Below are 72,089 nucleotides of genomic sequence, written 5' to 3'. Positions count from 1 at the left end.
ATACTAGCGTCACCAGCAGTTTAGGGTTCCCAAAAACGCAGTGTTAGCGGGATCAGCCCAGATACCTGCTAGCACCTGCGTTTTGCCCCTCCGTCCGGCCCGGCCCAGCCCACCCAAGTGCAGTATCGATCGATCACTGACACTTACAAAACACTAAACGCATAACTGCAGCGTTCGCAGAGTCAGGCCTGATCCCTGCGATCGCTAACGTTTTTTGGTAGCGTTTTGGTGAACTGGCAAGCGCCAGCGGCCTAGTACACCCCGGTCGTAGTCAAACCAGCACTGCAGTAACACTTGGTGACGTGGCGAGTCCCATAAGTGCAGTTCAAGCTGGTGAGGTGGCAAGCACAAGTAGTGTCCCGCTGCCACCAAGAAGACAAACACAGGCCCGTCGTGCCCATAGTGCCCTTCCTGCTGCATTCGCCAATCCTAATTGGGAACCCACCGCTTCTGCAGCGCCCGTACTTCCCCCATTCACATCCCCAACCAAATGCAGTCGGCTGCATGAGAGGCATTTTTATGTCCTCCCGAGTACCCCTACCCAACGAACCCCCCCAAAAAAGATGTTGTGTCTGCAGCAAGCGCGGATATAGGCGTGACACCCGCTATTATTGTCCCTCCTGTCCTGACAATCCTGGTCTTTGCATTGGTGAATGTTTTGAACGCTACCATTCACTAGTTGAGTATTAGCGTAGGGTACAGCATTGCACAGACTAGGCACACTTTCACAGGGTCTCCCAAGATGCCATCGCATTTTGAGAGACCCGAACCTGGAACCGGTTACCGTTATAAAAGTTAGTTACAAAAAAAGTGTAAAAAAAAAAAAAAATATGAAATAAAAAAAAATAGTTGTTGTTTTATTGTTCTCTCTCTCTCTATTCTCTCTCTCTATTCTGCTCTTTTTTACTGTATTCTATTCTGCAATGTTTTATTGTTATTGTTATTGTTATTATGTTTTATCATGTTTGTTTTTCAGGTGTGTAATTATTTACACTTTACTGTGCTTTATTGTTAACCATTGTTAACCATTTTTTTGTCTTCAGGTACGCCATTCACGACTTTGAGTGGTTATTCCAGAATGATGCCTGCAGGTTTAGGTATCATCTTGGTATCATTCTTTTCAGCCAGCGGTCGGCTTTCATGTAAAAGCAATCTTAGCGGCTAATTAGCCTCTAGACTGCTTTTACAAGCCGTGGGAGGGAATGCCCCCCCCCCCCACCGTCTTCCGTGTTTTTCTCTGGCTCTCCTGTCTCAACAGGGAACCTGAGAATGCAGCCGGTGATTCAGCCAGCTGACCATAGAGCTGATCAGAGACCAGAGTGGCTCCAAACATCTCTATGGCCTAAGAAACCGGAAGCTACGAGTATTTCATGACTTAGATTTCGCCGGATGTAAATAGCGCCATTGGGAAATTGGGGAAGCATTTTATCACACCGATCTTGGTGTGGTCAGATGCTTTGAGGGCAGAGGAGAGATCTAGGGTCTAATAGACCCCAATTTTTTCAAAAAAGAGTACCTGTCACTACCTATTGCTATCATAGGGGATATTTACATTCCCCGAGATAACAATAAAAATGATTAAAAAAAAAATATGAAAGGAACAGTTTAAAAGTAAGATTAAAAAAGCAAAAAAATAATAAAGAAAAAAAAACAAAAAAAAAAAAACACCCCTGTCGCCCCCTGCTCTCGCGCTAAGGCGAACGCAAGCGGCGGTCTGTCGTCAAACATAAACAGCAATTGCACCATGCATGTGAGGTATCACCGCGAAGGCCAGATCGAGTGCAGTAATTTTTCCAGTAGACCTCCTCTGTAAATCTAAAGTGGTAACCTGTAAAGGCTTTTGAAGGCTTTTAAACATGTATTTATTTTGTTGCCACTGCACGTTTGTGCGCAATTTTAAAGCATGTCATGTTTGGTATCCATGTACTCGGCCTAAGATCATCTTTTTTATTTCATCAAACATTTGGGCAATATAGCGTGTTTTAGTGCATTAAAATTTAAAAAAGTGTGTTTTTTCCCCAAAAAATGCGTTTGAAAAATCGCTGCGCAATTACTGTGTGAAAAAAAAAAATGAAACACCCACCATTTTAATCTGTAGGGCATTTGCTTTAAAAAAATATATAATGTTTGGGGGTTCAAAGTAATTTTTTTGCAAAAAAAAAAAACTTTTTCATGTAAACAATAAGTGTCAGAAAGGGCTTTGTCTTCAAGTGGTTAGAAGAGTGGGTGATGTGTGACATAAGCTTCTAAATGTTGTGCATAAAATGCCAGGACAGTTCAAAACCCCCCAAAATGACCCCATTTTGGAAAGTAGACACCCCAAGCTATTTGCTGAGAGGCATGTCGAGTCCATGGAATATTTTATATTGCGACACAAGTTGCGGGAAAGAGACAAATTTTTTTTTTTTTTTTTTTTTTTTTGCACAAAGTTGTCACTAAATGATATATTGCTCAAACATGCCATGGAAATATGTGAAATTACACCCCAAAATACATTCTGCTGCTTCTCCTGAGTACGGGGATACCACATGTGTGAGACTTTTTGGGAGCCTAGCCGCGTACGGGGCCCCGAAAACCAACCACCGCCTTCAGGCTTTCTAAGGGCGTGAATTTTTGATTTCACTCTTCACTGCCTATCACAGTTTCGGAGGCCATGGAATGCCCAGGTGGCACAAAACCCCCCCAAATGACCCCATTTTGGAAAGTAGACACCCCAAGCTATTTGCTGAGAGGTATAGTGAGTATTTTGCAGACCTCACTTTTTGTCACAAAGTTTTGAAAATTGAAAAAAGAAAAAAAAAAAATGTTTTTTCTTGTCTTTCTTCATTTTCAAAAACAAATGAGAGCTGCAAAATACTCACCATGCCTTTCAGCAAATAGCTTGGGGTGTCTACTTTCCAAAATGGGGTCATTTGGGGGGGTTTTGTGCCACCTGGGCATTCCATGGCCTCCGAAACTGTGATAGGCAGTAAAGAGTGAAATCAAAAATTTTCACCCTTAGAAATCCTGAAGGCAGTGATTGGTTTTCGGGGTCCAGTACGCGGCTAGGCTCCCAAAAAGTCCCACACATGTGGTATCCCCATACTCAGGAGAAGCAGCTAAATGTATTTTGGGGTGCAATTCCACATATGCCCATGGCCTGTGTGAGCAATATATCATTTAGTGACAACTTTATGAAAAAAAAAAAAAAAAAAAAAAAAAGTGTCACTTTCCCGCAACTTGTGTCAAAATATAAAATATTCCATGGACTCAATATGCCTCTCAGCAAATAGCTTGGGGTGTCTACTTTCCAAAATGGGGTCATTTTGGGGGGTTTTGTGCCACCTGGGCATTCCATGGCCTCCGAAACTGTGATAGGCAGTGAAGAGTGAAAGCAAAAATTTACACCCTTAGAAATCCTGAAGGCGGTGATTGGTTTTCGGGGCCCCGTACGCGGCTAGGCTCCCAAAAAGTCCCACACATGTGGTATCCCCATACTCAGGAGAAGCAGCTAAATGTATTTTGGGGTGCAATTCCACATAGGCCCATGGCCTGTGTGAGCAATATATCATTTAGTGACGACTTTTTGTAAATATTTTTTTTTTTTTTTTTTTTGTCATTTTTCAATCACTTGGGACAAAAAAAATAAATATTCAATGGGTTCAACATGCCTCTCAGCAATTTCCTTGGGGTGTCTACTTTCCAAAATGGGGTCATTTGGGGGGGTTTTGTACTGCCCTGCCATTTTAGCACCTCAAGAAATGACATAGGCAGTCATAAACTAAAAGCTGTGTAAATTCCAGAAAATGTACCCTAGTTTGTAGACGCTATAACTTTTGCGCAAACCAATAAATATACGCTTATTGACATTTTTTTTACCAAAGACATGTGGCCGAATACATTTTGGCCTAAATGTATGACTAAAATTTAGTTTATTGGATTTTTTTTATAACAAAAAGTAGAAAATATCATTTTTTTTCAAAATTTTCGGTCTTTTTCCGTTTATAGCGCAAAAAATAAAAACCGCAGAGGTGATCAAATACCATCAAAAGAAAGCTCTATTTGTGGGAAGAAAAGGACGCAAATTTCGTTTGGGTACAGCATTGCATGACCGCGCAATTAGCAGTTAAAGCGACGCAGTGCCAAATTGGAAAAAGACCTCTGGTCCTTAGGCAGCATAATGGTCCGGGGCTCAAGTGGTTAATCAACTCAAATGATATGGCAACCTTTTGATGGCCATGCTGAAAGCCAGACAAGAACACATTATTGGGCTAACCTTTACCGCATCTCGTTGTTAAACTGAATTGAAATCCAACTAAACTCCTGGCTGAATGACTAAACTCCCTCATCAACTGTCTTAATAATAGAGACCAGGAGGGTTTAATTCCTCATTGCCAGGCAGCTAATAACATTAGATGCTCAATTCTCCTAAAAGATGTCACAGCAGATGATGCTACTCATTTTGTCATGGTTATATTTGTGCCCAACATTATGTTACTAGAGCCTTGGTGATGCTTTCCTTAAATGTATCAATGTGTTCTATGACAGCCCATCTGTCGGAATCAAATACTAAAGGTTTGAGTCCCCTCCTTTCTTGGTTTGTTGGGGCACATTCCAGTATTGTTTATTGTCATGTTAGAGCCACCAACCTCACATATCCATATCTGATCAAACAAAAATATCAAGGGCTTGAAGATCTTGAGTGTCCACCACAAGGCTTATTATACACAACTTCTCTTTATCTTTCTATCTCTAACTTATGTCTTCTCACTTGATTTGCATCTATTTCAGGTCTCCACATAACTTAAAATCGAATGCTCTGGGGGCGTGTCCAAGATGGTGATGGGAGTGGACGTGTTTTAGCTCTGTTCCGCCGTCTGAATCCTTCATCCTCCATTCCCGCAGTGCTGGGAGACCATCTGCCGCCAGATCGACTCCACTTCGGCCCCTGGACTCGCCTGCCCATGCCCGGCTACAAACATGGGGGAGCAGCACGCTGACAGAGCCACAAACGAACTGGGACCGCACACCATGCCAAGGGGAAGGCCGAGGCCGTCCCTCTCACCATGGCATCCCAGGGAGAGGAGGTGAGTCACTAAGCTGCTGCTCCTCAGGCCCACCCCCCCAGAGCATACTGCACTCCTGAAAGCTATTAATGGCTGTAAAACAGCCCTAACTGAAAAGATGGACAATGTATATGTAGAGTTGGACCTGATTAGGAGAGACATTGATGCTTTCAGGGGCAGGGTGACAGAGGTAGAACAGCGTGTGTCTGCAGCTGAGGATGTACAGAGGGAACACACGGCTGACCTTCACTTACTAAAAATCAGAGTCAAACACGTCCAGTTGCGAGCCGAAGATGCTGAGAATCGCAACAGACACAATAACCTGCTCATCATAGGGCTACCTGAGGGAGCAGAGGGCAATGACACCACCCTGTTTACGGAGCAGCTGCTGCGCTCTCTTCTGCCCCATGCCTCCTTCTCCCCTCACTTTGTGGTGGAGCGTGCCCACAGGATTCCTGCAGTCAGAACACAGCTTCAAAGGAAATCATTCGATCACGTGCGTTCCTGCCTCCGCGCCAAAAATTTGAAGTACAGCATGCTATTTTCCGCCAGACTCCGAATCCAAGATGGAGAACAAATGAGATTCTTCACGTCACCTGAGGAGGCGTCTTCCCGGCTCGATACAATCTGTGCAGGATAAAGCAAGTATACACTCTACAGTCCTTGTTTCAATTTATTCTTCCATCCTGATCACTTACCTGTTGCTTTCTGGCTTTCTTTGATGACGGACTCTATTTCCCCCTCTGGCACTGTGGCTACAAAGAGAAAGGCGACCCCTTCTACCCTAACTGTTGTACTTCTCTTGGGGACGCAGAGTCACACAACCCGGTGCCTCCCTGTTGATAGGGGCCCTGATATCATCTTCCCCTGAACCCTCCTTCCCTCTTACCCCACCTGCCTTAAACTGGGAAACTCAGCTTAGGCCAGAAGCTTGCATATCTTTCAGGAACATTTGACTGCCTACACCAAGTTTTGTACCTCCAGCTTGCTCCACACTTATCATCCGGACGACCCTAGCTGTTATGGGTCAGCAGACATATGTACAGTAAGCCTCTTGCACACGTTACCTCCAAAGCATGGCGACTTGCCGAGTGGTTCTTGGGAAGGAATGCCACCCACTGTTTTGGGGGGCTGGCAGAGGGGGGGGTTGTTTTGTTACTGTTTTTGTTTGTTACTGTTTTACTGCTTATTATGCGTATTTATACCTGACACAGTCATTTGGGCCTAAATGTTACCGCCCTTTAAGGGCTACTCTCTCTGTGTTAAAAGATTGCTTGTTTCCGCTCCATCCGGGTTGAGCTTGTCCCCTGAACAATCTCCTAAATTGATGTATAGGACGGCTGAATGGCATCGCTAACAATTGTCTCATGGAACACCAGGGGCCTTAATTCCCCTGTGAAGCGGTCACTGGTGTTCCAGTTCCTGTGGACATACAGCCCCCATATATGTGTCCTCCAGGAAACCCACCTAGTTGGGAGGAAGACCCTTAGTCTGAAAAACCTTGGGTTGGCCATCAATACCACTCAACATACTCCAATTTTGCCAGGAGGGTTAGTATTCTAATGCGCAAGTCCCTGCCGTTTAGACTCTTGGGGCTAGTGCTTGACCCAGATGGACGGTATATAATAATACATGCAATGGTGGAAAGCTTGGAGATATTGCTGGTGGGTGTTTATATACCTCCCCCTGCCTCGACTAAACTACTCCACAAACTGGGCCCTCTCATTGCCAACTATGGTGCAGACAACCTGATGCTTATAGGGGAATTCAACATGACACCAAACCCTGGGCTAGATCGCTTTAACTCACTGGGGGAGTCCACCTCGGATCTGTCCATTTGGGCGGAGACGTATGGGCTGACAGACTTGTGGAGGTGGCGACACCCCACTGTCAGGTCCTTTACCTGCCACTCAGCCACTCATAGGACTCTCTCACGCATAGACCTGATGTATGCAGGGAGACCTCTATTACCCAGGGTCCTGCAAGTCTTCATCCTTCCGAGGGGAATATCCGACCACGCACTACTCCATCTCCAGTTATCTTTGGAGGGTTCCCCCACGGATAAATTATAGAGATTGTCGAGATTTTGGATCTCCGATCCTGGGGTGGATTCCAGGTTTCGCCAGCAGATGAATACTTATCGGGCACTAAACCCAGGGTCGGCCCCAGAGGCGGTGATGTGGGATGCCTTTAAGACCTCCTCCAGAGGCCAATACCAAACGCTTGTTGGCGGAGTTCGGCAGATCTAAGTAAGGCTGAGGATAGGGCCGCCTTCCTGGAGCACCAATACCAGACACGGGACCCGGAGCTTTATACTAAGCTCCAGGAGAGCACTAGAGAGGTTATGTTGCTTCGCACCTCACTAACCAAAAAAAAAACAACTTCAGCAATCCCAGACAATCTTTGAGGAGGGCAAAGGAGGGGGTAAGCTGCTGGCATGGTTGGTCCGGGAACAGTGTACCATGAGTATCCCCTCGCTGATTGACAGAGATGGGGTCAGACAGACCTCCTCCAGAGCAATTAATGAGGGGTTCACATCCTACTATTCAGAACTCTACTCCACCCGGGTGGACTATCCTATGGAAGATCTCCACATATACCTCTCGGACGTTGACTTCCCCGTCCTGACTGATACCTATAGAGACCAGCTTGACTCCCTTATCACCCTTTAGGAGGTCTGGCAGGCCATCTCCTCACTCCAGGCTGGGAAAACACCAGGCCCAGACGGGTTCCCCACTGAGTTTTACAGGATGTACGCTGAGGAACTGGCACCCCAATTTCACTCTATGCTCCTGTCCTCGCTGAGGGAGGGGGCCTTGACAGCCTTCATGTCAGAGGCGGTGATAGTAGTTATCCCTAAGCCGGGTAAGGACCCAGAACTCTGCAAATCTTATCGCCCGATCTCCCTGATCGACGTGGATGCTACACTGCTGGCCAAAATATTGGTGACCCGACTGAACAGACTCTGTCATTTCACCCCATATGCCCTTATGGGGCATTCCCATGTTGTCACACCTCTATAAGCTTCCAGACCCCTAGTTATGGACAGCTAGAGGGATAATCACAATTAAACATATCTACACTCTTGGGTCCTTCTCCTCCTTCGAGATGCTAAAGGCCAAATATGCTATCCCACCCTCCATGACGTTCAGATACTACCAACTCAGACACGCGACTCAGGCTCAGTTCCCTGATCCCCTGACTCTCCAGACTGACTCTGTGGAACGACTGCTCATCTCAAAAATCATGGACAAACCCCTGTCCTCCCTCTACTTCTACCTATCCATTGCGCATATGACATCCCTGACTAAAGTGTACACTAAGTGAAAGAATGACATCCCAGAACTGACCGACAAGAGCTGGGAGGATATGCTATCTGACTATACTACTAAGATGATCTCAGATTTAATCCAACTCAAATTCTTGCACAGAGCATATTACACCCCAGTTAGACTGGCCAGCATATACCCCGAAACGAGTGCCCTTTGCTCTAGATGTGATTCATCCCCTGGCTCATTCTTTCACATGGTATGGTTGTGCCCTATACTGCGTCCCTATTGGGAAAATGTACTGGGGGTCTTGGGGTCCTTTTGGGGATTGGTCTCTCAGCTTAGACCCGGCCATGGCATTGCTTGGAAGTATGGAAAATGTTAAAGCCTCAATGTATGAAAAGTTATTTTTGTTGTATGCTCTATACTATGCTAGATGAGGTATTCTCCTCAAATGGAAGCTGCCCACCCCTCCCACATACCACATGTGGATTGCCACAATTAACTCTGTCCTACCACTATACAAGCTAACATATGAGAGTAGAAACTGCCCTAAAATTTTTTATAAGGTCTGGTCTCAATGGATTAATGCACATGGACAGGAGCCCTAGGGCTCATAATGGAACCCTGAGTAACACTACTGTCTTCTCAAGTGCCTCTTGGTTATTGCTGGATATGTTAAATTATCATGTGCCTATTACAACAGGCCCCCCTCTTCCCCCCTCCCTCCCCTCCCCCCGCCTCTCTCTCCTCTCCCCTTCTTCCTTTCTCTTCTGAATCCAGTAATGTTATAAAGAAGACTGTTATACTGTTTAATACTGAATGAGACTGCTATTTACTTTTGAAAATAATTACCAGCTGTAACTGAATCATTAATTCTGACCTTTGTGACCTTATGTACAATGTAATGTCCATGCACTGTATCATTGTCAACTTTAATACTTTTAAATAAAAAAAGCTATTTACTGTAAAAAAAAAAAAATATCGAATGCTTTGAATGTTACCCTACCCCTACCTTTCAACTAGGGTTGTCCCGATACCACTTTTTTAGGACCGAGTACAAGTACCGATACTTTTTTTCAAGTACTCGCCGATACCGATTACCGATACTTTTTTTTTAATGTCTCGTGACAGTTTTCTTTTTTGCTATTTTTTTTGGGGGGGGGGGGGGGGTTGAACGTTGTATGTGTGTGTGTTTTTTTTTTTTTTTACAATTTTTATTTTTTACAATAATATTTTTTTATTCTTTATTGTTTTTTTTTTTTTTTTAATCAGCCCTTTTGGGGGGCTTTGGTGAGATATCAGGGGTCTTAACAGACCTCTGATATCTCCCCCTTGAGACAGAGAAAGAGACAGAGGATAGATTCCCCAGTCCCTTTCTCTGCAGCCTCAGCTGCACTGAGAATGAATGGAGAGAAGACAGCGGCTCCTCTCCATTCATAAACTGAGACATCGTAATCACAGGAGATTACAATGTTTCAGTTATGTGAATGGACAGAGTCAGCTGACTCTGTCCATTCACAAAGGAAGGAGGAGGGGGACGGAGGAACGGAGGGGGAGAACGGAGGGGGACAGATAAGGAGAGAGGAACGGAGGGGGAGAACGGAGGGGGACAGATAAGGACAGAGGAACGGAGGGGGAGAACGGAGGGGGACAGATAAGGACAGAGGAACGGAGGGGGAGAATGGAGGGGGACAGATAAGGACAGAGGAACGGAGGGGGACAGATAAGGAGAGAGGAATGCAGGGGACAGCGGAGAGGCACAGAGGAACGAAGGGGGCATGGAGGAGGATGCAGTGACAGTCAGCTGTGAGCGATCACCGCTGTATGTCACTAAAGCTGGTGAAAGCCGCTGGGGGAGAATCTTGTAACTCCCCCACGCGCCGATCACAGCTGTCCTCTAGGTATCGGGGGAAGCATCGGGAGCATTTGCCTGAGTACAAGTACTTGGGCAAATGCTCGGTATCGGTGCCGATACCGATACTAGTATCGGTATCGGGACAACCCTACTTTCAACAGTTTTTACAATAGAGACTTCCTTTTCAATTAGCTGGCACTATCCCACACCTTACTCACTGAGGCCTATTAATTACTCAACACCCCCCTTGCCAACAGCTTTCAGAGTTCATTAACATCCTGGGACTGTACTCCTATTTCATGGTTAGTCTTCATATTTATATTAGTCTCAGTTGGACCCAGACTGAATAGAAGTGTGCTTTTATTAGACCAAATCACAAGTCGGGGTTGGGCATACTGTACCTAATATCTCAAAGCAGCCCAAATTGCCTCAGTAATTTAACTACACTCTGGACAGGACGTCACCTTCATGGACCTTGGGCATCTTGAATGTTTACCCAGTCTCCCTCCATTCTCTTATCTAGGGACCCTCTTCCTCGCACCCTAGGCCACTCAACCCATTGTTGACTCATACTTTATCCATTTGGGATTCTAATAAATATTCTGCAAGCCTTCTCTCCCCTCACCACTATGCCTATATTCCCTTCCTTTCTCTTATGTAATTAATTACTTTATTCCTCTACTCTTCTCTCATGGAGGGATTGCACCTCACTCATTCCCTTTCATTACAGTCCATACCTACAAGCCCTATTGATGAGGGATAAACTACACACATAGGCTATCAAATATATCTTTAGAGCCATTTTTTAGCATTCTGTGACAACATCCTTTCAGTGTGAACTTGTGTTCTGAAGTATGTAGTGGCTATCTGTAAGGTACCTCAGGGATGCACAATTCCTATCGCCTGACGTCTGGGACATGCAGTTCTGGGTGTTTTTTTGTTTTTAACATTTATACCTGCTGTGGGCAAGTAGCAGGGTTTACTTGTCGGTTGGAAGCATTTGGGCAGCTGCGCTGCTGCCGGAATGCTTCCACACACCCAGGTAAAGTGCCCCCACCCCACGTGCGCCCCCCTTAAATGTATCCCAGGCTCTGCTTGCCCATCTGCGGTCCCGGGACTGGCATAGTGGGTGCCGCTGGTTAGAGGGGAGGGAGAAGAGTGGACACCTATCCACTCTGTCCACTCTCTTCCCCTTCTTGTTCCTGACCTGGAAGCAACATGTCTGACGTCACTTCCTGGTCCCGGTTGACAGTTTCCATGGCTATCATGGCTGGGAAAGAATGTAATACAGTGCGATCTGCACTGCACTATTTTCAGTGGAGCACAGGGAGACATCCAGGGTCTTTTCGACCCTGAACGTCTCATTAAAGAGAACCTGTCACCAAAAAATCATCACTTTTTTTGTCCTCTATGTAATGAAAAAAAAAGTTAAGTAAAATAAAAATGTTTTTCTTAATTGTAAAAAAACTTAAGTTACACCCAAGCACATAAAATCCTCCCCCAACAAAAATTAAGACCCCCTACATAAGCGTCGGGGCGCCTATGCCTAAAAAAGTCGATCGTGATACACGTTTCATATTGCCACACACGCCGGAACGAGAGCAATAAATCTAGCACCAAACCTCATCCGTAACGCTAAACTGATGACGTATAGGGTGCTTTTAAAGCATTGACTATAGAAAATCTAGGATATTGAAGTTTGTCACCATTTCACTGGTGCATGCAAATTTAAGGTTTGACATGTTGTGTATCTATTTACTTGGTGCAACCTTGGCTTTTATTTTTTACAAAAAAATTGAGTAATTTATTGCATTTTTGTGCCCCCTAAAATTTTACTTTTGTGTGTTTTTTATGTTTTATTTTGTTTTTACCTTTGATGCAACATTGGGCTCCATTCACAGAACAAGATTGCATGCGTCATTTAGGTGTTTTCCCAAATAGCAGCAATAATAAAAAAAAAAAAAATTGGCGTTGGGTCCCCCCCCACCCCTCCACTCTATACCGGGCCCTTCGGGTCATTCCCTCTGAAACGCATTGTTGTGGCAACGAACCCATACCCTATCAGCAGCCAGCCACTCAATGTCATGTGGTAGCGAGGGTGGCTTTGGCTTGTCTGCTGGGTGGCAAGTCTGCTACGAGTGGGACTGTCCGGTGTACAGTGTGGCTACGGCTACACTCAGGTCTGGTGATTCCCTTCCCTTGTAACATCAGTAGACAGCTCCATCTAGGACAAGAATGGCCGAGGAGGGATGTGAGCGAATAATATGCCTGTATCTACTCCTTTCTGTGAGTGTAATAGTTTTAATTTAATTTTTTCAATAAAAAGGTTTTCTGTACCAGAGCCTGTATGCTCTTTTCTCCTTTTGTGTATTAGCAACTTCCAGTGCCCCCTGATTTAAGAGAGCTGCAAGGTGGTGCTGAGTTCATTAAACCCTTTGAGGATGGAATGCCCCTGTGAACTTTTTTGAATTTTAGTTCTTGCGACATTCTGCGCATACAGATCAAAGTATAGGGAGTGGCGCTGTGTTAGAAGTGTGATTGAAAATTAACAAAAAACTCAAGTGCATAAATTAATTATTATTTAAAATAAAAAAATTTTTTTTGGTATGATCCAGAAATTTCTTACAGGAAATTCTGTTCTTATTTTAGTGAAAACACCTTAATAAGTGAAAAAATGCTAATATATGTGCAAAAAATCGCAAATATTAAACGACACCATTAAATAACATAAATACATCTTCACATTAATAAATATAAAGTGATAAGTGCCAGAAGCAGTGGTTGTCAAACAATAGTGCGTAAATGTGCAATAATCATACGCAATAATAAATCATTAATAGTGTGTCAAAATCGCAACTAAGTATCAAAAAACCATATGTTGTTTAGTGCAAAAATGTTCATAACAATAGTGCAGAGAGTTCTTCTTTGGTGATAAAGTGCCGTGCTGTAACAACTGGTAGTCCCCCCAATGTGGTTGCACTCACTGGAGCGCTCCACCCCTGCAGGGGTACGAGCGTATACTGTTGGTCCTGTCACTCCAGTCCTGTGGATGCCAGTTTCCTTCCACGCGTCCCAATCCCAAAGGCAGCTGTTTACACATAGGGAGGTGGGGACTTCCTGTCCCTTGATGTATTAGGCCCCTTTCACACGAGGCGGGCTCCGTTTCTACGGAGCCCGCCTCGGTCCGCCGGCTCAGCGGGAGATCTGTCCGTTGATCTCCGCTGAGCCGGCGGATGACAGGTCCCTCTCTGCTCACTGAGCGGGGAGGGGCTTGTCAGGCGCCGTTGCCGCCTATGGAGGGATCGGACGAAAACGGACAGCGTGTCCGTTTTCGTCAGATCTCACCCGATCCGATCCGCCAGCGACAGATCTGGACGTAGAGCCATACATCTGCTTTTAGCGGATCGGACGGGGTCGGATGTCAGCGGACATGTCTCCGCTGACATCCGACGCTCCATAGGCTAACATGGATCGCCCGTTCAGGTCCGCCGTCAAAACTGACAGGCGGACCTGAACGGTCCGATCGTGTGAAAGGGGCCTTAAAGGTCCCCACTGGATATCCACTTAAGTATTAAAAACATTAAAAGAAAGGTATCCACATAGCGTGATTCTGTTTAAAATGTATCCAGTCAAAGTAGGCTGATAGCGTCAGCGTGAACCTGGATTCCCGGGAGAGTATAGGAGACTGTGAGCTCTCTTTCCCATTTGGATACACTTACATACTTTTTAAACCGCTAGTGTGATATCAGCCTACTTTGACTGGATTGTTTTTTATCTAAATAAATGGATACATTTTAAACAGAATCACGCTATGTGGATACCTTTCTTTTAATGTTTTTAATACTTAAGTGGATATCCAGTGGGGACCTTTAATACATCAAGGGACAGGAAGTCCCCACCTCCCTGTGTGTAAACAGCTGCCTTTGGGATTGGGACGCGTGGAAGGAAACTGGCATCCACAGGACTGGAGTGACAGGACCAACAGTATACGCTCGTACCCCTGCAGGGGTGGAGCGCTCCGGTGAGTGCAACCACATTGGGGGGACTACCAGTTGTTACAGCACGGCACTTTATCACCAAAGAAGAACTCTCTGCACTATTGTTATGAACATTTTTGCACTAAACAACATATGGTTTTTTGATACTTAGTTGCGATTTTGACACACTATTAATGATTTATTATTGCGTATGATTATTGCACATTTACGCACTATTGTTTGACAACCACTGCTTCTGGCACTTATCACTTTATATTTATTAATGTGAAGATGTATTTATGTTATTTAATGGTGTCGTTTAATATTTGCGATTTTTTGCACATATATTAGCATTTTTTTACTTATTAACCACTTAAGGACCAGCCTCGTTTTGGATTTTAGGTGTTTACATGTTTAAAACAGGTTTTTCTGCTAAAAAATTACTTAGAACCCCCAAACATTATATATGGTTTTTCTTCTAACACCCTAGAGAATACAATGGCGGTCATTGCAATACTTTTTTTTGCACCGTATTTGCGCAGCGGTCTTATAAGCGCACTTTTTTTGGAAAAAATTCACTTTTTTGAATAAAAAAATAAAACAACAGTAAAGTTATCCCAATTTTTTTTAATATTGTGAAATATAATGTTACGCCAAGTAAATTGATACCCAACATGTCATGCTTGAAAATTGCGCCCGCTCGTGGAATGGCGTCAAACTTTTACCCTCAAAAATCTCCATAGGCGACGTTTAAAAAATTCTACAGGTTGCATATTTTGCGCTACAGAGGAGGTCTAGGGCTAGAATTATTGCTCTTGCTCTACCGGTCGCTGTGATACCTCACATGTGTGGTTTGACCACCGTTTTCATATGCGGGCGCTACTCGCGTATGCGTTCGCTTCTGCACGCGAGCTCGTCGGGACAGGGGGGTTTTAAAAATTTTTTTTTTATTTTTATTATTTATTTTAAAATATTTTATTTATTTTTACACTGTTTAAAAAAAAAAAAAATGTGTCACTTTTATTCCTATTACAAGGAATGTAAACATCCCTTGTAATAGAAAAAAGCATGGCAGGACCTCTTAAATATGAGATCTGGGGTCAAAAAGACCTCAGATCTCATATTTACACTAAAATGCAATAAAAAAAAAAAAAAAAAGTCATTTAGAAAAATGACTTTTGAAAAAATATGCCTTTAAGAGGCGTGGACGGAAGTGACGTTTTGACGTCGCTTCCGCCCAGCAGTATCTTGGAGATGAGTGAGCGCCATCTTGGCCTCACTCATCTCCTGACACACAAAGGCAGAGGACGCGATCGCCTCCGCCGCTACCGACGGCTCCGGTAAGCGGCGGAGGGCACCGGATCGCGGTGGGAGGGGGGGGCCCTCTCCCGCCACCGATAAAAGTGATCTCGCGGCGAATCTGCCGCAGGGACCACTTTTATCTGAAAGCCGGCCGCCGCACGAAAACGGGGATACCGGGGTTATGGCAGCTAGCTGCTGCCATAACAACGATATCCCCGTTCAAACTTAGGACGTATATAGTCGTGCGGCGGTCGGGAAGTGGTTAAGGTATTTTCACTAAAATAAGAACAGAATTTCCTGTAAGAAATTTCTGGATCATACCAAAAAATTTTTTTTAATTTTAAATAATAATTAATTTATGCACTTGAGTTTTTTGTTAATTTTCAGTCACACTTCTAACACAGCGCCACTCCCTATACTTTGATCTGTATTTTTTTGGGGGATCACATAGGTGTCCCCTTTCCACCTAGGGGGGCTGCAGGTGTAAGTTAGTCTGTAAGCGCGGATCCGTTGATATATTTATAATTGACATTCTGCGCATGAGCGCAAGTACTGTTTTTTGTTTTTTTGGGGGTGTAAATGAGTAGGGGTACTATGTACAGTATACATATACATATGAGAGGCTCGAGACATGACCACCAGTGCAATAAACATAATGCACTTGGCACTGTCTAATCGTGCATGAACATTCTTGATTTCTACAGATGCTGAAAAGGCTTTTGATAGGGTCGATAGGTCATGCATCCACTCCACATTACAACAGATAGGACTTTGCCCGAATATAGATCAACTCTCTCTACTCCTCGCCCACTGCCCAAAATAGAGCTTTGGCCTGTTGTCTCCACCTTTCTTGATCTAAAATGGAACGTGCCAGAGATTCCCACTCACCCCATTGATCTTTCTATTGACACTTGAACCTTTCCTCCGCCACGTCTGCCCTAACCCACGTATTGGAGGAGATAAAGCGGAACTTAACCAAAAGGAGGAGTTTCCGCTTGTTTGCATCCCCCCTTTCCACTGCCACATTTGGCACTTTTTTGGGGTACCGGGTACCTGGTACCTGGTTTTGACAGGTACCCACTCCCACTTCTGGTCAGATGAGCCACGATGATCTGAGCCGGCAGTTCGGCCCCCCACCTTCCCCCACTGCCTTCTGGGACACATCACAAGTCCCAGAAGACTGCAGGACCATTCACAAAGCGCAGTGCGACTCGCACGTGATCAGTGGGAAATTGGCCATGAAGCCACAAGGCTCTCCCTTACTTAAGATTCCGGCGTCTGCACCCAAAGCTGATTGAAGAATCGGCTCGGATGAGGACATCACTAGATCCCTGGACAGGTAAGTGTCCCAATATTTGTAGCTGCTGACTTTTAATTTTTTAGGGGGAGCCTGGAGCTCCTCTTTAAGGTGGGAATACATAAAGTCTCTGTATACGCAAAGGATTTGTTTTTTTATTTTTTTCTTAAGCAACACAGAGAACACAGTCTGACCCAAACTTCACACCTCTCCTAGCCTCTCTGTGCTCTGAAATGACCGCCTGGAAATCAAAACACTTTTCCTGGATAGGAAAATGCAATGTCGTAAAACAATGCAATGTCATCAAACAAGTCTTACTTAATGTACTTGGTTATTTCCAAAGTCTCTTCAGTTCCTCATAAACACATTTGTTTGGTCTTCCAAACCTGCACTAAAAGACACAAATTTGCATAGACCAAAACACATGGATGGCATGGCACTCCTGAATATTTGTTCATACTATATTGCAAGTTACTTGACGAGAATACCATATTGGTGTAAGCATAAAAAAACATCAAGCAATGGGCTTCCCTGGAACAGGATATCTTTACATAAACACCTGACCATTGGGCCAACATGGCAAATGTGTAGCAAAGCCCTTCATTGCTATGGCCTTGCTCTGTCTCAGTCTCCCCTCTTTCCTATACTAGGCGACTTGTCTTTCGCCCCAGGCAACCTGGAAAAATCCTTTCTTCTTTAGAACTACAAGAACAAAGGCTGTACCAAGCATTGTCTTCACCAGTCATCATGGATGACCTCCACTCAAATGTCCCCAGATCCTGATTTCACTCTTTTGAACCCTTTCAAACCCTTCAGTTGAACCGTTTCCCTGCTGAACCTTGTGAACTTTGCACGTGACCTTGTCCCAATCTCCTTAACCACTTTGTCACACTTGGTGTGATTTGGTCGTACAAGTCATTACTGTTGGAAGCCTCCAGTCTCCCCCTGGATTTCTTGAACATTGGGAAAGGGAACTAGACATTACTTTTTTTTCTGCAGAATGTGCCAAAAGCCTTTTGCTGTCCTAAAAAAAAATCTTCAATTAGCAGCAGATATCAGGAAACTGGTTATAAAATATTCTCCTGCTGGTACCAGACCCCATCAAAACTTCACGCCATTTTTCCTTCTTCTCCAGATACTTGTTGAAGTGAACCCAGAAAATGTGCGGCATACTGTCTTAGATCTTAGATTCCTTCTGGACATGAGTGCACAGAGTTACTCAAAATTATATTGACCATGTAATCCCTAAATCACCTGCCTTTTTCTAGCACCATAACTATTTTTCTACCAAAATGTGTTCAGACATTTGGTAAATGCTGCCTGTTCATGCATCTCTGCACTCTACTCTGTATTCTAGAGTCACTTACAGAGGTTCCCCTCAGAAGTCAGTACCTTGATTCCCTCCCTCTACCTTCTTTCTGTTTCTTTTCTTGCTTTCCTTTTTCCCCAACTCTTCTGACTTCCCATAATTATTTAGCCTACTTTTCTTTAGCCTTGGGTACCCCACAAACATTTGTCTTGGCTCTATATTTCAGCGTGTAACTGAGTGTATCAAGATAAAGTTATATTGAAACTTTTATTGATTTTTTTTTTTTTTTTATCTGAAATGCTTATTTTCTTGTACCTGTTTTATAAACTTTAAAGAATGCATAAAAAAGTATCATATTGTATTTGTGGTGCTAAAACACCAAATCCTACAGAAATATTTATACAGAGCACAGGATATCACCTGCTAATAACATTTACTTTCTTTGTAACTTAGAAATAACTGTGTAAAAATGAGTGCAAGATTAAAAGTGTCATTGTAATCCACAACAGCAATGGGCCCAGTATAAGATGGCCTTGGTGACAGGTCTACAGTGGTGGCAGTTGATGTTAAGTTTGTCAGACCAGTAGTAGCAGAAGGAGGTGTTAATAGTGGTGTGCTTATGGGGTCAGTAGATGACAGTAGAAGAACGGGATTTGTTTCTAGCCTACAGCAGTGAAAGAATGGCCCAACTTGTACAGAAAATCAAAACCTTGGGTGGCAGAATCCCCTAGAAATGTAATCTGCAGGATGTCAGCCAGTTGGCTGGGGACAGATGGACCCTTTTTTTTGTCAAAAAAACCCTGGAGCACCTAATGTACGCTCAAGAAGACACTGGCAGCAAGTAACTATACAGATTCATTACATACTGGATAAGTTCTGACCATTGGTCTATCCTTGTAACCCAGTAGTCAAGGGGATCATCCATTCTAAATGTGCCCACATCTGCCCTTGAGCCCATGTAATCTCCCACCATATGATGTAGAAGCTGGGAGAATTGCCAACCAGTAATGATCCTTCTCTTTGATGCCAAAAATCCTTTCCCAGGTTCTGGGGCATGAAGGGGCCCAACCACCATAAGTTTCCACAGAAGGAACCCGAGTCCAGGGGGTCACTGAAGATGACATTGTCCTCAGATTTCTACCCCAGCCATGTACAAATCCCAGGGTTTGTCAGAGATGAATCCCACACCTGAAAGCCTGCCCCATGTCCTCCTCCTCAACATCCCCACAGTAGCCATACTTGCCCTGCTCTTCCACCTTGTGGTTATTATGTGCCTGCTGTAGCCTCACGGGAATGGTGTGTGAATAAAGCAGGCCCCAAGACACTGGAAAGTCCTTCTGCTGTACCACGAGTGCCTTGCCGATAATGCCAAGCAAGTGGGCCCAGAACTCAGCTCCCAGAGCCCGTCCTCATGTTATGCTCACACGGATGCTTATATATGGCCCACTGATGCATGTGGAGCCACTCCAGCATGGCCACAGTATTTCCACTAGGTTGGCAAGTTACAAATCTGAAGGTTTGCGGGGCAGATTAGGTTCATACTGAATTTCACCCAGCCATACGCAGGCTGGGTATGACTGCCTGAATTGGCTACAAACTCTTCTGGCCTGCCTTAGAAGATCCTGTAAGCTAGGGTACCTATCCAGGAAGCACTGCATCACCAGGTTGAGAACATGGGGCAAGCAAGGCAAAGCATAGTGTGTGAACGTTCCCTGACCAACTTGAAAGTTGGAATGCAGGTTTTTATCATTGTCACACACAACTTTTACTGGCATAAAGGTGGCATGGGGTTAGACAGTTAACCCCCTATGGGCTTGTCCCTGCAAAACTGACACAATCTTTGCCCTAGTGTGGCTCCTGTCTCCTAGGTATATCAGCTACAACATTGCATAGCATTGTTTTGCCAGAGGCATTCCATAGCCTCTTGAATGCTTGCAGGGGACTTGTGGTTCAGAGGATGACTCACTGAAAGAGTGCATCACAGAGGAGGAAGACTAGGTGCAGATGACTGCTGTCATCATATCCAGCTGTAAAGTCACAGAGCGGCACTACCAGTTCCAATGGTGTGGCCCATCCTGTATCCTTCCCAGCTGCCAGCAGAATTACCCTATGGGCCATGAATGAAATGGTCCGTCCCTGGCCATGCTTGCTTGAACACGCGTCTGTGGTCATGTGGACTCTTCTGCTGACCAAGTAGTCCAGTTACATGGAAACCTTCCCTTACACATGATGGTGGATGGCAGGTATGGCCTTATCAATGAAGAAATGGATCTCAGGAACTTGCCACTGTGGTCCAACACAGGCCACAAATTCAAAGAAGGGGGCAGAATCTACTGATTGGAAAGGCAGAAGCTGAATAGCCAGCAAAGTGACCAAGCTTACATTGAGGTGCTGGGAACAGGGGTGGCCTGCTAAAGGCTACAGCTTGATATGGCAGGGTGAGGTTAGCAGAATCAGATCAAGTTTGCCCTCTGCGTGGCCTTATGATGACTCTCTTCCCTACTGGAAGAGCCATAATAAAAAACACTGACACCTTATAGCAGACTTTTTTCCCAATCACTGGAAGCTGCTGAGGGGGAATCTTGCATAGTGAGGGTAGAGGTGGAAAGGAAAAAGCTTGACAAAGGAGAGAGGAGGAGTGTGGCCCTTTTCCTGCAGACAGCTAGCATTCAGGTGCTCCTGCCACTGAGTCTCTTCGTACACATGGTACCCAAATGACTGATGGTATTGTCATGCTTGATACACGTTGCAAAGACGGCAAATGTCTATGGTCCGGTCTGCAGCAAACATGTTCAAACACCTGAGCTCTGGAGAGTGGACCAGCGGATAAGAGTCTGTCAGCCTTGGAGCTCTGCCATCCAGGGCAATAGGGCGGTTGTTCCCTCCACTTCTCATTGAGCTACCCCTGGATGACATTCTGTCTCTCCCTCACTTTCATTCACTACTCTACTATATATGGCACCCAGGTTTGGTCAGAGGCCTTATCCTCTCCCCCTGCTCATCACTGGAGACAACTTGCAAGTAGGCTACAAATGCAGGAACATGTGGGCTAACTGGATTTTCCTGCCTGTTGCTGATTTCCTCTTTTCTCCTGTTGCTTCAAACAGAATAGTGTGGAATCTAAGACCCCTAATGGGGTCTTATGCCGCATACACATGATCGGAATTCTTGTCGGAAAAATCTATGATGGTTTTTCCGACGGAATTCTGACGGATTGCGCTCAAGCTGTCTAGCATCCACACGGTCACACCAAACTCAGACCGCCAAGAACGCGGTGACGTACAACACGTACGACGGGACTAGAAAAGGGAAGTTCAATAGACAACGCGCCACCCTTTGGGCTCCTTCTGCTAATCACGTGTTTATCTTGTGTTTGTAGAAGTTTGGTGAGAGACAATTCACGCTTTTTAGACTCCTGCTTTTTCAGATCTTTTTACTGCTGTTCAGGTTGTGCTGGTGGGTTTGTATCTGGTTTTCAGTGCATGTAGTCAGTTCATATCTGTTTTTCAGTGCGTTCTTGTCCGCTCGTTTCTGATTTTCAGCTCGCTCTTTACAGGCCTTGCTGTTCTTCAGTCCTTTCTGTTAGTTCGTTCTGACCAGCCGACCGTTTTAAAGCCATGTTGCGGTTACGTACTCGTCGTAGAGTTCGTGCTGTGCAGGGGCTTGGTGTTGGGGTTCTTTCTTTGACCCAAGCCCAGTCCATGAACAGGGTGAGGAGGAGTTCATGGACCAAGAGTTGGTTACTCCAGCGTGACCAATTCTCTCATGTGCCTCTGCTGCGTGAGATCCAGGAGAATAACCCTGATGATTTCAGGAATTTTCTCAGGATGACGGACCCCATTTTTCACCGTTTGTTGGCTTTGCTCACCCCTTATATTAGCAGGCAGGATACCTGCATGAGGCAAGCCATCACTCCCGAGCAGAGGCTAGTCGCCACGTTGCGGTACTTGGAGACGGGGAGAAGTCTGCAGGACCTCAAGTTCTCTACAGGCATCTCCCCCCAGGCTCTGGGGATCATTATTCCATAGACCTGTTCTGTCATCATTCAGGTACTGCAAAAGGACTATATTAGGGTAAGTTTTCTCCTTTAACATCACATTTTATGTATTTCATGTTTGCTAATGTAGTGTATTTCTTTCATCATTCCATAATTACCATTTTTGTCATTGTAATATGCTGTGAATGTCCCCTTTGTCCTCATGCATGCTTGAATCTTTTAATGCTCATTTTTTGGCCTTTGCTAACCTCCCCAGCATGCTATCCTGGGCCCATACACACCTAGCCTAGTCACTTAAACAATGTATTTTGTCAGCTCCATTGTACTGCTTTACCCTAAACACCCCCTAAAATGTGTACAAATGTTATTGTTGTCCTTAAATTCATGCAGAGTATCAGAGATTTTTTTGGGCTCACAAACCCCCCTAAAATTTTGACAATGGGTAATCGGAGGGGGTGAGGAATCTGATAAGTGGACCTTATATTTTTGTCTTTAAATACACATTAAAATCAATGTTATACTGATGTTGGCCAAAAATGTTTGTCAACCTGGCGGAGTACAAACTTAACCACATTGTATTATGCTGCTGCATCCTGCACAACTTTTCAAAAAGAAATGCTCCAAATTATATAGCCTCAGTTGGGCCTGAGGCTGGACTTCGGGAACCAACACTGACGGCCCTGGAAGCTGTCCGTCCTGACTTGCCCCCCCCAAAGCGCCTGTGAAGTGCATGAAAAATATGTGGAATATTTTACGGGTAGGGGGGCCATTGCCTTTCTCACATTTGGGTTTAGGTACGGTCCATACTTCCCATCATAGTTGGCCCTCTTCAATATGTCCACCATCTCCACCATCTCTTCAAAGGACATATTTGAGGCCTTAAATCTTCTCCTCCTAGATCGGGACGTTTCTTGCTCCGGGCTTTCCTCCTCGTTACTGGTATTAAGCACCTGCTGTGTCTCCGCCATGTAACTCTCCCACTGCGACGAAAGAGATGGGGCGGGGAATATATGAGAAAGAACGTCAGGGGCGGGCGACACAGGTGGAGTTTCACGCATGCACAGTGTATATAAAGCATAACACGTGTGCGTTGTACGTATGATCTGTGAGCGGAGGAAGGTGTAGCGGAAGCGCTGATCGTTATAACGAAGGTACAATTTTAAGCTGGTGCATCAATGGCCTATACTGCTTATAGATTGAGGCCTATATTGGGTCAAGATTTAGGAGAGTTTAGCCTGACATTAGGGTTTGTCTTGTGTTCTGTCTTGCAGAGAAAATGGATCTATTCAACAATGAGGACTTTATCCCCATATTCATTGATATGTACAGGGAGCTGCCCTGTCTGTGGCAGGTAAACTACCCCTTTTATAACAATACACCAAAGAGGAAGGCAGCGCTGGATCAATTGGTGGAATTTATGAAGCCGGTGATCCCCACGGCAGACATCCCCTATTTGAAGGCCCTAATTGGTGGCATGAGGAGTACTTATAATAGGGAGCTCAAGAAGGTCCAGGATTCCCTGAGATCAGGTGCTGCAGCAGATGACATTTATGTACCCAGGCTGTGGTACTATGACAGACTGCATTTTCTGGCAGGCCAGAATGAACCCAGGCGAGCACTCTCCAGTCTTCCTTCCACCCCAGCTGAGGCTTCTGACGTCCAACCTGGGCTTTCCAGGCAGCAACATGTGGATGAGCCCAGCTTGAGTCAGGTATAATATTCTTCAAAATACTTCTGGTTGACAAATCAATGATGTTAAATATATGTTAGTTTTGATAACTAATTTCTGATTTCACAAATTGTTTTACATATCAATAGACAGTAGTGGCCACAAATGATTGGGACAAGAATGAAAAATGCTGGGGTCAGAATGATAGTCTTTTCTATTTATTAACATTCAATTTGCAACAGTCATGAGATGAAAATTGTGTGTAATTGATGAACCAAAAAATAAAACGAGGTCCCTTTTTCATACACAGGAAAGTCTCAGCCAGGCCGTGGAAAGTGGCAGCCAGGAGGTGGCCGGACCCAGTAGCCTTCCAGAATCGCAGGTCCCTCCCCTCCCCCTTCCACCAAAAAGTGCCAGGAAGAGGAGTAACGTGAAGGAGGCAGCAATTGGCCTATTTCTGAAGGCTACTGCGGCCCTCAGAACCCCCCACAGTGTTCAAGAGGACTTTGCGTACATTACAGCCTGCAAAATGCTGGAAATGGAGGAGGGCCAATGCCTCTTATGTGAGGAAGTAATGTTACAAGCCCTAAATAAGGGGTTGAGGGGCCAACTCAAAAGTCAAAGCCACATTTGTGAGTTGAACCATGGTCCTCCTCCTCCAGGTCCTCCTCCTCCAGGTCCTCCTCCTCCACCTCCTGCCACACCTCCAACACCACAGCCCCAACCTGGAAGGAAGCAGCTAAGGAAGACCAGAGAGTGATGGCCTGGGTTCAGTTTGGTCTGGGAAAAGATGCAGGCTGTGGTATGACCACAGCCTGGGGACAGATATGTCATCTGCTGCTGTTCCTGATCTCTTGCAGTCCTGGACCGGATTGTGCTCACTATTATATGGTCTCCTCAGGACACCAATTTTGATTGTAAAATTATTGATGTCTGCCCTGGGGCTTGGCAAATTTCACCAGTTTCTCCAGCGTTGCCTTCCTCTTTATTTTGTTATGACACAGAATAAATTGATATTTTGTTTTCAGAAATACTTGCCTATGTGTTTTACTTAAAAAAGGACAGTTTGTTTGTGAGTAGGCAGGTACATTTAAAAAATACAATGTCAAATTAACAAGGGACACCAACCAACCTCCTTGAGATTTACAAATACAAGATAATAATGGTGTTGTGGAAACGTGACATACAAAAAACAAAAACAAAAATGGAGATCACTATAAAATAATTTATAAAAAAAAAAAAAAAAAACCAACAGGAGATCTTGATTAAAAAAAAATGACTCTAAAAATTAATTCTAAACATTAGGGAGATCTGGCTTGAAAAACTAAAAAGATTATTCATGAGATCACGAGAAATAATAAAGAAATCAGTTTGTGAGAACTCTGTGTGAATATGAGCAGCAAAACAACTTCATTCTTCTAGCATTATAAAGAAGAAGAGAATGCGCTGCATTGATAGATTTAAAAATTTGCATTGTGACGAATGTGCCATCTCCATTACGAACAGTCATTTTACCAGACTGAGTGGCTCCGGCTCGTACTTGATTCTGAGCATGCGTGGTTTTTTGCGCGTCAGAATTGCATACACACGAACGAAATTTCCGATAGAAACTTTTTCCGTCGGAAAAATTGAGAACATGCTCTCAGTCTTTTCCGATGGAGCATACACATGGTTGCATTTTCCGATCAAAAGCTCTCATCGGTCTTTTGCTGGCCGAATTTCCGTTCGTGTGTACGCAGCATAAGTCTTTGCCGTGGGACAGCAGCAGTTTAAATAAGCATGTACTAATATAACTTGTCAACTGTCAAGCATGTTTTGGTAAGCAGCTCATTTTGCTAAGGTATAATCATCGCTGTATACCTACAGGATGGCCAGCCAAGTCCAGTATAGATGACAGATCTATTGGAAGAATTTCAAAATAATATTTCCCCCAGATACCACACAAGTCCCAATTTTCTGTTTAGCAAGCTTCTGTTTTTGCTGTGGAAATGGTAGCAGTCTTCCAGTAAACTGACTCCATTGCTAGAGAATGGTCATTTTGCATCCCCTATAACAATTAGTCTGTTGCTAAAAATGCTTAAACGGAATGGATTATTAAGAATAATGGTATATATGCCTGTACTGAATGAAATTAAAACAATGACAACATGTTGGTTGTTTGCTTTTGAACCTCAATGCCAGTGTAGCACCCTCTAATGTTTGCTAGTTGGTAATGTAGGTTTGTAGTGTAGGTATGTTAGTGTAGGAAAATGTAGTTTAGCCCAGGGCTAAGTCTGAACTGTGAATCTGGGTCAGGGTTCAGTGAGCCAGGGTTGGATGACTCATCCTGACAGCTCCTTTGGTGCCTCCCCCCGGTCTAGAAGATTGTAGACACTTCTAGAGCTAGTGGGTGGAAGTTAGGAGGAGCTGTTTGGAGTATATATGAAGGTCTCAGCCAATCCACAGTGCTGGCAGGGGACAAGGTTCACCTCATTTATAGGCATGGGCTATGCCAGCAGGAGCAGTCTGGTGGAAAATGGAGATGTAGTGCTGTGGAGTCTGTCGGTGGCCCTCTGGGGTTCCTCCTAGTCTGGGAATGGTGGGTGTGACCCTGGGCTCGGGTGCTGGAAGGATCCTGCCACAACACATGTAGGAAGTCCTTCCTGGAGGCACGGGAGCAAGTGGAGGACAGTGTGAGTATGGCAGCGCTACTGGGGGACTTACAAGGGGGGGAAGGGGGAGACTACCATACGTAGCTAGTTCTCCCTGAAGACAGCATTGTGCCAAGTCTGCTTTCCCTCCCTGGGAGATCAGCCGGGTGGGCTGGTGAGGGACCGTCTGGAGGACTGTGGAGGAAGGCTAGACTGGAGGGCTAATGAAAGGGGCAGCTGCAGCCAGGTGGATTGGCAGGGCCTGAAGAGGTGGTGCTGGGACCAGTAGCCAGTGCAGGAGGAGTGTCAAGGATTCTGTAAATAGACTGTATATATAGAGTAGACTGTGTATAGGATGATGTCCCTAAAGATGTTGTTAAAGTGTTGTTGCTGAAGTCAAGCGGGCATCTCATAATTTCCCATCCAAGATCCAAGTTAATAACCAACAATAAACCACAAAAACAAAGTCACGGACTGTTCTTTGTCTCTGGAGTGCCTGGGAAAACTTGGTGTGCCTGGCAGGGTGTGCAGGGTAGGGGTGCGCTACATCATACAAATAGGTAAAATCATCTTTAAAGCAGAGGTTCACACAACAATCGAACCTCCGCTTTTCGGAACCCTCCCCCCCTCCGGTGTCACATTTGGCACCTTTCAGGGGGGAGGGGGGAGGGGGGTGCAGATACCTGTCTAAGACAGGTATTTACACCCACTTCCGGCATAGACTCCCACGGGAGTCTATGCCTCTTCCCGTCACCACCGCGCTGTCTGCTGGAACACACACGGGTCCCAGAGACAGCAGGGACCAGTTAGGAAGCGCAGCGCGACTCGCTCATGCGCATTAGGGAACCGGGAAGTGAAGCCGCAGCGCTTCACTTCCTGATTCCCTTACAGAGAATGGCGGCGGCAGCACCCGAGGACCGAGGGACGATTCGGTCTTGGGTGCCGACATCGCTGGACCCTGGGACAGGTGAGTGTCTTTATTTTAAAAGTCAGCAGCTGCAGTATTTGTAGCTGCTGACTTTTAAATTTTTTTTTTTCCTGGGACTCCCTCTTTAAGATTATATTTATAAAGTGTATGTTCATTTCTGTTAATGTCAGTCCTTTTGGTACCTAGAAATGAGTAAAAAAAGTTGTGAAAGTCCCCTTACACAACTGACTGTGAAATGTGAGATGTGGCAATATGCAGTAAATGGCTTGGGAAACTGGAAGTTTTACTGTATATTTGTCTATCTCCTGACCTAGGAAAATGGTCAAACATGACGGGTACGGGTATTGCAAAACGATTTGTATTTGTGTTTAAAAGATTACATCTAGTGACCTGTCAACCAAATATGGACCTATAAGTGTACACAGGAAAGCGTTAAAGAATCAGTAAATTAAATCTATACTTCAAGGTTTGACTTCACTTAAAGAAAAAAGAGGATGCATGGAAATTAAGATTTGCCACATAAAGATAATGATGGATCATACATTACTACTTGGGTTTAGTGAAAATGTCAGATGAAGCCTAGCTTCTATTTTTTCTTAACCACTTAAGCCCCGGACCATTTGGCTGCCCAAAGACGCACTTTTTGCGATTCGGCACTGCAACGCTTTAACTGACAATTGCGCAGTCGTGCGACGTGGCACCCAAACAAAATTGGCGTCCTTTTTTCCCCCAAATAGAGCTTTTATTTGGTGGTATTTGATCACCTCTGCGGTTTTTATTTTTTGCGCTATAAGCGACAACTTTGAAAAAAACGCATATTTTTTACTTTTTGCCATAATAAATATCCCCCCCCCCAATTTTTTTTTCCTCAGTTTAGGCCGATACATATTCTTCTACATATGTTTGTTAGAAAAAAATCACAATAAGCGTTTGATTGGTTTGCACAAAAGTTATAGCGTCTACAAAATAGGAGATAGTTTTATGGCATTTTTATTGATAATTTTTTTTTTACTAGTAATAGCAGCGATCAGTGATTTTTATCATGACTGCGACATTATGGCGGATACATCGGACAATTTTGACACATTTTTGGGACCACTGGCATTAATACAGCGATCAATGCTAAAAAATTGCATTGATTACTGTAAAAATGTCACTGGCAGTGAAGGGGTTAACCACTAGGTGGCGCTGTAGGGGTTAAGTGTGTCCTAGGGAGTGATTCTAACTGTGGGGGGGCTTGGCTATGTGTGTCACTACACTGTTCACCGCTCCCAATTACAGGGAGCAGTGATCAGTGTCCTGTCACTAGGCAGAACAGGGAAATGCTTGTTTACAATAACATTTCCCTGTTCTTCCTCTCCGTGAGACAATGGGGGGTATCCCCGCGGACATCAAAAACCGCTTCTTAAAGGGGCAACGTACAGGTAAGTTAATCCACCTGTACGTGCCCTTCTGCCGACGTATATCGGCGTGAGCCGGTCAGCAAGCGGTTAAAAAAGGGTAAAAATCGTGATGACCAGCATACAATATAATATTCACATTTTATTTACTTGGTTTGGAGGTATACTGCTAGGAATATTGTTTGAGCTAAAGAAAAATCTTATTAATGTCAAAACAAAACAATGGCAAAGGTTGATGAAATAACCACGCTGTATTTAAAAATGATGGTGATATTCTTTTCCAACTCATTCCAATCATTTTTTGGAAATACAGAAGGTGGAAGAGTTTACAATTTACTATGGTGTTTTTAGAAAAGGTTCTAAAAGTATAACACTTATCAGCAGCTCTGGGGAAGGCCACTCTACAGAGATCTAAATGTTGAATAATAGTGATATGCTGCTTTGTGAGCCATAAATACATGTCCCTTTTCTGGAGACACAAAACATTAAGATAATTATCTGTTATTTGATTTGGCAAACAAAGACAGTTTTAGTTATGTTTAGTTGTATCGATGGTGTTACAAGACAAACATGGGCGATAATTGTGGACTTCTCCTTTTGAGCAGGCCAGCTGCCTGCTTGTCATGCACTGGACTTAACGCTTTCTGAGTCACTGACTTGGAACAAGCATGGAAATAAGGAATCCTGACACTTCTTTACATCATGGTTGTGTATCACTACCCCCAGAGAAGCAGCTGAATTGTTTTGTGATTTCTCTGTTGGCACACCCCACTCATCCAGCACTTACCGACACACCTTGTGGTATTTCAAGGAATTTATTAGGCCAAGCATAACCTAAAAGAAGAGAGGATTAGCAAGTATACTTATACGAACAAAAGGAACGGATTCCCCCAAGATGGGGTTTTTAGGCAGCACAATGACAAATTGAGTCAAAAAATGTATGAAAAGTATAACAAATTTATTTGTATAAAAGTAGCATGATATGAAAATTAAAACAATGAGCTCCAGTGGGAAGTACCTTAACACTAAAAATTGGCTAAACATACATTGGCAGACACATATTCATAACAAAACTTGATATCATGAACATTGAACCTGACGCGTTTCAACCCATACACTGAGGGTCTTCTTCAGAAGGTCTGTCTGCTGGAAAATATATACAAATAAAGTTGACATACATCTATGAATCCCATTATATATGGCAAAAAGTTGTATTTACCATACAGTATACAATATGGTATAATTACCCAACAATGTATGTCCAGCGGGAAAGGAGAAAAGCCTCCCACATGGAGATCCCTTAAAAAGCTATCTTCCTCTCCTCCCCAGGGCAGAGTCCCATGCACCTCTACCACCACAGCAACTCAGACCAGGGCAGTGAAAACAATGACGTAACTTGCGAGAGGTCACACTCTCGTACACTGCCCGCCAGGCAGAACGGCCGAAAGACAAAACACACCTGCGATGAAATCAGAGAGTAAACTAAATCAGCGCCCATTACATATATAACAGATTAACCAAATTTGTTGTGGGCAAAAAAAGGCCACTGGGGGACTAAAGCCTCCAATTATATCATGCGTACAATACAAACAAGGAATTTAGCCATGTTAGTGTATAGGATAAATTAGTAAGGATCATTCAAAGAGTTGTATCATAGGTATTACAGAACACTCAGTCTATGCCATATGTGATAATAATGAGGTGAAAAAGGGGGGGGGGGGGAGGGGGGGGAGTGAGGGAGTGAAGGGAAGGGGGGGGGAGTGAAAGGTGAACAAACCAAACAATATATATGTGTAGGAGTGAAAAGATGGGTCAAAATGTGTGAGGGATGACAATGTGAAGGATAGGAAGTGCTCAAGGAGAGTGAAGTAGACCCAGAAAAGGGGGAGGTTTGGGGTGAAAAGAAACAAACTGTGATTCCCGAACTTTGTACCTCAAAAAGTGTTAGGTAGCGCATGTGACTGCACCATATTGCCTCGTGTAACTGGACTGTTGCCTGTCAGCCAACCCGGAATTGGTCGCAAGCTTAGTCAAACTCAGCAGGATTAATATCCAATGCGAGTCGACCAGTCTAAAGTATAAAAACAAATAATAATGTCATCATAAAAATAATAATGATTAATAATTGAAAATCAATGTGGAAATAAGATGATTTCCACATAAATAGTTATATTGGGCAAAAGAATGGTGCAATGGCACATCGCTAGATAATGTACTTACATTGTGACAGGTGCTTCAAGTCCACCAGGCAGGAAGAGACTAGATGTGTATTGTTACTACCGCTCTATATATGTTACTAATTGGGGCGTGTATGTCTTACTCTAATTCACCACAGGTGTATGCAATCCCCGATCGATCCGTGGCAGGAGGAATGGCCGCCATCCAAGCAGCCGAGTGTGGCCTCCCCGGCGTTCCGGAAAAGCCATAGGCTCCGAACGGACGTCACTCTCGCCGAAATCTCGCAATGCGCCCACGTCACGTCGCACGCACGGGGCCCCGCGCATGCGCAATGACGGGGAGCATCCAAGAGTGTTCCGGAACGCCGCCGGCAAGAGGGGGAGGATCCCCGACATGGCGCTCGGTACCCGCTCGAACGTCCAATGGGGGATAGGGGGGAGGAGCCGCCTGGATAGGCCTGCCCCTCCCCCCCCTTGTTGGGAAGTTACAAAAAGAGATCACCCCCGGCCCGGAAGCAGCGGCGAACGAGGAGCCGGGGCCCCGGTGGGGAAGGGAGGAACAGTCAGGAAAGGGAATACAAAAACAGTGACGGCAAGGCGAATTTGTGAGGGGGAGGGGACCGAAGGTGCTGTCTATATAATTACAACGGACACCACTCCCCACAATACCCTGCATATACATGTTATCCACATTTGAAAAATGATCACACACATTAAATGTATATAAAGCATCAGTAAATATGGGAAAACTGAATCACATACATTGGTAACTGCAATATCGGATTTCAATTTCCAAACAGAAATACATGAAAACAAAAATAATAAAAAAATATAAGAGATAGAACAAGCAAAAAAGAGGAAAGAAAGAATCCATTGCGCAGGGGGAGAGGGGAGACAGAGGCAAGGGACATGGTCAGAAGAATTTATATGTTTTAATTCTGTTCTGCTCCACCCTGCACCGGAGACACTCCATAGACAAGCTTTGCAAAGTGGTCCTCTTAAAGATGACAGCAGTTCTGCATTAATAAGTATTCAGTTCAGCTAAAGTCTAGGGCACACTTGCATACATCCCATCATTGGAAGTTGAGAAAGAGGGACAACCTGAAAATTTCTCCTTAACTACTGTACCACGAGTGCAAGTTTCACAGATACACATTAACCTAAACGATTATATTTAAAAATGAAACAGACTCTAGAGCTAACATTTTGTTTGAGCTTACCTTAACCACTTGCCGACCAGCCGCCGCAGTTGCACTGCGTCAGGGCTGCTCTATTGCGCGAATCGCTGTACCGGTACGGCACTTCGTGTAATAGATACAGTGAGCATGTGCAGGGTGCTGTGATGTCCGCTGGCCACCTGCGATCGCTCACAGAGAGGCAGAACGGGGATCTGCCAGTGTAAACAAAGCAGATCGCTCTTCTGTCAGGGGAGTACAGTGTAATCGTCTGTTCCTAGTGATTGGGAACAGCGATCTCTCTGTACTCCCAGTCAGTCCCATCCCCCCCACAGTTAGAAACACCTCCCTAGGACACACTTAACCCCTTGATCACCCCTTAGTGTTAACCCCTTCCCTGCCAGTGTCATTTATACAGTAATTAGTTCTTTTTTTATAGCACTGATCACTGTATAAAGTATGTGGCCACTTTTACCCCCTTCTTGCCCAGACCAATTTTCAGCTTTAAGCACTGTCACACTTTGAATGACAATTGCGTGATCATGCAACACTGTACTCATATGAAATTTTTATCATTTTTTTCCCCACGTAAATAGAGCTTTCTTTTGGTGGTATTTAATTACCACTGAGTTTAGTTTTTGCTAAACAACCATAATAAGACCAAAAAAAAAAAAATTTTTCTTTCTAAAATTCTGCAAACAGGTAATTTTTTCCTTCACAGATGTGTGCTAATGAGGGTGCACTGATGGGCAATGACGGCGGCACTAATAGGCGGCACTGATTGGCGGCACTGGTTGGCACTGATACACAGCACTGATTGGGGCTGCACTGATAATCAGGACACTGATGATAAGTGCCCTGATTATCAGTGTAGATGTCCCCTTTCAAACTTGCTGGTTGCCGGCTCTCCTCTCCTCATGCTGTGACAGCGCATGAAGAAAGGAATGCCAGTAACTGGCAAGTGTGTTTACATTGTGATCAGCTGTTATTGGACACAGCTGATCACATGTTAAAGGACCACTGTGAATAGCCATTTACCCCATCTGTGATCAGCTGTGTCCTAAGGACACAGCGATCACAGGGCACACCAGATGGGTGTCACAGAGGGTGTGTGTGTGTGTGTGGGGGGCATGATTATGGAAGACGTCAATAGAGAACTGGACGACTGCTCTATAGCCGCCATCCGGCTATAGCGCAGTCGGCAAGTGGCTAAACAGCTGTAAATTACTTAAGGAGTATGTAATGCACAGTTATAAGCACTTCGTTATGTAAAACACATGTATAGAGTGCAATGGACAGCAGTATGTAAACAAACATAAGAAAAAGGCGCACCAAACTAGCGCATTACTGTATAAATATTTTTTGAATACAAAATATATACCATAATACTTACAAAAGGAGAAATAACGCAGACGTAACGTAGACCAATCACCACCTGATGTATAACCTTTTGATAGGGTGCAGCTGATACGTTTCAAGGGACAAGTTCCTCTTCCTCAGAGCTCTGAGGACTTGTCCCTCAAAAAGCATCAGCTGTATCCTATCTGATGGTGATGCGTCTGAGGGTAATTGGTATATGTTACGCCTGTGTTATTTCTCCTTTTGTGAGTATTTTGTAGAGCTGCACGATTTTGGCTAAAATGAGAATCACGATTTTTTTGCTCAGAATAAAGATCACACTTCTATCACAAATCTCGCGGCATAACATCATCTTTCACATTATACAAAAAAATTGGGCTACCTTTACTGTTTAGTTTTTTTTTAAATTCATTAGTGTATTTAAAAAAAAAACAAACTATGTTTGAAAGGTCGCTGCGCAAATAAAGTGTGACATAAAATATTGCAAAAACCACCATTTTATTCTCTAGGGTCTCTGCTAAATAAATATATATAATGTTTGGGGGTTCTGAGTAATTTTCTAGCAATAAATATTGATTTTAACTTGTAAGTTGCAAGTGCCAGAAAAAGGTTTAGTCTTTAAGTGGTTAAACTTCCCTCATCTACAGGCAGAAGTTCATTCCTTTGATCTAAGAAGAAATGTTACTTTGTTTATACTTATCTGTGATGTTGTGATAAAACTTGGCAGGCTGCCTGGATTTTTTTTTTTCAGCTGTGAGAGCAATTAATCATGCAGCTCTAGTATTTTGGTATATATTTTGTATTCAATAAATACAGAAATGCACTAGGTTGGTGCATTACTGCCTCATGTTTGTTTATAGCCCTGGTTTTCCCTGAATCGAAGATGGCAATAAGGCTCCAGTGCACACATTGGTGGTTTGAGTGGGTGGATACCTACAATGATTCATTTTGGGTTGTTCAAGGTGGAAGATTTGGCCACTTGGGCCCCTTGACGATTAGGCTGCCAAGAAGATTGCTATCCCTGTAGCACAGACTTTTGCACATATACTGGTCAGCAGTATGTGTCATAGTGCCACATTATACATAGTGCTTGACCAGCTTGAGGTGTCTTTGCTCAATGAGAATGAATGTCTGTAGTTGGGGAGGGAAAAAATGCCCAGTGTTAATGGTTAGGGGAGGATACATATCTGGTATTTGTGTACAACTGGAGGCAGGAAAGGCCAGTGATGGTGGTCAAATTACCAAAGGTTATGGATTCTTTGAATAGCTACAAATACTATCATTGGGCCAGAGGCCGGGCAATATGATAATGGAAGATTTACGTGAATGGATCTGAAATCCTCTTCTTTTGAAGAGATTTTTTCCAAGTAAGTGTAGCTGCCAAAGGACAGAATGTGTATTATTTGCAGGGTCACCATGTGACCATGTATTTGCAGGGTCACCATATTAAAATACAGTAAAAAAAAATTATTTCAAAAAAGAAAACAAATGCAGACACCTAATCTAAGGACAGGTAAACTGCAATATAGTTGGTATGGATATTTCTGGTTGAGACACTGAGAATAAAAGTTAACTATGCATATGCAGGAACCGATTCACAGGATGCAATCACTATAAATAAGTATCCGTTCTGAAAAAGTGTATTATTACATTCTATTTTATACAGAAGATAAGAAAGGGGGTGGTGTGCGACGTTCTTAGATTTAGAGAGGGAGAGATTTAGAGAGAGCGGGATTCAGACAGAGTATTACTAGTACTAGTATGGAATGCATCGCATACTAGCACATTATGTTAAACTTACCTTAAAATGAAGCCCTTTGAGCGGCGAGATGTCAGAGCTGCAGGTGCTCCCAGTGGCGAAGCTGGATATTCTTTCATCCGGGGCAAAGAATCAGTTCGGTGCTCCCGCCTCCAAAAAGTAGGTCAATCAAAGCCAGTGATAACGGAGCGGGGGGCAGGGCGGAGTCCCGTTGTCTGTGTCAATGGACACAGCAGTGGGGCTCGGGTGCAAACATGCACAAGTGCCCCCATGGGGGAACTGGACAGAGGGGAGGGGCCAGGCGTGTTGGCGGGGGACCTGAATAGAGGAGGTTTGCGGCCGCTCTGTGCAATTCCATTAAACATAGTAGGTAAGTATAGACATGTTTGTTATTTATTTATTTTGAAAGAGGTTGTAAAGTCTAAAGGTTTTTCACCTTAATGCATTCTGTGCATTGGGGTGAAAAACCATCTGTGCTGCAACTGCCCCCCAGACCCACCATTTTCCTTACCAGAGCCCGATTGTTCCAGCGATGTGCATGAGCCCAGGAGCTCCAGCCTCTGTCTCTGTCCTCATTGGATAGATTGATGGCAGTAGGAGCCATTGGGTCCCGCTGCTGTCAATCAAATCCAGTGACATGGGGGGCGGGGCTGAGTCCCACTGTCTGTGTCAATGGACGCAGCAGCAGGACTCGGGAGCAACCCTGCACGGGTGCCCCCATGAAAAGCAGCTCTCCGTGGGGGCACCCGATGAAGGGGAGGAGCCAGGAGTGCCGGTGGGGCACCTGAGAAGAGGAGGATCGGGGCTGCTTTGTGCAAAACCACTACACAGAGCAGGTAAGTATAGTATAACATGTTTGTTATTTTTGTTTAAAAAAATCTGAACCTTTGGAACCACTTTAAATTTCCTTTACAATCACTTTAAGAGGAGTAGTTGGGGGGCAGTACTAACATGGCTTAGCCACATGTTTTTACACTCCCCCCCCCCCCTTTCCCACCACATATGTAAAGAAGCCCTAAAAGTGAAAAGGCATCAGCATCAGTACAACTCTCCTGCATGTCACAGTACGGAGCAGGTGAAGCCAGAAGCTCCTAGTGTGCCCCTTCCCCCTTCTTTGTCCCGACCCTGGCTGAGGGGAAGGAATCCTCAGCTGAGCTCCCTCCTCCTGTATTGGGAAGTCACACACCAAGTCCCCCAAATATCAGTATTGTTTGCTTGAATTTCCTTGTTCTGCAGCCGGTACAGGAGCGCAGCGCTGCCCTGGCAGGAGGGAGGGGTGCACTAGGAGCTTCTGGCTTCTCCTGCTCCGTACTTTGACAGGCAGGGGAGTTGTACTGATGCTTCCCCTGGTTGGTTTTTGTGTCTTTTAGCCACTCACCACCTCTAGCATAGAACTGAGGGGGTTTTGGAGCACTTCCTGAGCTCCGTGGAACAAATCTGATAGGCGGGTGGGCAGGGACAGAAGCTGGAAGAAGAGTGGGAGAGAGAACACAGCACTCGCTGCCTCTGGTTCTCTCCTCCTCAGAGTTGACAGGAGAAGTGATACCACTGTCACTACTCTTGTCAGCGGCGGCGCCCCCCTCAATGCAATGCCCGGGGCAGGCCAGTTTCAGCCCTGGGTGCTCCCATCTTCACCCATCTTGCCTCTGGGTTCGTGGATTCTGGCTCTGTGACTGTCCGGAGCTGTGATAACGTCACTCCCACGTGGCACTGGTGGCTGTTCCTTCAGAGCGCATGCACCAGTGATGTCACTGGCAGCATGTACAGTAAATATCTCCTAAACGGTGCACGTTTAGGAGATATTTACACTACCTATAGGTAAGCCTTATTATAGGCTTACTTATAGGTACAATTCAGAGATGGAAGTTTACTTTCAGTTTAAAGAGGGTTTAAAGCTTATATGAGATTTAGGTCGCATTGACGGGAAAGTACCGCTAGTTTTATTGGCGCTTTACCATCATCATAACGTCACGCTTTTAACCCCTGCTAGCGGCCCAAAAAGGGTTAAAAGCGCCCGCAAAGTGCCGCTGTCGATGCGCTTTTGCAGCGCTGGCAGGGGCGTTTTGGGAGCCCTGTATTCACTGCTCCTAAACCGCCCCAAAGATGCTGCTTGCAGGACTTTTTTTCCTGTCCTGCAAGCGCACCGCCCCAGAGTGAAAGCACTCGGGCTTTCACACTAGGACTGCAGAAGAGGCAGTTTACAGGTGCTTTTCAGGTGCTATTTTTAGCGCAAAAACGCCTGTAAAACGACTCAGTGTGAAAGTGGCCTAAAAGTGGTTGTTAACCCACACTGATAACTTCATACAATTCTCTTTATCTCCTAATGATATTTTCTCCTGTCTCTGTGTTTTATAAAAAAAATGCCATTTATACCTGTTTTCAAAACGCCGCTTGGCGCTCTCTCCTCTCCCTGTCTGACAGCTGCAGTGAGTGGGGCCAAGATTCCCCTGCTGACGTCAGCGGGAGGAGAGGAGGAGAGAGCCGGCTGGTCATAAAGTGCCAAGCGGCGCTTTGAAAACAGGCATTTTTTTTTTAATAAAACACAGAGTCAGGAGAAAATATCATTAGGAAACACACAGGATTATATGAGACATTAAAAGTTATTTCAGAAGCAGGAGGGGAGGGGGCGGGCATTGACACAGGAGGAGGGGGGAAGAGGACAGAGGGAGACACAGGAGAGCTGCAGATAGCAGCGGATGATGGAGGCAGGTAAACTGACCACGGTGTCAGGGCTCAGAAGCCATGATAAACCGTGGTCAATTTACAGGGGGGAGGGCAGGATCAGCCAGGTATTTCAGGTGATACAGTGATACAGGGGGCCAAATTACACAAGCACTGCGCTGTATAACATGCTTTAAAGGAGCGGGATCTTTTTTTTTTTTTCTTAGGGTAACAAACACTTTAAATATTTTGGTTTACAAATACTTTGACCTTTGATTTATCACTGATTTTCCCAGCTGGTACTGTGTACAATCACACTTAATTTGATAACACAAAGAAAACCCGTTAGAATATCAGAACTTGTAGAACTGTTTATGTTATTTATCTATCTATCTGTCTGTCTGTCTCTTTTATTACATGTGCAATGTGCATACATGTTGAAGGTTTGACCTGCGTCGTGGATTTTTTTTTCTGACTGTATAAGGCTGACTGGGATGTTGAAAATTATGTAAACTGGAAAACCCAACCATAAAAAGAGGAAGAAAATGAAGTAAGGGGAGTTTGTTTAGAGCTGCTACACACTATAAAACGACGGTGTTTGAAGAAATGAGAACAGGAATTGAACCACACTGCTGTGACTGATTGTATGAAGAAGGATGTTTGCAACCAAGGTACTGTGCTGGATTATCATTGCTGCAAAGTATGAAAAGAACAAATGTCTTAACTATTACTAAATATTTCTAATTTTTTTTTTTTCATTGATTATTTGCTTAAGTACACAAGTTTATTATTTTAACCTGACTAACCTAAGTTTTAATTTGTTCTGATAAAACAATTTTATCAGTTTGGGAAAAATGTTTTTTTAGAATTTGACTACATGTAGTAGTTTTGAGTTTGAGTAAATTTACTTTACATATACTGTATATATGGGTTTGCAATGACTATAGTTTTTATAGAAGTTAGAGTGCGTAATAGAAGAAAAAATACAGTGGGGGGAGAGGGTGATTCGGGGGCCAAAAATAATCTTTTGCAGACAAAGTGATTCCAATCTTCTAAAATAATAAAACAAATATCCTAGCCATTAAATCTTCAATGCAGAGTTTTGATGCCCAGTGCATCCCTACATTATTACATTTGTTATATATATATTTTTCTTCATCACCCAAGATCCACACAACTTGCACTCAATGTTCACCTGATTTTCAGATTCAGAATCCTATGTGAAAAAGATGTGTGAATCATGGGTGAATATTGTGTGAATTTTGGGTGAAAACATTGATAAATAGAACCCATAATAACGACTTTGAATGTCTTTTCAGCAACTCTAATATAACAGTATTTTTCACTAGAAAACTAAAGATAAGATAGTGGGGCCAATGGTAGCTATTGTTTGCAGTAATATCATTTTTATGGCTAATTAAACTTAAGCTGCCCATACATGGATAGAAAATCGTTCGAAAAAGCGTTTGATAGGCCTGATCGTTCGACTTTAGATACGTTAGCGGGGCATTTCGATTCACGAAATATGAAGTTTTATGCCAAAAGAAAGATTTGTCATGTCGGACTTTTGTTGCATAATCAAACGATTTTCTAAACATTAGTAGGGAAATCAATCGTAAATAGCTAGAAAAAACGTACAGTGTATGTGCATTGATCATTGATCTACAAAAAATGTACCATTTATGTCTTTAATGATCAATAATATGTGGGAAACAATTCAATGCAATGATGGCGTAAATACACAGTCGTTCCACAGGTTTTTATCAAAAACTAAAGTTTTTCTTCAAACTATTTTCTATCCATGTATGCCCAGCTTTAGGTTGGACTAAAGGAATCCCCAAGGCATCAAATTATTTTCTTTAGTGCTACTACAAATGTTAGAAGTTGGAACAGATATTTAGTATTAGAACTTTGTATACAGTCTTGATTGGCCACATGTAAGCTAAAATGTAAGCTAGTCCTATATTTGATTCCACTGTACAGTATATGTGGATAAAAACCTATTTATAAAAATTTTTTACATAAAGTTTTCTTCTGATCTTCATTTTGACTACGTAAGCGGCTACGATATGAAAATGTGCATTTTGTTAATATGTTGATTTGTGTGCATTTTCAGACCATAACAGGGAGTTTTGCTGGCATGATCCATGGCCTAACTGTAAATAACCTGACAGAACAAGTCATTCAGAGAAGCAAGAGAATGATTTTAGACACTTTGGGTGTTGGATTGATTGGAACTACAACAGAAGTTTTTCACAAGGCATTGCAGTACAGCAGGGTAAGTATTTTACCTGTGCAGAGGTCCTTTTATACAAGTGAGATGTCTAGGTCTTTATAAACAAACATAATGTGTGCATGTAGTGCTATTTCCGTGTGGAATTCCTTCAATGATCAACCTTACAAGACCTGTAGAAATGCAAATTAGATAAACCTACAAGATAATTGCTGACATTTCTGAATTTATTTAGTTTTAAACCAGTGACAGGTGAACTCTGGTTGCTGTTGGTTATTGCACTTTATTAATTGTTTTTTTTTTTTATTAAATTTGCACTTTGTGTGCTAATAGGAGGTAATATGTTGCGCATAGTGTCCTGAACCACAATACCAGCTTAAAATTCGTATTTATTTATTTATTTTTGTTATTTTTGACAACAATAAATAAGGAAAACCTGTTTAAGCCTCGGTTCACACTGGAACCCGCTGCCGATCGCACAGGAACGAATCAGGGCCGAATCTATGCCTGAATTCGGCCCTGAAACGGAGTCAAAGACGCACAGCGTTTCTGTGCAGTGTGCTCCGCAGCCGCAACAGAGATATGTGAACCGGCTCCATAGGGAGCCAGCCACATTCCCCTGCTATGCGAATTAGATGCGGGGAAACTCCCATCTAATTCGCATAGGTGTGAACCCGGCCTTAAGCAACTTTGCATTCCCAATAAAAATAATAAGCCCATGGCTGATTTATCAATCTCATAAATCATATCTATATCTAAATCACACATCAAGATAATAAATATGAGGTAGTGCTGTGATTAGGGATCACAGTCCACTGTTTGGCTCGCACCAGAACTTCTGCACACCGCGAAAGTTCGGACCCGAATATCGAACCCCATTAAAGTCAATGGGACCCAAACGTCAAAAATCAAAAGTGCCCATTTTGAAGGCTTATATGCAAGTAATTGGGCATACAATGATTATAGGGGTCTGGGTTCTGCCCTGGGGGACATTTATCAATGAAAAAAAAAGTTTGTGAAAAACTTCATTTTTAAATAAGCAGTGATTTTTTTTTATTTTTAAAGTGAAAGCCTAAAAATGTAAAATTCCTTCCAATATAGTGCCTGGGGGGTCCCCTTAGTCTACCTGTAAAGTGGAAGATCTGTACCATGTCTCAGATTTGCTGCAGCAATAATTGCATTTATAAAGCCAAAAAAATGACATTTTCCCTGTAAGCTGCATTTATTTTGCTCAGCAACAGCTGGGGAGCGAGTGTGTATGACGAGGCCACAATGTAGTGCACTGGGAACAAGATTAAAGATTTTTTGGATACATTCTGGTGTGCGTAAAAATTGGTCTTTGGGTGTCGATGGCGCCTTCCCACCGTAACCTTAAAGAGGTACTCTTGATGAAGGCAAAAAAATTGCAATGATATGCATATGGTTGGTGTTTTTGCCACGTTTGATGTACCTGAGACACAGTTTGCAGATAGCAACAGTGCGATCTGCTGCAGATGTGCTGAAAAAAGCCCAGACAGGTGAGCTTTGGGGAGTGGGCCGGGAAATAACAGCTGCAGAATGTGATGGAATAGGGTGGCTGCTCTCTACTCTTTCTTGATGTCGGCCTCCATGGGGTTGTGCCGCCTCACCTTCAGTTTCCTCCTCTGCTCTATCTGGTACCCAAGTTGCATCAGTGACCTCATCATCATCATCATCATCATCATCTCCATCTCCTCCATCTTCATCATTACCACTGACAACCTGGCCACTTGGCAATACGCTGCGGCTTGGGGAACATGAATGCCAATTTGTCTACCAGTGTTCCTCCCTCTCTCTAGGCTCATGTTCCTGTCATCCTCAACCTCAGAACCAACATCTGAATCCAGTAATGGCTGGGCATCATCAAGGAGCAAGTGGTTGATGCTGTGGTCAAATAACTCAGCTGACTCCTCAATGGCTGATGTTGGGGCTATGGCAGGAATAGATGTGCACAAGAAGGCCGGTTTATCCACTCTGGCAACTGCAGGGGACCGCACACTTGTCCCTGCTTGCATGACAGAGGATGAGGAAGGTTTAGTAAGTCAGTCCACCACCTCCTCTACATGCTATGGCTGGATAGCATGGGAAAACTCACTTAACAGAGGAAATGATGCCCTGCCTGAGGACTGACCACCACGTCCACCTTTGCCTGTGGACACATTTGTTGCTGGCCCCCTTACAGTGCCAAGGGAACGTCTGCCTCTTCTTGTCCTCCCAGACATAATTGGGAGAGAGGGGGCAGTGCTATGTAATGTAAAGAGGTGTTTAGTGCACTTTAATTTGAGTACTCAAACTACACAGACACACTCCACGTATACACTATAATATACTGCAATATAATGCGCCAAACGTACAGTGACGCACAGAACTATATGGCGTTAAACTGGCAGTAACTCACACAGAACTATATGGCGTTAAACTAGCGGTAATGCACACAGAACTATATGGCGTTAAACTGGCAGTAACGCACACAAAACTATATGGCGTTAAGCTGGCAGTAACTCACACAGAGGTAAATGGCGTTAAACTGGCAGTAACACAATCAAATAGACGGTGTTCAGCCGCCACTACACTGACGCTATCTGAACTGTCCCTACTCTAGCTATACACTAATGTAAAGATTACTGACACGGTCTCACTACACTACACTGAAACTATCTGAGCTGTCCCTACTCTACACTAATGTATGTATGAATGACACGGTCTCACTACACTACAGTGCAACTATCTGAGCTTTCCCTACTCTAGCTGCACACTATGCAAAGCTGAATGATGGTCCTCCTCACTACACTCACACTATCCCTAGACTTACATTAAACTAATATTCTACACTGACAATTGAAGCAAAATAGCACAGTATAGCACACTAACTAATAGCACTGAACAGAGCCCTGTTCTATCTCTCTCCACGCCGAAATCACACTGAAAATGGCTGCCATTGATAGAATACTTTTATTCTGTGGGGTGGGAATGAGCCATGATTGGATAAAGTCATGATGACAGTGTCCAATCATGACTCTGACAGTGCTCTGTGCCCTGATTGGCTGAAGCTTTCACTGCTTCAGCCAATCAGGGCTCGCATTGCACTGTTCAGTGCTGCAATGTATTGTGGTTGGTTCGGGGGGGGGGTGAACAAACGATGGAATGACCCGTTTGTTTGGCTGTTCGTCGAACATCCGAACAGCGAAAGTTCGGCCCGAACTTATGCTCGGGCCGAACCGTTCGACCATCCCTAGGTGTGATTACAATACCCCCATATACCAATTAACCAAAATTTATAATACACATTCATCATAGAAATGTTTTAAATCACACAAATAAAGTGTCCATCGAATAGCAGAAAAGTCCAAACAGCACCCGTGAAAAATGCAGTAAAATTATTCCTCAAAATTCTTCTTCAGTCCCCACATGAGAAAATCCACAAAAGGGTCAGAGTGATTCTTGAAGCACACAACATGTGGTAGTTTAATCAATATTTTCTTACAATCACAACTGAAAAGCTAGGGACCACACCTGGAAAAGCCATAGCACGGTATAGAGATGACCTCACATGCACTGTTTTTGCCGATCATTTAGGTATGAGAGGCAATACATTCTGGTGAGTGAGATTGGATGTGGGGAAAAGAAAGGTTTGAGCACTTTCTCACGTGGTGGACTGAAGAAGAATTTTGGTGAGTAATTTTACTGCACATTTTATGTGTGCTGTTTGGACTCTATGCTATTTGATGGACACGTTATTTGATTTAAAGCATTTCTATGATTTAATGTGTATTATACATTTTGGTTAATTGGTATATGGGAGTATTGTAATCACAGCGCAACCTCATATCTATTATCTTGATCTGTGATTTAGATGTAGATGTGACTTATAAGATTTGTTATCAATATTAAAGGAGAAGCAGTGATGGTGGTTATTAATAATTTTTTACTCTAGAGTTTTATTTTTTATTGTAGTTTAGGTTCATATTGGATCTGCTAGCTATTACTATTTTTTCATTTCACTGTGCACAATATATAAAGTTTGGTTAATTGAGCACCTATTTGTAACGCGAATATAGATACAGTATGTATATGTGTGTATGTATGTATGTATGTATTACATATATATATATATATATATATATATATATATATATATATATATATATATATATATGTAATATTTTTGTATGCTCAGGTATTGGTGTTTCATGGCTGACTTATATCGGTTCAGATTTTGTATAGTGCAAGAGCTTCTGTTTTGCCTGTGTGATGAGAACATTTACCTTTCCACTGAACAGCCTGAATTGTCACATTTAACCAGATGTATGTGGGATGAAATGATCCAACACTCTATTGTAATAATGGGACTCTTCAAAGAAAGCTTTAAAAAAGAAAAACATCTTTATATGAGAGGGAAAGCCCCAAATTCAGCACTGCTTATAGCAAGCACAGTCTAATGCAAGTTTCATAACTTAGGTAGAGTCCACCTTAATAGGCAAGCAGGACCTCATTTACTTCAAAGCTATAAAAGTAGTCAAAATTATAAAATAATAAAGAAAACCTGTATAATATGTGTTCTATTTATTCTTTGCTGTAGACAGATTTTTAAAATGTACTAAACTTCGGAAAAGAATAGCATGAAATACCTACTCCATTGAAGTTATGTCTCTAAATAGCAATTGTTCCCAGTTGTCAGCTGTAATTTACTTTCCAAGTAATCATGATAAAATGGGTTTTTTAACACTTATCTATCATTTTGGATTCAATAATAACAGTTTTCTAGAAATATTTGGTCTCATTTTACCTTTTCTTTGCTTACTCTGTCACCTATTTTATTGATTGATTTTCAGATTTATAGCACAGACATCTCAAGCACAGTTTGGGGCCAGCCAGATCTCCGACTCCCTCCTCTCTATGCTTCTTTTGTCAATGGCATTGCGGTAAGAAACTTTTACAACGATTCTTGTATACAATTATCTTGGATCAATGTTAGATTGGCAGTCATCATTTTGCAGAAGTAAAGCGTGGCAATAATACATAACGACGTATAGGTTTTCTGCATAGTTTACAATAGCTTTTGCTTGTGAAAAGAGACTGTATTGTAAACCTGACAGCTGTAATGAGTTGGTTGATCTGAATATTTACTTATGCTTCATAAAAAAGATTTCTGAGGAGAAATAAGTAGGTTTTTATTTTACACCAGACTCTTGCATTACATGTGCAGTATAAAAGCTGCAAAGAAAGTATGGATGGGTGAGATATTACTCATTGTAAAGTAGTCATTTTTTAAAAAGGAATATAGATGACCACTATTTAGGCAATCTTCACCTTCGTGTTGTTTAATGTACTGTAGTTCTTTTTCTCCTTGCACTCAAATTCTCATAGAAGTAATGGATTAAATATGCCACATCTCCCTAGCTCAACTGTCTACCCAGTTACAGTATGGCCAGAATTTGCGGAGTAAGCAAATCCCATTTTTCAGGCCTATACGGTTATTCTTTGGTCTACTTCTTTGTTCAAAAGCTATATCTGCACATGTATAGCAAAGCAAACCATTTTGTCAGGTACAGCTCCATAGAGTTGAAGACTCTGGCTGCTGGCTGGGGGTCAAGGGCTGCAGGAGGAGCCACTGTCGCAGGGCAAATTCCCTACCACCTCCTCTGATGTCCAATGGCGCAGGGAGGGGTCCGAATCCGAATTGAATGGAGAGGCCCCTGCCACTTGTAAATACAGATGCTGGCAGACGAAGTATTCCATTACTAATGACATCATCTAATGCAGAGCAGGCAAAAGCAAGCCAGTAGTGGAAGGCTTCTTCTGCCAGCTTCTGTGTTTGTGTGGCAGCAGCAAGTCAGCGAGCTGAAGAAAAAAGGATGTCCGGAACGTCCGCACTACTGTAGAAACCATCTTTATTTATAAAATAGCCAAACAGGGTAAAAGAAGCAAGGAAACAGCATCGGAGGAGCAGGGTGACCTGCTGACATGTTTCACGCAACACTAGCGCTTACTTATAGCAGTCTGCTTTAAGTAAGTGCTAGTGTAGCGCAAAACATCATCAGCTGTGAGCTGGGCCGGCACTTGTTTAGTGCTATTGTGGAAGTATGTGGTTGGCTGACCTGGAACGGTGTTTTCTCTCTTGTTAAGTCAGAGAGTTGTCACAGCGGTGCCCTGAGTACAGGAGCACTGTCAAGAGGTGCCGTATGCAGAACTTACTTGTTTTGGCACAAAAAAATGGTATGACCATAAACATTTGACTTTTTTTTTTTACTGTATGGTTACATGTACATTTTATTATAGGTTCACTCAATGGACTTTGATGACACTTGGCATCCTGCCACACATCCCTCTGGAGCCGTACTTCCTTCCCTGGTTGCCCTTTCAGAATCATTATCAACACATCACAAGAAATCTGGATTAGACTTTCTCTTGGCATTCAATGTTGGTATTGAGGTACAAGGACGACTCATGCATTTCTCAAATGAAGCCAGCAATATTCCAAAAAGGTATGATATTGTGTAAAACTGAAAATAATACAGTTCACAAGTAATTTAGAAGTTACAACCTTGGCAGTTTTGTAGATGGTTTACACCATAACATGCATTAAAACACGTCACTACCAATTTAAAAATGATCAATGCCACAACGCTTGGTAGTGCACCATAGATGTGCATTTCAATGCAAATTCAATTGCAAACCAATGCACGTCTACAATGCACTCAAATGAATCTTCGTTCAAGCGCACCACACAGATGCATAAGCTCTTTGTTTTGCAATGTCTTACATTAAAGAAAATCATGCAGGACATATTTTGTCATGCGTTCAGTTGCGTTAACTGTGTTATGGTGTAAAGAGACTCTGAAGGCTTTATGCCTGTGCAGTATATGAAAGAAACAATCAATAAGGAGTGCATTACATTTCTAAAACAAGAAAATAGCTGCCAGCTGTGTCAGATTCCTAAGATAATCAAAGTGCAGAAATATCATCAGCACACCAAGGATTCCCTAAAAGTGGTCACATGGTAAGCATACAGAAACGTTTCAGAACCATGCAGGGCCCCTTCGTCAGCAAGTCAATTGCCTGCCTTGTCTGTGATGATGAATTTAAAGCTTTGGACCTTTTTGAGGAATCCTTGGTGTGCTTATGAAATTTCTTCACTTTGATTGTCTATGGTTTCCAGCCTGTGGTCCTTACAGCAACCCAACAATACTGAACAGCCACTTTCAGGAACGTGTGCATGGGAAATATTGCATTCAGATTCCTAAGATAGTTCAGAGTTTTATAAAGAGCCCAAACATTGCCGATTCAAGGCAAAAAAACTGGTTCGCTGGATAGTCCAGCACACTCCACTGCACACTCATGATGCAGCACTTGATACATGATGAGCAAACCACAAGGCCCAAGCATTGCCATGAAGGGGAGGGTCATAAGCCCTGTGTAACCAGGCCCAGTTAGACGGAAGCTGACAAGAAATTACACAGGATTATTAATTGGGGCATTGGCGAGTGAATGGGGTCAAAAGGGAGCGCAGTGGGAGGAAAGTTCAAAGTAGAGCTAATGCCTCCATTAAAAGTCCCCCTGCAAAGTCTCATAAATACCAATTGAATCTGCCAGTGAAGTCCACATCATGCAGTTCCCAGTGACAGATACGACACTACTACACTGCTATTGAATTAAAAGCAGTGTTGTCCCACTTGTGTCCCAACAGTGGAGTGCAGTGAAGATGTTGCAGGGGATGTTGCTCTCAGTATTTTCACTACTGATTAGTAAGCCTAAAGCCTGGCAATCTGCACCTAGCCACACCTAGCCCTGTACACTGCCTCTGTTGCTGAAAACTTCCCCACTGTTGGCTGCAGTGTCTGAGTATAAGTGTATAAGACTTGAATGAAAATGGGTTTTTGCTGTCTCAAAAGAGGTAACTACATTTGAGACCTGTATAGATTGCCACACAAGAGCCTTTAGATCAGAGATATGCAATTAGTGGACCTCCAGCTGTTGCAGAACTAAAAGTCCCATAAAAGTCTCATGAGGCATAGCGAGACTCTGACAGCCAGAAGCATGAAACCCAGAGGCAGAGGCATGATGGGACTTGTAGTTTTGCCACAGCTGGAGGTCCACTAATTGCATATCCCTGCTTTAGATGTTCTTTAAGCAGGGAGGGTATGGGCTATAAAGCAAACCTCTTCACAAAAATGGGCGCAGTATAGGTTGCTTTAAAGGTTTATCCCTGAAACATCTGTGTTTTTTAAAAAAAATACAAGCTACAAGATTACAAAAGTTCTGCTTTTCTTGCATGCCAAGCTTAATTCTTGATATTTTCAGCTGTTTTATTTTTTTTTTTAAATATTGCATATCATAATTTTATAAATGATTGACATTTCAACGCAGAATATACTCTGCCAGGGTATGTAGATTTTCAGTGCAAACCAGAGAAGATAGAACTGGGACTGAAAAATTTGCCAGCAGTTATGCAAAATAGGGTCTTCTTGGTAGTTTACAGTGGTGTATTTTTTAAATATGTACTTCAACATGGTTGTAGAATTTATTTCCATATGTAGATTGCTCAGAGTGTAATTTGCAATTCTCTGTCTACAGGTTTCACCCTCCCTCTGTGGTTGGTACGATGGGAAGTGCAGCAGCTTCATCAAAATTTTTAGGCCTTGACCAAACTCAGTGCAGAGATGCTTTAGCTATAGCTGCATCATATTCAGGTGCCCCTTTGGCAAATGCAGCCACACAAACCAAACCCCTTCACATTGGTAATGCAGGCAGACATGGCCTTGAGGCTGCTTGCTTTGCATTCTTGGGGCTTCAAGGGAATAAGCACATTCTGGATCTAGAGTCTGGTTTTGGTGCTTTTTATCATGACTATGACCCGCAAGCTGTGCCGTCTCTAGAATCATACAGCTGGCTGCTAGAAAAACAAGATGTTGCTGTCAAACGCTTTCCTGCTCACCTTGGAACACACTGGGCTACAGATGCAGCTTGTGCAGTGCGGAAACACATTGTTAGAGACAGTCACTCCCTTCCAGTCAATGACATTCAGAAAATCCAGCTAAAAGTCCCAGATGTTAAATATGTGAATCGTCCCTTTCCATCTTCAGAACACGAAGCTCGTCATTCCTTCCAATTTAACGCCTGTACAGCCCTCCTAGACGGCAATGTGAGTGTCCATTCTTTTGCGGATCACAATTTGTCCAGGCCAGAATTAAAGGCGTTGCTTGGTAAAACAGAGATTGTACACCCACCTGATAACAAACCCAATTTTGATAAACTTTATTGTGAGATCAGTATAACAATGACAAACGGAGCCACCTTTACAGAAAGATGTAACACTTTCTACGGTCACTGGAGGAATCCATTGAGCAACAAAGATCACCAAAAGAAATTCATATCCAATGCATCCATGGTCTTGTCAGCAGATGGAGTAGAAGGAATTATAGAAGTAGTGAAGAACCTGGAAAACATATCTGACTGTTCGGTGCTTAGCTCTTTTCTCAGGCTAAGAAATCAAACGACTGACAAGCACGAAAGGTCACTGCATAATAAATCATGAGCAAAGACATTCTCATGTTTATACATCAGACAGATGCCCTTGCCCTTCTAGTTAATATAACTTAGATCACACTATCATTTTATATTTTGTTTTCCCATCACTATACAACACCCTACTTGGCCTGTGTTTAAGGGGAACAAGTGATACAAAATGACAACCAAATACAACTTTCACATATTTTTTTTCTTGCCACTTCTGGACACTTGTAGGTATCCAGCAGTAGAACTATAAAGGGGGTGAGATGATTAGTGCTGTTTGGGTGAGTCATATGACTCTGTGGTTCAAGTCATCCACATTTTAATTTTCTGCAAGCTTTAAAATTGTAGACTGTGGTACTTGCTCTTATAGTACAGTCTGATTTTAACTTTCTGATTACAATCAAATAACATGGTTGGTGATAATGGTATAGATGCTAGTATGAAAAACAACATAAATCTCGTGTCCCCAAGACATCTTGAAAGATAAATATGACCTTGGCTCTATAGAATTCCTGTTTTGATACTGAAAATTTATAAAATGTACAAGCAAACTGTATAATCTGGTCAACCAGTGTGGGTTGTGTAGGTCTCATATTAAGCATTACTAATAACCGCAACTGCCCTGAATGTGGAAATTATGACCTGATGTTTAACAGAGGAAGAAATTACAAACACTAACTTAAGAAAATCTATTTTATGCCTGCTGTTATATATGAATGCCTGTGTTTTTTTATCTATGACAGAGAACAAAATGCCAGTCTTATCTGCTTTTAAAGTTAATATAATTAGTTTAAATGCATCCCTAGATCTGCATACTGTTTGAAAGATATTATTTGATTTTACTCACTGTCTATAGGTTGTTTTTAAATTATTCTCCTACAGCTAAAGTCCAGGCAAAAATAGAAGCTCACCAAGCAGAGACTCATGTAGTGATGCGATACATGGCTCACTTGATGAGCTGTTGGATTTGTCTATTAAGGAAACATAGCACTGAAAGTGCATGCTTCCCCTGTTACGTGGTAGACTAGATTGTGTTTGGCTTCTATTAATCTATTCTATCAAACCCACGCTCAATTTACTTGGCTGACTGTATACAACTTAGCTCAAACACTTCTATCACAGTCACACTACCCCAAGCACAGTGTTCTGTCTACCCCATCCAACCTTTGCCCATAGATTTAAACACAGAGTCGGAGGAGTTATCTGTTCAGTACTGTTCTTATTCATAATTCTGCTCAAACTCTGCCCACAAGAGAGTATCCATGCATGCTCACAGAAAACCTGTTTAGGAAACCAAACTGATATAATTTACTGTAATTGTTTGCCTGCTTGCAATGCGCCCCCTTAGATCTGCATCTGTAAATTTGTAAGTTAGCTAGACTGATTCATTTGACCAAAATTTTGAGAACACAATTAAACCACTAACTTACAGTTTAAATTGACAGTATGTTGATGCTTCTAGAAGACTGTATTACGGCTGAACAACTCATAAATCACTTTTTCTGAATGAGTGGGTATTTGTAGGGGGTTTGTAACATGAACATAGCCTTTCCAAGGTGTGCTGATTGATTGTACAGATGGACTAAACTGGAGCTGAGGATCAATGGCCTGCAAAATCAAACAGCTCAGGACTGACTCTCCATAGAATAAGCTTGGTTGCTTGGTGTATGCCAACAAATGCCAGGATGAAAAAGGCCTTTGATGCAGAATTCACTAGCCATATACATTTGTTACATATGGGTGTTCTTCATTTTGTACATTTTAGAATTTGAAACACCTTATGCTAATGTTGTGAACTGAATGGAAATCACATATTTAAAAAAAAAAAAATGATGTTGAAATATTTCAGAACTGACACTGGAAATTGCAAAATGTCAAACACGTACGTGATTTTAGCAATAGTTATAGTTGCACTCTTCTTGCTTTTATTGCACAATGGTTTCAGTATAAAATCCATCTGTATTTATAATATACACTACCTACATTTCAAATACTACTTGAAAATATAATAAAGTAAATCATATAGCAACAATGTTTTCTGTAATATAAGAAAATTTTTCTGCCTGTTTGATTTATGTAATTATTTTATTTGAATATGATCAAATGAATAATAAAATGTTTCAGTTTAACAAATCATTTTGTTGTTTCAATATAAAAAAACACACTAATGGTGTACAATAGTTTTAATATATAAGATTTTTAATTCCTTCGGTAACAAAGTCACATAAGCAATTTAATATATCAAGCTATCTTAATGAAAAAGTGCAGCTTGCCATCCTCCCCACCAGCTGATTCAGCTCACCTAGATGTATGGCATTCACTGGGTTGGGTCAAATGTCCTAGTTCCAAGCTAGTATGTTTTTGAAAACTGAGCACTCTCCTCCAGACCTTTGTGATAGGGAAGGCAGTCCACTTTAAGATGAGCTGGTATGACTTAGCTGCTGGGAATCATGGATCACTCCCCTATTTAAATAAGAACTGCAGATTCTAAGCCCTTGCCTTATCACCCTTATGCTGATCACCTGTAATGCAAGCTCACACAATAACTTTTCATACTAGTGAATTTTTTAAATCTGACAATTACCTTGTATAAATAATTTACTGAGTTGATTATGTTAACATCATCTCATTGTGGAAGATAGTAGTAAATGCTAAATCCAAGCTCCCCCATACACACATACAACCCCCATCTACTTACATATCTAATTTAGACAGTCACTGCTTGCCAAGATATGGTAACATTTTCCAAGCTGAAATATTCTTCACAGACAGCACCCTCAAAGTGAGCCATCATAGACTTGTATAGGATCATATCCCCAATGAAAACCGTCTACAGAGACAGCCCTATGCAAGTCTATGCAGGCTGTTCATGCAGATCAAAGAGTTTGATGAAGGGCATTAACGAATTGCTAGGAAATGTGGTTAGGAAATGCTATGACTGTCCTACTCAGGTACTGTATTTAAGCAGCTGGGGAAGGGTATGTCAAAAACGTTCGTTATTTACTCTTTAGTCTTTCTTACTGAAATTACACTACTCCTTTCAGGATATATGCCCTTCACTAATGGTAAGCTTGTAAGAGGGGGTTTGCATTCCTTTTAGGGTGGTCTCCAGCCAGTCTGGGCTGGATTTCCTCTCCCTGCCTAGGGTATAAAAAGTGGGGGGGGGCGTTTGGGATGGCGCATGGGAAGAGATAGCCATGAAGGGCCCTCATTTAGGGTGGTAAGATTGCTACATGTTTTCCTCTCTGTGGACCCCAGCTTGGACCTGTGAGATATACCCCAGGGTAACAGATAGTTGGAGCAGCTATGCAGGGACTCAGAATACTGTCAGTCTCCACGCAAGATAATGTAAACTTCTATGTGAAGAACCGTTATACCACTAGCTGGATTTGTTAACCACTTGCTTACTGGGCACTTCAACCCCCCTCCTGCCCTGACCAATTTTGAGCTTTCAGCACTGTCGCACTTTGAATGACAATTGCGCAGTCATACAACACTGTACCCAAATGAAATTTTTATCATTTTTTTTCCCACAAATAGAGCTTTCTTTTGGTGGTATTTGATCACATCTGGGATTTTTATTTTTTGCTAAACAAACAAAAAAAGATGGACATTTTTGAAAAAAAAAAAAATCATGTTTAATAGTTTGTTATAAAATTTTGCAAACAGGTAATTTTTCTCCTTCATTGATATGCGCTGATGAGGCAGCACTGGTGGGCACTGATAGGCTGCACTGATGGGCACGTATAGGCACAGATAAGGCGGCACTGATGGGCAAAGTTAAGGCGGCACTGATAGGCACAGTTAAGGCGGCACTGATGGGGACAGATAAGGCGGCACTGATGGCCACGGATGGGTGGCATGGATGGGTGGCACGGATGGGTGGCACGGATGGGTGGCACGAATGGGTGGCACGGATGGGTGGCACGGATGGGTGGCACGGATAGGTACCACTGATGGGGGGGCACTGATGGGTGGCACTGATGGGCACTTATGGGCACTGGTAGGTGACACTGATGGGCACTGATAGGTTGCACTGATGTGGGTGCTGATGGGTGGCACTGATGTGGGTGCTGATGGGTGGCACTGATGGGTGGTACTGATGGGTGGCACTGTGGGCACTGATGGGTAGCACTGTGGGCACTGATGGGTAGCACTGTGGGCACTGATGGGTGGCGCTGATTGTTGGCACTGTGGGCACTGATGGGTGACGCTGGTGGGCACTGGTAGGCAGCACTGCTGCCTATTGCCTTGTGTTAGAAGATCGCCGTGATCGGGACTGATGTCCCGATCACGGCCGCCAGTGATCGGGTTTTTTTTTTCCTCCTCGCGCTGTCAGCGCGAGGAGGAAAAATAGCCGATTACCGGCTCTGTTTACATCACATGATCAGCTGTCATTGGCTGACAGCTGATCATGTGGTAAGGGGTCGGGACCAACCCCTTACTCTGATCTGTGATCAGGCGAGTCTCATAGACTCGCTGATCACCGAGCTCGCCGCGCGCGCCCTGCAGGGGGCGCGCAGGCCGCTCATGCACGGGACGACGTCAATAGACGTCGTCCCGGCAATTTAGATCCGCGCTGTTGCCGTCATTTGGCAATGGCCCGGATCTGAAGCGGTTAAAGGAGCAGTGGTTCAGTAAGGCATTCAGAGCACCAGCTGGACATTCCATCAATGAGTGTGCTGGGATGTGTGTTATGCCTAATCTGTGTGAGTCTGTGGGTTAGTACATTCTAAAGGGCCTGAAATTTGAAACCCACTGTCTTTCGCAGTTCTACAGGTGGCTCCTGGCATGGAATTTGACCTGGCCTTCCTGTTCCGAGTGAAACCTGTCCTGTTAAACTGCTGTATGGTCTTGGCCACCGTGCTGCAGCTCAGTTTCAAGGTCTTGGCAATCTTTTTATAGCCTAGGTCATCTTTATGTAGAGCAACAATTCTTTTTTTTAAAGATCCTCAGACAGGTCTTTGCAATGAGGTGCCATTTTGAACTTCCAGTGACCAGTTAGAGAGCGAAAGAGTGATAACACCAAATTTAACACACCTGTTCCCCATTCACACCTGAGACCTTGTAACACTAACGAGTCACATGACACCGGGGAGGGAAAATGGCTAATTTTGGACAGTTTTAATTAGGGGTGCACTCACTTTTGTTGTCAGCGGTTTAGACATGAATGATTTTGTGTTGAGTTATTTTGAATGAACAGCAAATTTACACTGTTATACAAGCTGTACACTCGCTACTTTACATTGTAACAAAGTGTCATTTTTTCAGTGTTGTCACATGAAAAGATATAATAAAATATTTACAAAAATGTCATGAGTGTTGTCACTTTTGTGAGATACTGTGTATATATATATATATATATATATATATATATATATATACAGTATATATGTGTGTGTGGTGTTTATTAACTTAATTCCTGTGACTGAGTGCTGCTGATGGTAGTAAAGCTGTTTCCTAGATCATAGGAGATACTATAGGTTAGGGTTCTCCAAACTATGGTCCACAGGCCAAATCAAGCTTGCTACAGAACATCATCCGGCCTGCAGCTAGGGTCAAATCTACCCTACTGCACTGTCTTTCTCCAAGTCAGCTGGTGCCAGTACCACCAGTGCCCTAGCAATTGATGATGTGCTTTCATTAGCAGGAGCACAGAGCTTTTTATGTCCTTACCTGCTCTGCCTCATGCTCTGCTGCTACACTGACTTTTGTCTATTAGACTATCTATTAGACTGTCTTGGTGGTCCAACCATATGTATGTGATTTCAATTTAGGTAGTAGATACCCAGAGAGTCTTTTCTCTCTCTTCCCCTTTTTCCTTGACTCGACTTTGGTGTACCACCAATTATATACATTTACTTCTCTATCAACTTTCCCTGTGGGCATATTGCCACCCATTGATATGGCAGAATTTATAGGGCAAGCTTGGATCGCTTTTGCGAACAATCTCCAAAAAGAATATGGACAAAATGAATCAAAAGAATCAGAATTAGCATTTTTGTTTTCTAATTTAACTAAATGGCTAGAAAAGAAATCCTCACTTTATTGGCATACCAAAACTTTTGAGGAATATATTAAGGAGGATCTGAACCCTTTAGGTCTTAGGGTTCAGATCTTCCCATCCTTTGACAACATTGACTCCACCTTTAAAACAGCCTGGGAGAACATTTTAAAATCTTGTTCTAGCCAGATGATGAGTCTGCTAACTGAAGAATACAAGAAACGATTGGTAGACATCGATAGAAATATCGATGATCTATATTCTAAGATTAACACATTCAATACCCATCCTTCTTTCCCCGAACTCAATGAAAAACTAAAGACACACATTGAATGCTATAATAAAAATATCCTTGCTAAAAAAGAAATTAAATTTCTATGTGACAAGCAGGCCTTCCATGAGGGCCGTGCCTACAAATGGCATCAACAGACAAAAAATAGAACATACCAACATCAGCAGGCACATCGTGATTATCAATCAGAATTTTCTGATACTTCCTCTATGGCCTCTAGCTTATAACAACCTTTCTCTAAAGGCACCAAGCGTACAAGAAAAGCTAAAAGACATAGAGAAGGAGGCAGTCTCGAGGGTATACCTAAACGCAGTCAGAGTAACCGAACACGCAAAACACCAATTAAAACACCTGTCCCTACTCCACAGCCATTTGAGAACCCAACAGCTCCAACTCCTATAAACACTATGATCAAAGATAATACAGTATTGACGAATGTAAGGATCCCTAGTTTATTTCAGCCAAAAAACTTGGGCACTCCTCCAGCCCCCCTAACATAGAAACTACCACAAGACAACCTCTTCCCCGATACAACATTATTAACCTCTCATCCTATCCCCTTACAGCAGACGAAACATCCGTTCTGACTAGGGGACTCACTTTTTGCCCCAGTCATAAAATAAATAAATTCAAAACAATAAAAGACTTACACCCGTTCACGCGTAAACTCCAGCTACAAAGTATGTTTGATAAAGCTGACGTGGATTCAAGCACTTTTCGATCCCTCAAGGAACGACAGGCATTGAAGGACCTAAACGCCCTTCTAGAGGAGAGCGATACCCGGGACCTTATAGACACAATAGACTTGAAATCCCTCCTTAATTCATCTATTAGCCCTAATATAAGGGATCAGACATCTTATAAATTGAAGAAAAAATCTGACCTGTATCCCTCCCCAGGTACCAATCAAGGTATATCCACTTTTCTAAAATTATCAACTCAGGAGATTAAAGATATGAATGAAAATACAAGTCTCCCAGACAATTTAACAACTAAAGAAAAACAGGCCTTTAATGCACTAGCAAATAATCCCAATTTGGTTATTAAACCCTCAGATAAGGGCAGAAATATGAATAATGATAACTATGTATCAATGTGTATGCAGATACTTAACAACACTGAATGCTATAGACCAATCAAGCTTGAAACAATCACTTTATTCAACGAGGAATTTTATATCCTCGTAGATAAAGCATTCAATAACAATATAATCTCCAACCAACTATGGAAATTTATCCGCACCCCCTTCCCCATCATCCCTACATTCTACTCCCTTCCCAAAATTCAAAAAAACAAAAAAGACCCTCCGGGGAGCCCTATTGTGTCGGGTAACGGGTCCAGAACCTCTCTAAAGTGGTAGACGAACATCTAAGACCCCTCGTATCCTCCTTACCATCATACGTAAAAGACACGATCCATTTACTTCCAATCATCGATGGTGTCTGGGTAACTGACCAGACTATTCTGGTCTCCATCGATGTAGAAACACTTTACAGTTCAATTCCTCATGATAAAGGGCTAACTTGTATTCAAAAAACTTTATCACAAACCATTCCCTCCAAGAAACCATTCAATTAATTTATATTGTTGACACTGGATTTCATACTCCGACATAATGTGTTCAGTTTTCATGGCCAGTATTTCCTCCAGGTGCAGGGCGTAGCCAGGGGCACCTGTTGTGCCCCTGGCTACGCCAATCTATACCTGGGAGAATGAGAGAGAGTTTTAATGGAGGATAAGGATCTCTCCTTGTACCTGCTCCACATTAGGTTGTGGCGCAAGTACATCGATAACATCTTCATCCTATGGGAAGGGCCCGTCGAATTACTCCATACATTGTTAAATATTTTGAATAATAACGCATTCAATCTGAAATTTACGATGGTCCACAACCATAAGTCTCTAACATTTCTGGATATTGAAATATTTAAAGATCCTAACAACTATCTAGCCTGTAAACTTCATCGCAAACCTACATCTGGAAACACAATTTTACACTCTGATAGCTTCCATCCAAGACCCTTAATTCTATCCCTTTCAGTCAACTTTTGAGGATCAAACGCAATTGTTCCAACAATGATGACTTCCTTCGAGAAGCCAGATCCCTCAAAAACCGTCTCCTAGATAGAGGGTATAGCCACAAGTGCTTGAAAAGAGCCTTCAATAAAGCTAATGCTCGTGATAGACAAGATCTATTACGATCATCTAGTAGATCCACTTCTGCTCCAAATCCCTATACCAGGATAATCACGACTTTTTCAAATCAACATATGGAGTTGAGACGTATTCTTTCCAAATATTGGCACCTCCTCACTAATGACCCAACGGTGGGCCCCTTTGTGTCACCTGACCCTCTGGTCACCTTCCGACATACTACGTCGGTGGGTGACCGACTGGTCAGAAGTGAATTCAGGGGCCTCACTCGTGGAGACCCTTGCAACACCTTGGGTACTTTCCCTTGTGGCTCCTGTGGCTACTGTCGATATATGAATACAAGGAAGAATCCACACCTCCCCAATGGATGGACATTTTCTGCTAAACACTATGCCAACTGTCAGACCACATTCGTTGTGTATTTAATACAGTGCGAATGTGGCTGTTATTATGTCGGTAAAACTATCCAGAAATTATGCAAACGCCTATATCGACATATACTGGCAATGAAAACTAAAAATCCAGACTTTCCCTCGGGACGACATATGGCCACAGTCCACGGGGATTCCTTTCCAAATATATCAGTTTTGGTCTTAGACCGGCTACACCAGACTCCTCGAGGGGGTGACTTAAACAAATTGCTCCTCCAGCGGGAGATGAGGTGGATTTCCACTTTAAATGCCACCTCACCTCCAGGCTTGAACGAGATTTTGAGCTTCAAACCTTTTCTCCAGGGATTCACGTCAGGAGGCTACGAAGGTGATATGTAGGTGCCCTCACGTCATTATCCTGATATGTCCACCTCCTTTTTACTCTGATTCCATAATTTTTTCAGCTTTATCTGTGTTTTGCATTTATCATGCATTTTTCTTGTACAACATAAATATTTGAATATCAACACACTGTGTACTGTTACCTGATGTGCTCTGTTGTTAAGTTACGATGAGGTTGCAGCTTATGCAAGCTTTGCTGTTATTCCTAGACTGTCTACATAATATATCAATCCTAGAAATGCAATGTATAGTTATAACATCTTGCTTTTCATGACTTTGTACTGTGTAAATATCGCATGAAAATGATCTCTAACTATGTGTGTATTTCTTTGTTTTTTAGCCACTACTTCTTCTGGTCTCCCACACTTCAACCATTCCGCCCATTGCAGCTAATTGACTTTAATTAGGCTAGCATCCATGATCAGGCATTAGTCGGGGTTCTCCTTGGCCCTATGCTGTCCCCCCGGCACGGGTAAGCTCCACACAATAGTGTGTGGGGCCTTACATTGGACGCCCAGCGATCCGCTATGTTCCGCCGTCCGTGCATGCGCTGTACGGCGGACTCTCGGATCAACTATGGTTGCGTCCCTCTTTCCGTGTCGGCGCGCTCTGACATCTGACGTCATCGCGCTCACCAGCTCGGTGACGCCGGACGCCGTTGCGCCGGGGGAACTAGCATTGGGCGACGTATTACCTCCTTGCTGACACTTCGGTCAGCTGTTGGGGGTGTGTCACCCAATCCATGCAGTCCTTCCCCTTGTTCTCGTCCTCTGTACTATTAGGCTTTTAATTATGAGACTTCCCGCCCCATTGGGGCGGGTTTATCCCATTATCAGCTGGCATATATCTCCAGGGAGTGCTTGTCTCCCTGTCATACATCCTGATTTTCCATCAGGAGCAGACTGGCCCGGACTCTATATCCACAGAGTAAGTACCCTTGTTTGTGTCCATTCAGACTATACTTTGTTTATACTCTAGGACTTTTGTATACTTGAATTATTTACCATATATTCACAGCATATTAGAGGAGCATTTAATATATGTTCCCATGTACAACTATATGGAACTATTGATTTACTCAGCCCTTAAAAAGCTCATCTTTATATATGGTATATGGGTTTCAGAATTTCCCTGCAACTACTCCATAGGGTCACTGCATCAAGTCCCTGGTCACCACTGCATAGTATAGTTTATATACGGTCCACTATCATATAGATCTTGACCATCTGTATATTTACTAAGCCTGGCCAGCTCCTACAGTTTACAGACATCATGTGCTATGTATATATATTACACCCTATGGCAATATAGTATACCTGACTATATACACCATCCTTATATCTTAGGACTTTGCATCCATGTCATTTTGAGCTGTTCCTTGTGGACCGTATGGGCCGGGTGTACACGACGACTCTCCTGTTGCGATGCTGCCACCCATGTAATTACATGGAGGAAATGACTTTAATATTTCCTGTCAACGTTGCAAATATAGTTTTATAGTTTTATTGCATTATATAGTTTTTATATACCTTGATTCCTCTTACCTTTATACACATCTTTACTTCCTACTTCCCTCCCACCCATAAAATCTCTGGGGTCCTCTTCCTTGTTATATATATTTTTGCTGATTTTTTGGGATGAGGTGAGAGGTGAGCCTTACTTTTCATTTAACCTTTTGTCTATTAGACTATCTATTAGACTGTCTTGGTGGTCCAACCATATGTGTGTGACTACACTGACTACAGGCACTCTGTAAGCAAGTCAAAAGTAGACCACTGATGGAGATACAAGGAGGGTTTCAGATAGAGATCCTGACATAGGAAGGTACTCTAATGGACACTCTGATGCATGGGGGGCTCCTAAGGTGGCCTCTGATGTAAGAGAAGCTCTGATGGAGACCCTAATGTAAGGGGAGACTCCTAGAGTGGTCTTTGTTGTAAGAGGGACCTGATGTAATGGGGGCTCAGATGAGGGCCCTGATGTAAGGTGGGGCTTTGTTGTAAGGGGGAACATTGTTTTACTGAAGTTCTTTCTCTTTTGTTCTAAATCATATCATGGCAGAAAAAAACAGTTAAAATGTAATTGTTTATGTATTCAGTTAGGCTTGCAAATATTTGTAAAATATGCATTGAGGCCCTCTTACTGAAAAGTATGGCTACCCCTCACTATGATAGAAAGTCCTTTCAACATTACACCAAATGCATATGTGGCAGCAAGGTGGCATGAATACCAGTGGCACTGACCACTCATTCTCCTCAAGCATCAGCCTCAACCCAGCCCACTGAAAACTCCAACCTTGTGAAACTGGTTTATTGAGAATCACTAGGGAACAGAGGACACAAATAGAAGAAGTAAGAAGTTATTCCTTGCTCCTAGGGTTAGTTTAATAAAAAGTATGCAGTTTGCAAAACAACATAGTCCCTGTAGAATATTTGGAATGCTCCTTAATTTGTGGAAGCAAATGTAGAATGTTTTGTGCTGTCATAGCAACAGGAAAATTGCATGGGGAATAGCATAGATCACTTTGGTTTAATATAGTACATTGAAATTGTTTCAATTAACTATTTGATTATGCAATGACCTTTTCAGCACCGGGATATAAATACAGATTATTGATAATTACGCAGTCAACAGCAAATAAAAAAATAAAAACAAACATGTGAGCACATCCACGGGAAAACAGTGAATAGGCAACATTTGTGTTTAGTAATTTCTATCATTTCACTTCTCATAGCCAATTTCTGCTTGAGTGAAAGTACCTTTTACCAAACATAGTGCAGTCAGAGAATAAAACACAATATAGTTTCTCTGTTTTAAGTAAAAATAAATCCTGAAGTTTCCAAAAACACCTGTATTATCTTGGAAGAAACCTTAGAAAATATAGAATAAATGCTGTTTAAACTGGATTTTAACCCATAACAGTTTCCCTTTTCTTTACGTCTTCTATCCTCTTACTCCTTTTTCATGACCCTTTCCCTTTTATCAGTTCTTATGTGGTACTCACAGGGTTGTTCTCCAGCCCCATCGAAATGTACTTTTGCTTTACTAATTTATTAATCACTTTTTTTTAAAACTAGACCGACAGTCAACAATCTACCTTTACTTTTCAATTATCTGACATTTTTTACATTTGACGGTCTATTTGATGCTTATATAATGAGATATTGCATTTGCATTTTTATTTGTCTCCTTCCAATTGAAGTAATTAGTTTGTTACCCTTTGAATATGTACCGCAATCCTTGTAAAATTCAGATTGTTCTCCTTTATTTTATTCAAAACAATAAATGAATTTGACAAGGAAATTACACACAGGTGGACTCTATTTACTAATTGGATGACTTCTGGAGGCAATTGGTTCCACTAGATTTTCGTTAGGGGTATCAGAGTAAAGGGGGCTGAATACCTATGGTGTAGGTACCATGCAGCACTTTTGCTGCACAGTCACTTTCCAAACACAGCTACGGCAACTTTTTATATATTGATTAAAATAAAATTATATATATGTTTCCTCTTTTTAGTCAGGTAATATAAAATATTTCATGCGAATATTGTATTTTATTTAGCCAGTGGGTAAAGTTTTCCTCTCCTCTTTTTAAATGTTTTTTTTTAACTACGTATTAATAAGATAAAAATGAAGTTCTTGTTTACAGATCTCAATAGCTTAAGCTGACTTTCTCTTGATAACCCATTGTGTATTGTTTAGGGATGCTGCTACCACAGGCAATCAGCTCAATATAGAGGAGTATTACTCCGTGGTAATGGCAAATGTGGATAAGTGTGTAGAAGTCGATATAGCAATTGTTAAGGCAATTGGGCAGTTCCAAAATCAGACACCATGGGTGGATAGGAAGGTGAGGGCTCTGGTTATGGCAAGGAATATCAAATTTAAATCATATGAAAAGGAGGCATATAGTGTGGCAAGGGGGAGGTTAAGAGTACGCATTAGGGAGGCTAAATGAAGGAATAGACTGAGGTTAAAGAAGAGACTGGGATGCAATAGTGCTGGAATCATGTGGAAGACTATCCAATCAACCACAGGTTGTAAAAAAAGACAGGCTGATGTGAGGCCTCTCTACCATAAGAATTGAACAGGTTACATGCCCAATTTGATCATCTAAATAAGAATGTGATTACTAAATTGTCTATCTTACTTGGGGATATAAAAATGGGACTTTATATGAGGTGTGTGTTAAAATAGCATATAGTACATATATATTTGTATAACAATACGTAGCAAACAGTAGATACATAAGAACAAATGTTTTATTGTATAATACATTCCAGCCAAAGATGGTACATATTGGAAACATTGGTCAAATAGATGCATACAGCAGTATTACATTGGAACCATAGCATTCATTAGATTGTAAAATGATAGGAACTGTTGAGAGACAGAAAAAACATAATATGGGTAACTAATAAACATGTTTAAAATGATGACCAATAGTAGATGGTAGTAGAATGAATTCATAGTAGAAACGATAGAGATTGCATCGTATTGCTCTAAGGAGCGGTGCAATCCCAGTATCTATAGTAAATATATGTACAATATATACATATATATATATACAGCAAACAGACAAACAACAGTATCCTTAAAGGATTTACTTACTGATCAACTTAAACTGTATAATATGGCTTAGATAGGAATTTTTGACAAAATTAACACATATACACACTGTTTACACCTTTTAGAACCCTTTGTGGGCTACTAGCACTCTTCCTGTAGACCGTTATGTACCATCTGACCTTTATGGATATAGCTCCCACAGTTCTTGGGCGAGATGTTCTGAGTTATCCCCTGGCTACCTACGCCATATTATACAATTTAAGTTGATCAGTAAGTCAACCATTTCAGGATACTGTTGTTTGTCCTTTTTAGTTTTATACTGCGTTGCTTTCACTGCCAATTGCGCAGTCATACGACGCTGTACCCAAACAAAATTTTTTTTTTTGGTGGTATTTGATCACCTCTGCGGTTTTTATTTTTTACGCTATAAACAAACAAAGAGCGACAATTTTGGAAAAAAAAACAATTTTGTTTATTTTTGCTATAATACATATCCAAAAAAATATATATATAAAAAAAATGTATTCATCAGTTTAGGCTGATATATATATTCTTCTACATATTTTTGGTAAAAAAAATTACAATAAGGTATATTGATTAGTTTGCTCAAAAGTTATCGCTTCTACAAACTATGGGATAGATTTAGGGACTTTTATTTTTTTAATTGTGCTTACTAGTAATGGCGATGGTCTGCGATTTTTAGCGGGACTGCGACATTGCGGCTGACAAATCTGACCCCAAATTACACTTTTTGGGGACCAGTTACATTATTACATTGATCAGTGCTATAAAAATGCACCGATCAATGTAAAAATTACACTGGGGGGAAGATGGTTAACACTAGGGGGCGATCAAGGGGTTAAGTGTGTACACTAGGTGTGTTCTAACTGTAGGGGAATGGGTCCACTGGGACATGACAGAGATCACTGTTCCCAATCACTGGTATAGGTATGGCGATTCGCGCAGCACTGCCAACCCGCTGCCGTATATCTGCATAAGCTAGTTGGCAAGTGGGTAATGTAAATTGGTGACCACCCAGCTATACTGCTGTTTTTATATATATATATATATATATATATATACATATATTTTCTATAGATGCTCGGATTGCACCTGCTCCTGAGGAAGTGAACTTTTTCACAAAACGAGTAGAACAATAGGATGCAATCTCTATTGTTTCTACTATGATTTAACTCTACTGCTATCTACTATTGATCATCATTTTAAACATGTCTATTAGTTACCCATATTATGTTTTTTCCATCTCTCAACAGTTCCTATCATTTTACAATCTAATGAATGCTATGGTTCCAATGTAATACTGCTGTATGCATCTATCTGACCAATGTTTGCAATATCTACCATCTTTGGATGGAATGTACTATACAATAAAACATTTGTTCTTATGTATCTACTGTTTGCTACGTATGGTTACATATTAAAAAGTGTATTCTGTCAGGCCTGGATAGCTACCAATTTGCCTTTAGAGCTAATCAGTCCACAGAAGATGCTATTGCATTAAAGCATTACTAAATCCACGACAATAAAATCAGTCTGTATATGCAGTAAAGCACGCTTGTTATACTCACTGTGGAACCTGAGGGGTTAATCCTCCACATTGTGTAAAAAGGCTGTTTGATCCCCCCATTCTTTTATTGTCCCCAATCCATCTGCTGATAGTACAGAGAATTGGTGCACTGCACTCTGCACATGCTCAGTTTGGTGTGTATTGCTAGAGAGTTTTTAATTTTTTTGAGAAGGTGCATGTGATCAGCCCAGGGCCAATCAGCACTGTCCAGACGGAGGGTCAGGAGTCATTAGGCCTCATAGGACAGCCAGAGGAGTATGAAAACTCCTCCTACAAGCTTTGACCAGTGCTCGGCCAGACACTGATAGAAGTCACAAGATGTTATATACTGCTGATGAGAAAAGGTATTTAGCAGTTTATATTTACTAAAATAATTGCATTTTCTGTGTACTGTGGAAGACCAGATATAGTGAATGCAGGGCCCTGGGTTTAGTAACAGTTTAACTTTACATTCTGTACTGACCCATTTGGAAGGGAAAAACAGCTATGCTTGTATGCTTTTTATTGTTTTCAGTTCAGCATTTAATACAATCTTACCAATGAAACGTGTTGCTAAGTTAAATTCGCTGGGGTTAAGCCCAACCCTTTGTAACTGGATTCTGAATTTTCTGGCCGATAGGCAGCAGATGGTAAAGGTTGGTAGTTGCTACTCATCAACACTGTCACTTAGTACAGGGGGGGCACAGGGGTGTGTGCTAAGCCACTTTTTGTTTACTTTATATATTTATGATTGTGTCTCCTGCTTCGTGGTGACCTCTGTTCTAAAATTTGCAGATGACACCACATTAATTAGGAGAGTTTACACTTGTTTCAAAACATGGCTTCAGATACGCTTTGTTAAAGCTCTCTGAACGCCAGTCAAAGCTCCTGTCACTAAATAAAATGGTTAGCTTACAGTCCTGATTTCACCTTGCTTTTGCTTGGTGCTTCGATGAGGCTTCAATGAGTCTTCGGTGGGGCTTCGATAAGGCATTGGTGGAGCTTCGATAGGGCTTTGGTGGGGCTTCAGTGGGGCTTCAAGCGAGCTTTGCCATAGACTTCTATGGAGGCTTTGAAGATGCTTTGAAGCACCACTGAAGCTACATTGGGTATAATTTTTGACGCAAAGCCGAAGCAAAGCAAGGCAAAAGCAAGGTGTAAACAGGACTATAAGCTAACCATTTTATTTAGTGACATGAGCTTTGACTGGCATTCAGAGAGCTTTAACAAAGTCTGTCCAAAACCTTGTTTTGAAGCAAGTGTAAACTAGCCGTAAATGTGTGTTGAAGCCAAAGCAAATGTAAATGAACCCTAATAGGTGGCAATGAGGCTGCATATTGGCAGGATATAGGAAACCTAGTGGGTTGGTGCAAAGAAAATATTTCTAAGCTAAATGTGAATAAAATAAAGGAAATAATTTTTTTAAAAAGTAGAGAGACAAGCTATAAGCCAGTTTTGATTGATGGGGCAGATGCTGAGAAAGTATAGGAGTTCAGTTTCTTAGGAACAATAATTAGGGAGGATCTGTCACGGACAGGGCACATATCCTATCTGGTGGGCAAGACTCATTAGGGATTGTATTAGGCAAGACTCATTAGGTGGGCAAGACTCATTAGGGATTGTATTAGGCAAGACTCATTAGGGATGTATTTCTTCAGAAATCGGTGGAGGGCAGTCTTTTCCGAGCAGGTCCTCCTTAGCTTCTATAAGGCTGCCATTGAGCGTGTGCTGGCTTATGTCTCTCTGTAGCAAGGGATATTGGTCCATGACAGAAATATCTAACAGAGGGTAATAAAAACAGCACAGAAGATTTGGTAAATTGCTGGAAGTTGGATAGTCAAGAAGGCACCTCATCCCTATGAAGAAATTACTTAATCAAATATATAAAAAAATATGAATTTATTTATACAAAGTGTATAAACGAGTAACCAGCAGTGACTTCTTGCTCTACATGTTTCGCCATGCAATAGCTTCCTCAGGAGGCTTCCAACAAGCACTGCATAGCATGGTAACTAAAGGTCAAAAACAGTACATTAAAATCAGTATTTAATAATAGGAACAATATTTTAAACACATCAAAAATAGAAATTAAATTATCTTGGAGATACAAGAGTACCCCCCCACTGTGTCCCCACCTGAACTGTGCAACATGTCCTATGTATGGAGGTCGCGACCCTGATGTCTCAAGGACATTGAAAACATATGGAGATATCTGGTGTACACAGATAAGGACATACATGCCCCATAAATCTGAGGATTACACAGAAAAGGGGATACACGATGAGCTTAGACTAACAAGAATCAAAAAAATCAACAAAAATATCTTTCTGACAATAAAAAATAATAAATATATTCAAACCTCGGAAAGCAGATGTGGGAACCAACTACTGGTACTGGATGGTATCATAGCAGGTGATACTTCCAAACGGCTAGTAGATCTGAGGGTTAATTTTCCCAGAAGAGAACTTCTAAGTGGTCAAATACCCTAATCAATAGCCAAACAAAAACAACAAAGAGGAAACATTCATATCTAATCTGCTAACTTCCAGTCCTAGTAGTTCCCATCAATATCTGAGCGTTATTACCTTCCAACTCAGCCGTTGCCTGTCTACAGAAAAAGGGATCTATTTTTTACCCCCTCCACCTCACCGGCCAATGAGGCGCAGACCCCGAGAAGTCACCACCACGCAAGTGCAAGTGGTGCTGGAAGTGACACAAGCACGGCAACCACCCAGCACAATGACATGGCGCCGGAAATTATGTCACATGCAGGCGCAACCTACATACGATGCCATGATGGAAAGTCTGTCCTCAGCTGGGTGTAACCTATAGCTGTTCAAGCCAATAAACATCCAGATTACGGGACGCAATGTGCAAGTGGCTGGTGGCGCCAAATCCCCAACACATATAGGAGATTCCCCCCACAGGGTTAGCAGAGAAGACACCCTGGGTGTCCGTATGATCACCTATCTCCATTTCAATGTACTTAAGGGTAACAAAATTTTATCAAATATTGCCAATGAAGGCCAGTCATGGGAAAAAGGAACAAATCCCAGGTCTGTAAAATATTAAATAAATTCCAACAAATTTGTAGATTTCAGTTCATGGAGGGAGAAAGATAGAACAAATAGGGACCTCTCAGGCCAAGGTAAAAGCGAGTAAGAAAACATAAATATATACACATGAAAAACAAACATATTAAATATTCAGTTAATTAGGATCCAACATAATGGATCCCAATCTTAAGACATTTTAGTTGAATCTGAATCTCTCGAAAAGAGAGATTAGTATGGCTCTAAAGAAAGGGTTTATAGCTAATGGACTCATTCAGTCCAGGATGTTTTGTAGCTGATAGCGTGTGGATCCATTTAGTTTCGGGCTGTAAAAGGAGTTTGTCCACACCACCCCCTCTTTCATATAACGGGATGTGATCCAATGCAAATAATTTCATTTTAGACAGTGAGAAATTGTGATAAAGTCACATATGTCTACTAATTGGGGTCTCCATTTTTTTCTTAGAGACCAAGGACACATGGTCCCGGACCCTGTGAAAAAAAGGTCTTTTTGTTTTGCCCATGTAAAAGGCCTTACAATCGCATTCCATAAGGTACACTACTTCAATTGTCTGACAATCGGCGTAAAAATTAGGTCTATATTGCAAAAACAAAATATACAATATTTACAAAAATTACAATTCCTGCAGGGCCTAGTCCTAGTTATTTTACGAGCAGGATTTTTAGCTGTAGTTGTTAAATGACTATGTATAAGATGATCTCTAATCGATTGGGATCGCCTATAGGTAATTTGAGGACATGGACTTATGTATTTTGAGACAACGTCGTCAGCGACTAACAGATGCCAATATTTTTTAATGACATCCTGTATCCGACGATGCTGTCCTGAAAATCTAGTTATCAATCAAACCTTTTGATCTGTGCTTAGTACCTTTTTTGAAAAGATTAAAGTATCTCTCTCCTTTTGATTGACCCTATGGTAGGCCTTTTTGCAGACACGACCGACTATAACCTCTCAGTAAGAGACGGTCTCACAGGTCTTTGTCTTTGATCTCCAAGTCTTTTTGTCGACTGCAATTCCTTTTTAGCATGAGATACTGGCTATAAGGTATGCTGGAGACAAGGGATCTGGGATGGGAACTACTGGAATGTAAAATCGTATTCCCCGCTGAAGAGTTACTATACAGTGAAGAACCTAGACTTCCACCTCCATTGAGGAAAATTAAGATATCTAGAAAACGAATAGCCTTTTGATCGTAATTCATCGTAAATCTCCAGTTAATATTAAGAAGATATCATCAATAAATCTTCGCCAAATTAATACCTTACTTAGACTATCTTGCAATTCTTCACAAGTAAATAGATATCGCTCCCACCCCCCCAGGTACAGGTTTGCATATGAGGGGGCACAACGCGTCCCCATTGCAACACTCTGCACCTGCAGATAGTGGGAGCGATTGAACAAAAAAATGTTGTTAGTCAAGATGAAATACAATAAGCCCAGAATGAACTCATTGTTTGTAGCAGCTCTGCTACCTCTTTCTACAATAAAGCTCTCCACAACCCGAACCCCCAAATCATGGGGAATCAAGTTGTAGAGAGCCTCCACGTTGATGGCCACCAGCCAAGCCCCCTCAGGCACTACCACTCAATCAAGGGCCCTCAATAGATCGGCAGTTTCCTGAATATGGGAGCTGAGAGCTACCACATGGGGCCACAAGTAGTCATCGACTAACTGACTGGTGGATTCTGTCAGACAACCGTTCCCAGATGCAATGGGTCGTCTAGGAGGGTGGATCATACTTTTGTGTATCTTAGGTAATGCATACAGGGTGGGCATTCTGGGAGCCTTCACTGAAAGAAACTCCCACGTTTTTCTATCAATGATGTCTTTATGAAAAGCCTGAGCAATTAGGTTAGCATAATTAATTCTAATCCGCTCAACTTGATATCCTGGTATAGTGATACACCAGTGATGATTTTTTAGTATATCCATTACCATCTTCTCATATTTTGTAAGATCCATCACCACTATGTTACCACCTTTATCTGAAGGCTTAATGATTATATTTAGATTTTTTTTAAGGGTAGTTAATGCTTTTTGATGAGCTAGACTAAGATTTGATGATTGGTTGTTATTCAAGTTGATAGATTGAAGTTCTTTGGTGACTTGTATAAAAGTCCAAATATTGGGGTTCCTTTGTAGAACCTGTACAAGTGAGGGGGTGGGAAACATCTTTCAACAGCTGATAGATTAGAAACAGAAGGATCATTACAATGGTTACTAGATGGATCATCAAATGAATCATCCATGGGATTACCTTCCTCCCTTAACTCCATTAATTCCTCAATAGCTTTTATGCCATTTCCCCAAATCATTGGATGGGAATCTAGACCTAGATGAGGAATATTTTTTTATCAAAGATAGTTTTATACATCCATTTTCTGGCAAATAACTGAACATCTTTTACTACTTCAAAGCTGTCAGTTTTTTGAGTAGGGCAAAAAGTGAGACCAAGACATAGAAAGTGGATTTGATCCTGGGTTAAAATGTGAGAAGATAAATGAATTACTTGGAACCTATCTTGTTCACTACAGGTGTCGGTGATTGAGTGTTGTACATCTTTTTGGGATCTTGAGTGGGCTGTGAGACAAAGATCAGTGATGTGCGCACATCCCCCAAAGGGGGTGTAGGATGACAGTCCCCCAAAAGATGCACATGAGCTCACCTTAGAGGCCGGTACATTTTGTGCAAGAGATGAAGAAGAAATAGACCCAGTATAGCCAGAAGCAGTAGAACGTGCAAGTGAGTGAGAGTGAGGAGCTTGTCGATTACGATCATTGTGTGAAGTGCATTTAGATGTCGATGTTTGAGGACCAGATCCATCTCTTTGTTTTTGTGGTCCCATTTTTTTCTGGTCGTCGCTGTGCCTGAGATGAGGAAACGGAAGAAACAGATGATCCATCGGAGTCACTGGGGTCATTGGGGACATTGCTATGCTGATTGGTTTTATTCCTATTCCTTTTGTTGTCATGTGCTCATCTATATGCTTGATTCAGATCGTAAGCTATATTATCTTGGTAGTATTTTTTATCTTTTGTCTTCAATTTATTTTTGGAAATATCTTTTATTCCAAAAAAGGCATGATTTTTTCTCCAATAACCTCTTCAAAGTGACAAAAAAGCGATCCAGATTAATGCCTCCAAATGAAGCACCCTGTGCTTTATGGATCTGATTTATTAGTCCATCAAATGCTTCCCCCTGATAATTGGCCATTATTATAAACCAAAATGCCAATGACTGAACAAAAAAATTAACAATTGAATACAAAAAGGTACTATAAATACAATTATTTGGGGGCGTGGCCTGAAGCTGCATGTGGTAAGATGTGCCTGAGCTGAGCTCCGCCAACGAGATCCTGAATCTATCATCCTGTCCCTCTCTTCTCGAGACATCCATCCATTATCTTACCTGCAGTGCCTCGGTGACCCCTGGAGAGTTGTCGCCACCTGGCAAACAGGCCGACACGGTCGCTAAACTTGATCGATTCCGCCAACAGGACAGAAACCCGCAGGCCAAAGATGGTGGCTCCCCCTCTACCACCTACGCGGCTGATAAAGCAGAAATCCGGGAGGCAATCGCTACCTGCCAGACCTCCCTCTCTACGAGGATTGAGGAGGTGAAGGTGGACATCTCCCTACTCTGCCAGGATATGCAACACCTGCGAGAGAGAGTGGATGTGTCGAATCAACGCCTGGGACGAGTGGAGGAAGCCCTCCCGCCCCTGCATGACTTGGCAGATTAGGCACACCGCCTCATCACCCAGCTCAAGCAGAAACAGGATGATTTGGAGAATCGTTTGAGGCGGAACAATCTTTGCTTCATAGGCCTCCTGGAAAGAGAAGAGGGTAACAACCCAGCCACATTCCTGGAAGACCTGCTAATCAACATCTATGGCAGGGAGGTCTTCACACAATCGTTTGTTGTGGAGCGAGCTCACCGTATGCCTGCAAAAAAAAAACACCTCAGGGAGCACCTCCATGTGTCTTTTGCAAAGTTTCTCAACTACAGGGATCGTGATGCCATCCTGCGACTAGCTCGGGAGAGGGGTAATATCCCCCCGCATAACCACAAGAT

At 42.4% G+C, this 72,089-nt stretch overlaps 1 protein-coding gene across 2 annotated transcripts; it reads left to right on the top strand.

Annotated features, from left to right (window-relative positions):
- Positions 1 to 26,230: 26,230 nt before the first annotated feature.
- Positions 26,231 to 50,481, top strand: ACOD1 (aconitate decarboxylase 1). Of its 2 annotated transcripts, XM_073614271.1 has the most exons (6): positions 26,231 to 26,395; positions 38,297 to 38,483; positions 39,929 to 40,090; positions 44,896 to 44,985; positions 46,343 to 46,548; positions 48,638 to 50,481. In XM_073614271.1, exons 2-6 carry the CDS (start codon positions 38,469 to 38,471, stop codon positions 49,596 to 49,598), a joined length of 1,434 nt encoding a protein of 477 aa, XP_073470372.1. In that variant the 5' UTR covers positions 26,231 to 26,395; positions 38,297 to 38,468; the 3' UTR covers positions 49,599 to 50,481. The 2 variants fall into 2 exon arrangements, with proteins under 2 accessions (XP_073470372.1, XP_073470373.1); XM_073614272.1 differs by lacking the exons at positions 26,231 to 26,395; positions 38,297 to 38,483 and adding an exon at positions 43,640 to 43,734 and having other exon boundaries at positions 39,954 to 40,090.
- The last annotated feature ends 21,608 nt before the right edge of the window (positions 50,482 to 72,089 follow it).

This window comes from Aquarana catesbeiana, linkage group LG02 (assembly GCF_042186555.1).
Source record: "Aquarana catesbeiana isolate 2022-GZ linkage group LG02, ASM4218655v1, whole genome shotgun sequence".
Lineage (NCBI taxonomy): Eukaryota > Metazoa > Chordata > Amphibia > Anura > Ranidae > Aquarana > Aquarana catesbeiana.
Note: the sequence above shows the minus strand (reverse complement) of the source record. Positions and strands in the feature narration are given on the sequence as shown.

Excerpts from the sequence above, each read along its gene's own strand:
- ACOD1 (XM_073614271.1), top strand. Across the intron at positions 44,986-46,342 it reads CTTTTGTCAATGGCATTGCG|GTTCACTCAATGGACTTTGA; the intron begins GTAAGAAACTTT and ends ATTTTATTATAG. Across the intron at positions 46,549-48,637 it reads GCCAGCAATATTCCAAAAAG|GTTTCACCCTCCCTCTGTGG; the intron begins GTATGATATTGT and ends CTCTGTCTACAG.